Below are 72,089 nucleotides of genomic sequence, written 5' to 3'. Positions count from 1 at the left end.
GTCCGGTCCCGTCCCAGCAGATGTGTCCGGTCCCGTCCCAGCAGATGTGTCCGGTCCCGTCCCAGCAGATGTGTCCGGTCCCGTCCCAGCAGATGTGTCCGGTCCCGTCCCAGCAGATGTGTCCGGTCCCGTCCCAGCAGATGTGTCCGGTCCCGTCCCAGCAGATGTGTCCGGTCCCGTCCCAGCAGATGTGTCCAGTCCCGTCCCAGCAGATGTGTCCAGTCCCGTCCCAGCAGATGTGTCCAGTCCTGTCCCAGCTGACAGGAGGATGTCTGTGTCCAGTCCTGTCCCTACTAATGTGTCCAGCCCTGTCCCAGCTGACTGGAGGATGTCTGTGTCCAGCCCTGTCCCAGCTAATGTGTCCAGCCCCGTACCAGCTGTCACCCGACCTCTGTTTGTTTCCCCGGACACCCCTGTCACCACTTCACCCCGGTCTGTTTCTCCTAAGACTGTTCCTCGTGTTTCCCCAACCAAGTCTGCCCGGACCCCTCGCCCTCAGCCATCATCCTGTCCACCCAAGACCACAGTCCCATCTACCCACCCTGGACATTCCCCCATGAACTCTGTGTTGTCTCCACCTCCTCTGCCTTGTCTGTTGTTTTTGATTTTTCACCCCAACCCTGCTATTGTTTATTCATGTTTGCCGTTGTTGGTTTTTGTCATGTTTTGTTGGTTTGTGTCCATGTCTCAGTCCGTCATGTCACGTGTTTAGTGTTCCCTTAGGGAGCGTCTGGAAGCCGCTCCTTAAGGGAGGGGTTCTGTCATGATTCTGCCTTGTCTCTGATTTTCCCTGGTCTTGAGGCAGGATCATGACAGGCCCATGTTTTGTGTGTAAGCACATGGCCATTTGTTTGGCTGTGTGCTTGCGTTGTCTCGTCATGTAACCCCGCCCCCTTGTTATCTCATCTTGTTATCATTATTGTATCATCGCCGTCACCTGTTTCCCTCATTAGTTTCTCCCAATTTAATCCCCTTGTGTTTGCTGTCTTGTGTCGGTTCATTGCCATACTTTATGTGATTCTCAGTGTGTGTAAACCTTCCTGTGAGTACCCTGTGAAGAACTCTGTCTTGTAAAGTCCTGATCTTGTAGCTGTTGTTAGTTTATTGTCTAGTTATCAGTTTAATCTTAGTCTAGTGTAGTTTGTCTTTGTTTTTGCCCACCAGCCTTGTTTTGCCCCATCGTGGGTTTTGTTTTCCCTGTTTTGTCTTAATAAATCTGTGTGTATTGCATACTGTCTGCGATTGGGTTCATCTCTCCTACAACCACATAACAGTAAAATTAATTCCATCAACTTCTCAACAAAATTATCTCTTTCTTATAATTCGAAGAAAGCTATATTTTCCAGGCCTTGAAAAGAAACAACTCTCTGCGTTTGTAGAATTTAGGTTACTGAAATCGTAACAAGATAAAGCATGTAGCTTAAGATCAACAAATCATTGACTTCGTAAAATGAGCATTGAGACAATCAGGAATATATGGAATTTAATAATTGAACTAATGAATACATAACTACGATTCACACAGAGTAAATAGGTATGTATATATAGAACACGTAAACAAATACAAGACTAAACGCATAACGAAAATGAGGGAGAGAGAGAGATCGGACAATGAGGGAGATGAGACCGGAAAATGGGAGAGATGAGAGAAATTGAAACTAACATGTGCGATCAAAGAAAAGATCACAATTAGGCAAAATCACAGACCAGGTCACCTTTGAGAGACAACAAGAAATCAGATTACATTAAAAGTTCGGTAACCCTTTCTTTTACAGTCCCCTAATTACTAGGTATTTACCTGGTAAATATATGGTAAGTTATAGTTGGTTATTGGTAATTACCACAGGTAACAAGTATGTAAATGCAGAGAAACTACAAACTAATTACTAGGTATTTACCTGGTAAATATATGGTAAGTTTTAGTTGGTTATTGGTAATTACCACAGGTAACAAGTATGTAAATGCAGAGAAACTACTAAGTATTTACCTGGTAAGCATATGGTAAATTATAGTATTTTAGTGTGTAATTACTTAAGGTGATTAGTATGCAATTACAGAGAAACTACCAGGGAAAAAAAACACCACTGTTAAATATCAACTCAACAAAGTACTGTGTACTTGTTACCTGTTTAGGTTGGTAATAACTCCGATTTAATTGTGTACTTCCTCAGAATGTAGGCAGACTATTTTTAGAAACACCTGCAGTATTACCCATCAATTCAAGTTAGGTTTGTAGTTATCCTAGGGTTATGTTGGTAACAGTCCATGTTTATTTATTACTATCTTGAAATTAAGACGTAGTTTCCAATAAATTACCTTGTCTTACATAGTTGTTGTTCATTGCTACACCCATTTATAGAGGGTTTGTCAAATCATTTACCTTACACTTACCTGGTAACTACCCCGCAGGAACAGTTTTCCCTAATGTCATGGCACATCTTAAATACTGGGTATGTTCTTGCAGATGTTTTTACAATTTACTCAGTAAGTAAAGTGTAACTGTACTGTAAAATGAAGCCTTGTTTATTTCCATGGTATTACCGGAATTGTACCATATAACTTGATCATTCCCTTTTCCATATAGTCACAATTGTTTACCTCATATGTCCTGCAACGTTACTAAGGAAAACATGACAATTTACTCAGTAAGTAAAGTGAAACTGTACTGTAAAATGAAGCCTTGTTTATTTCCATGGTATTATCGGAATTGTACCATGTAACTTGATCATTCCCTTTTCCATATAGTCACAATTTTTTACCTCATTTGTCCTGCAACGTTACCAAGGAAAACATGACAATTTACTCAGTAAGTAAAGTGAAACTGTACTGTAAAAGGAAGCCTTGTTTATTTCCATGGTATTACCAGACTCTTACCACAACTATCCTTTGCTACTGCTTAAACATTTTTGAAATCACAAACTTTTACCGTGTGTTCTGCAACTTAACTAAAACATTCCAGCCTGGTCTCATTGTTAATACGTAGTATTAACACGTAATTTTCAAAGATAGAAAACTACATAGGCTACAGTTATGAAGAAAAACAACATACGTGTAATCACAATAATTTATTTATTGTGAAAATGTCAAAACCGGTACCAAAAGTCGTTCACATGACGATGTGTTGCAGTCACAGTCCTCTCTTTCAGTATATAATAGTTTTGAATGAGGTACAGAGCAGAATTTAAGTTATTAATCCATGAAAATGTTAATCCGGCTTCGCTCTGTGTGAAGGCGCGCGCGCTTCTCCATTTCAAATATAGTTTACCGACTGAAATACGGCATGTCGCAATCTGTGACGAACATAGACCAACAGGCGAGAGCCAATGAGCGTTTGATATCACTGCTGTAAAACATGTCGTAACGCTTCTTGAGGGCGCAATTTTTGAATTTGAATTCATCATCACGAGCGCGGGTCCGCGGCGGGATTTGACAGTTACAGACTGCGCTGTTGTTAAAGCCTGTGGAATGGAGATGAAGATCACTCACTGGATAAAGGGCTGGATTTGGATCTCTTTCTTGCAAACGTATGGATTCAAAAGATTTGGATTATATCAAGTAGGCTATAATAAAATTGATGTCTTTTGTGAATTTATGTTGGGTTTTGGTGTATTATTATTGGAGAAAACGCATTTTGTGTCTCACTGTAAATAAACTAAATATTAAAATGGTTAAACGATTAAATAAGGTAACGTTACTTTTAAGGTTTTAAAGTGTATTCTTGTTTAACTGCATGCTAATCCTCCGAAACGAGTTTGCAGCAGAAGGCACGAACAGAGCGAAATGTTATTAGTCTATTTCTTGAGTAAACTGCATAAATGCGACTGAAAACGTAATTGATAAGACATTTGAATGCAATAGAGTCAAAACATTAATGCCACGATTTTAATATGCATAAATAAGAATGCGTACAAATATGTACGTCGGTATAGAGTTGTTCATACGTAAATAATTTATGTTTTTGTGCTGTTATGCAAACATTTTACGTTTTAGTGCTGTAAATACTATACGTTTCTGTGTGTGTAAAACGTAAGTAAATGTACGTATGGTAGAATTACACTTTACGTAAAAATACACACGTATTCTCATGAGATCACGTTGAACATTCTCAGTAAGTAAAGTGAAACTGGAACGTTACTGTAAAAGGAAACCTTTTTTTTTCCATGGAATTACTGGGATCTTACCCTATAATCTGTAATAGCTACAGTTACGTAGCTATAACAGATTATAGGGTAAGATCCCAGTAATTCCATGGAAATAAAAAGGCTTCCTTTTACAGTACAGTTTCACTTTACTTACTGAGTAAATTGTCATGGTTTCCTTGGTAACGTTGCAGGACATACTAGTAAAAAATTGTGACTATATGGAAAAGGGGAATGATCAGGTTATATGGTACAATTCTGGTAATACCATGGAAATAAACAAGGCTTCATTTTACAGTACAGTTACACTTTACTTACCAAGTAAATTGTCATGTTTTCCTTGGTAACGTTGCAGGACATACTAGGAAAACAAATAAATAAAAATGTGACTATGGAAAAGGGAATGATATGGTACAATTCCGGTAATACCATGGAAATAAACAAGGCTTCATTTTACAGTACAGTTGCACTTTACTTACTGAGTAAATTGTCATGTTTTCCTTGGTAACGTTGCAGGACATAAAAAAAAAAAAAAAAAGTGACTATGGAAAAGGGAATGATATGGTACAATTCCGGTAATACCATGGAAATAAGCAAGGCTTCATTTTACAGTACAGTTTCACTTTACTTACTGAGTAAATTGTCATGTTTTCCTTGGTAACGTTGCAGGACATATGAGGTAAAAAAAATTGTGACTATATGGAAAAGGGGAATGATCAGGTTCTCTTACGAGAGGTCTCTCGTACTGCGTAAGATATCTTACGCTAGGGGAAAATCCCTTTCCGCGAGATATTGAAGCCAAAAATTATCCTTAATTTTGTAATAATGCAAAACGCGTTGCAGCAGCAATGCAGACATAGGCGAGACAGCTCGCGCGCCTATTGGCTGCTCTGCGGCAACTGCAGCAGCCTATCGAGCGAGGCCTGGCGTGACGTCAGACCCAATCAGGGCACTTCGCGCCCGCTGCGTCACGTCCCGCCGAAATGGGCGTGGTCTAGGCCTATAAATATCGCTCGCAGGCAGCTATTATCTGATTTTTCATCCTTCAAGCGAAGCACACGCATCGCTGGAGCTGGATTAGAAGCCGCGCCGTCGAGAGAGAGCACCTTCAGCGGGACGAGTCACTGAAGTCGCTGGCCGCGCCGCCTTCCTGCCTTCCTGCTGCGCTTTCCGGCGCTTATATCCTTCTCTTTTAATTACACTGTATTTCTGTGTGTGTGTGTCGCCGCCGCGACACACATTTCTAAAAGAGCTAGCGTCTTTTTAAAGATGCCTTCCTGCGGCTCGTGCAGAGCCACACTCAGCGACGGGGACCGCCACGTGATCTGCGTTTCCTGCCTGGGTGAGGAACATGCAGCTCTCGCGCTCGCTGACGGCGGATGCCCTCACTGCGAGCTGATGGCAATGGCGACTCTGAGGACTCGCCTAGCCGTCTTCACCGAGACTGCTCCCCCGCCCGCCGCGGCGTCGCGCCGTAAAAAGCGCCGTGCCCAGCGGGCCCCGGAACCCTCCCTCAGCCGCCAAAGCTCGCCGGTTCGCCCGCTTGCTTCCCCGGCTTCTTCTGTTTCGCTTCCTGACGGACAGCGGCCGCCGTCTGCCGCCGCTTCCGTTGATATCGCGGATGAGGAAGCCCTGCTGGGAGAGGATGATTCCTGCTCTATCCTGGCGTCAGGCAGTGAGGATTGGGCGGGCTCTGAGGACCCCGCACCCCCTGCCCGCACATCGTCAGGCAAGAGAGCTTCCATTGAGACGGAACTCATGCGAGTACTCGCACAGGCCGCGGCGAGCCTCGGCCTCGAGTGGTCTCCGCCTGAGCAGCCCGCTCACAACCGGCTGGATGGATTTTTCCTGCCTGGGGAGCGCGCTTCGCCTGTGTCCAGACCGGCGCCCTTTCTTCCTGAGTTACACGAAGAAGTCGCCAAGTCCTGGAGCGCCCCCTATTCTGCTAGAGTGCGTCCTGCTGTTTCTTTGGCATTCTCCGCCGTTGACGATGCCAAGAACAAAGGATACCTCTCGCTGCCGCCGGTTGAAGAGGCGATAGCGGCCCACTTATGCCCGCCCTCCGCTGGACGGCGCGCTAAGCCGGCCCTACCCTCTAAAGCTTGCCGCACGACGTCAAGCTTGCTCCACCGCGCTTTCTCCGCCGCCGGGCAAGCTGCGTCAGCGTTGCACACCATGGCAACGCTCCAGATCTTCCAGGCCGATCTCCTCCGTAAGCTGGATGAGGAAGGACCTGACGCGATCTGCGTGCCGGACTTAAGGAGTGCCACGGACCTCGCTCTTCGTGCTACTAAGTCCGCAGCACAAGCCATTGGACGGACTATGGCTTCTCTCACCGTGTCTGAGAGACATCTCTGGCTGACGCTCTCGGAAATGGCCGAGTCTGAACGCACCGCGTTCCTCGACGCCCCGCTTTCCGCTACAGGCCTCTTTGGATCCTCCGTCAAGGATTTCGCGGAGAGATTCGCAGAGGTACAGAAAGCGTCTCAGGCTATGAAGCACTTCCTCCCGAAGCGCTCCAGCTCTGCAGCAGGCCGTGCGAAACCGTCTGCTCAGAGCTCACAGCCACAGCCACCGTCCACTGCCTCCACTTCACAGCGCCGCCAGGCCAGAAGCGCGAGACCGCGCTCCCGCTCATCCGGTCGCCGCCCCGCAGGACGCGGCTCGCGACCTAGGATCACGGTGAAGCCCGAGGCCCCGAAGTCGTCCTAGCACAGCTAGGAAAACGACGGTGTTCCAGTCCCGCTGCGGCCGGACTCACACCAAAGCTATTCGCTCGTCCAGTTCCAGAAAATGTGACTGTTCCAGTGTTTTCTGCAGCCAACAAGTCGGTTCTGTCACCCGCTTGCCTGCACACAAATGCCGTTTTCACGGCTACCCAGATAAATCCCCAAAAGAGTGTATTTTCTGGTGTCCCGGCCACGGCCGATGGTGTTTCGTGTGTAGTAAGAATGCCCACTGCCCAGTGCCCATCCCTACACATAAGCACAGCCTGTCACACAGGGCTCGCGCACATAAAACCGACTCAGATCGGTTGCGCTTCAAACATGGTGAACGTGCCCACTACCCAGTGCCCACTAACACCACGTTATGCATGTCTCACGGTTTCTGTAAAAACGAAACCAACGTGCACTCGCTTCACGCAAGCGAACGATGCTTTCGGTGTGATAAATGTGCCCGCTGTCCCGCGCCCACATCCACACATAGACATGACAGTTCCCACGGGAACCGCCCAGCCCTCCCCCTCGCGGTTAACCACCGCAGAGGAGTCGAGCGCAGGCAATCTGCCCGCTGTCATCAGCGCGCCCCATGCCTCAAATGTCACGAGCGACACGCTTGTGTTACAGCACACCGAAGCTTCTCCATCGCTGAGCGAGCGGAGCGCGCTTCGTATTCGACCCCTAGCTATCCATGCAGACGCATGGGCAAAGCTACCCGGGGTCTCGAAGTGGGTGCTGAACATTATAGAAAGAGGCTATTCGCTGCAGTTTCGCCGACGCCCTCGCCGCTATGTGGCGCGCGTCGAGACCACGGTAAAAACAGAAGTAGCACATCTACTTCGAGCCGAAGTGACGAAACTATTGAGCAAAGGGGCCATAGAACCTCTCTCTCAAGATCAGAGCGAGGGAGGGCTATACAGCAGATACTTCCTGGTACCGAAAAAAGACGGGGGTCTCAGACCCATACTAGATCTAAGGCAACTGAACAAAGTGCTTGTGAAGCGACAGTTCAGGATGCTCACGACCAGGCAAATCCTTGTGCAGATTCGCCAAGGAGATTGGTTTGTGTCAATAGATCTGAAAGACGCGTATTTTCAAATACAGATAGCGTCACGTCACAGGCGATATTTGAGATTCGCCTTCGAGGGCCAGGCATATCAGTACACAGTCCTGCCGTTCGGTTTGTCCCTAGCACCCCGTACATTTACGAAGTGCATGGATGCGGCGCTCGCACCCCTCAGAATGAGAGGCATGCGAGTGCTGAACTATTTGGACGATTGGCTGATTCTAGCGCAATCTCGCGCAGTGCTCATAGAACACACGACCATTTTACTCGATCACCTCGAGGATTTGGGTCTGAGTGTCAATTGGGCAAAGAGCTCCCTGTCACCCAGTCAGAAAATATCTTTCCTGGGCACAGAACTGGAATCACTATCCATGATAGCGCGACTATCACAACAGCGCGCGGTAGACATTCGACGCACAGCGAACTCTTTTCGCTGCGGCGCGTTTGTCCCGCTCAAGAAATTTCAGAAGATGCTAGGTCTCATGGCCTCAGCATCGTCAGTGCTCCAGCTGGGTCTGCTCCGCATGCGCCCGCTGCAGTTTTGGCTGAAAGCGCGAGTCCCACGCGAAGCGTGGGCACCCGGTTTGCTTCGCCTCAGGGTCAATCAGAAATGCGTTACAGCTCTGAAACCCTGGAAAGCGAACGACTGGTACCAATCAGGTGTAAGCCTGGGGACTTCCTCGAGGGTGAAAGTGGTGTCCACGGACTCGTCCACCTCGGGATGGGGAGCGCTGCTCGAGGGCAGACCGTTCTTCGGCCAGTGGTCAGAACGGGAGAAGCTCCTGCACATAAACTGCCTCGAAATGCTGGCAGTAGACAACGCGCTGACGCGTTTTTGTCCCCAAATAAAAGGTCACCACGTCTTGGTCCGTTCGGACAACATGTCTGTGGTGTCCTACATAAATCGCCAGGGCGGCATCAGATCCGAGAAACTGTACAGGCTGGCAGAACGCCTCCTGGTATGGGCTCAGTGCAACCTGCGCTCGCTCAGAGCAGCGCACGTGCCAGGGATCTTGAATTTAGGACCGGACAGACTGTCCAGGAACAATGTTCCGGCAGGCGAATGGTCTCTACACCCACAGACAGTCCAACTGCTGTGGAAGAAATTCGGCAGAGCGGAAGTGGACCTGTTTGCGTCTCAAGAAAACGCTCACTGTCAAGAATTTTTCTCCAAGAGCAGGAGCGCGCTGGCCCATGTGTGGCCCCGCCGCCCGCTCTATGCTTTTCCCCCCGTCTCTCTCCTGCCTCAGGTGATAGAACGGATCAGGGAAGAAGGATGCTCAGTACTGCTGGTAGCACCGTTCTGGAAAAACCAACCTTGGTTTCCAGCCGTGATGCAGTTAGCAAGTACTGCCCCGTGGCCAGTACCAGTGAGGAGAGATCTCCTCTCACAGGCCCGCGGCTCGATCTGGCATCCTCACCCGGAACTATGGTCCCTTCATGTCTGGGCCATCAACGGGTACATGTTGGACTCCCTAAAGGAGTATTAAACACGATCACGCAGGCTAGAGCTCCGTCTACAAGACGACTCTATTCTTCGAAATGGTCAGTGTTTTCGGGCTGGTGCACAGCCCGTGGTGTGTCACCCACAAACTGTGATGTGACGGAGGTGCTTTCCTTCCTACAAGAGCTGTTGGATGGGGGCAGGGCCCCCTCCACGCTCAAAGTTTATGTGGCGGCTATAGCAGCGTTCTCAGAAACAACGCTTGGTCAGTCAATAGGAAGGAACGATTTAGTCATCCGCTTCCTTAGAGGAGCTAAGAGACTGAATCCTCCCAGACCTCCCTCAGTCCCCGTATGGGACCTTTCTACGGTTCTGGAAGCCATGAAAGGTGCGCCATTTGAGCCTTTACAGTCAATCGATTTGAAACACCTGTCTTTCAAAACGGTGTTTTTGCTGGCTCTCGCTTCAGTGAAGCGCATAGGGGATCTGCACGCGCTCTCTGTGAGCGCGGCGTGCATGGAGTTTGGGCCCAATGACTCAAAAGTTATACTCAAACCTAAGCACGGTTATGTTCCAAAATCCCTCAACACACCGTTTAGGGCGCAGATTATCTCTCTGTCAGCCCTGCCGGTCCCTGATGAGGAAAGAGACGCGAGCCTCCTCTGCCCAGTCAGGGCATTACGAGCTTATGTGTCTCGCTCGTCTGTTTTCAGACAGACGGAACAGCTCTTTGTTTCGTTTAGCGGACGTTCTAAGGGACTAGCCGCGTCGAAACAGAGCCTATCCAGATGGATAGTTGATGCTATAGCGCTGGCATACGCCTCCAAGGGCATGCAGTGCCCTTTGGGTGTCAGAGCGCACTCCACGAGAGGCATGGCCTCTTCGTGGGCCTGGTCAAGTGGGATTGCCTTGCAAGATATTTGTATGGCGGCAGGCTGGGCCTCCCCGTCTACATTTATAAGGTTTTATAACCTAGAGGTTCCCGCCCTGCAGGCCAGGCTGCTGTCGGTCTAAACTACCAGTATTATCTGACCTGATGCGTTCAGCTCAGAATGCTGCGTTTGCTGAGCACAGCTCAGCGTTCGACAGTATAAAGCTGGGCAAACTGTGTAAGACCCACATTTTTCCCCATCAGTTCAGGCCGTACCCCGCCCTGTCTGTATGATGAAATTCGTGTCCCATCGACGCTACTTTATGTGGAAAAGTGAGGCTGCACCCCTCCTTCTTCCCGGACTCCCTGTGAGTTCACTGAGTGATTGTGCACTATATGTACCCCGGGCTTTCGCCCTTGGGTCTTTGGTGTCAGATCTCAGCATGCACGGCGTTTTACATTGGGTCCCCTAGCGTAAGATATCTTACGCAGTACGAGAGACCTCTCGTAAGAGAACGTACTCGGTTACTAACGTAACCTCGGTTCTCTCTAGAAGAGGGAACGAGTACTGCGTATCTTGCCGTGCATGCACACGCTCTGGTTGCTTCGATGATGAAAATGGTACATTTATATGGTACAATTCCGGTAATACCATGGAAATAAACAAGGCTTCATTTTACAGTACAGTTACACTTTACTTACCAAGTAAATTGTCATGTTTTCCTTGGTAACGTTGCAGGACATACTAGGAAAACAAATAAATAAAAATGTGACTATGGAAAAGGGAATGATATGGTACAATTCCGGTAATATCATGGAAATAAACAAGGCTTCATTTTACAGTACAGTTTCACTTTACTTACTGAGTAAATTGTCATGTTTTCCTTGGTAACGTTGCAGGACATATGAGGTAAAAAATTGTGACTATATGGAAAAGGGAATGATCAAGTTATATGGTACAATTCCGGTAATACCATGGAAATAAACAAGGCTTCATTTTACAGTACAGTTGCACTTTACTTACTGAGTAAATTGTAAAAACATTTGCAAGAACATACCCAGTATTTAAGATGTGCCATGACATTAGGGAAAACTGTTCCTGCGGAGTAGTTACCAGGTAAGTGTAAGGTAAATTATTTGATAAACCCTCTATAAATTGGTGTAGCAATGAACAACAACTATGTAAGACAAGGTAATTTATTGGAAACTACCGTCTTAATTTCAAGATAGCAATAAATAAACATGGACTGTTACCAACATAACCCTAGGATAACTACAAACCTAACTTGAATTGATGGGTAATACTGCAGGTGTTTCTAAAAATAGTCTGCCTACATTCTGAGGAAGTACACAATTAAATCGGAGTTATTACCAACCTAAACAGGTAACAAGTACACAGTACTTTGTTGAGTTGATATTTAACAGTGGTGTTTTTTTCCCTGGTAGTTTCTCTGTAATTGCATACTAATCACCTTAAGTAATTACACACTAAAATACTATAATTTACCATATGCTTACCAGGTAAATACTTAGTAGTTAGTTTGTAGTTTCTCTGCATTTACATACTTGTTACCTGTGGTAATTACCAATAACCAACTATAACTTACCATATATTTACCAGGTAAATACCTAGTAATTAGTTTGTAGTTTCTCTGCATTTACATACTTGTTACCTGTGGTAATTACCAATAACCAACTATAACTTACCATATATTTACCAGGTAAATACCTAAAAATTAGGGGACTGTAAAAGAAAGGGTTACCAAAAGTTCAATAAACTTATCTTGCAAAATGGTTCTCTTTGTTGCTGAAGAACGCCGAGTTCGTGCGTGTGTCCTAAGAGCAGCGTGCGTGTGTTTCTTTAAGAAAGCAGGGCTTGCTTCGGTTGAGCGCGGCCGCGGGATGTTCAAGTCTCTTTAAAGTTGAGGTTGCCGGCTACGTTTGCTTTGCTGAACGTAGGGAGAGTCCGAAGACGAAAATAAAGAAAAGACTTAAAGAAAAAGTAAAACAGAGAACGCTCCCAAAAAGGGAGCCATATGGATCTTCTCGCTGACGAAGAGGGTTCGTAAAAGTGCTTCCAGAGAGACTCCGGTGTCAGTCTCTTATGGAGAGGATGGGTTCACGCCTCTGTTCGCATGAACAACCAATGAACGTCCAAAGATCTGAAGCGGGAACACGTTCCTTTGTCTCTGGGGGAGACACCCACTCGAGTGAGTTATGGTGTTGTCAAATTTGAGAAGATTTGCTCAAGTAAGATGATTCATATAGTAATAATCATATCATTGCAATCTATTATCGAGATTCAACTCCGTTAAGTCTCAAGATTTAAAATGATATAAAACATGTCATATGAAAGATTATAGGAATACACAAAGTTACATAAGATATACATAAGCATTTTAAAGTTTGTTACATGGCTAGAAATAAGGTTTACCCAAACTGTGATGTACACTAGGCTACAAATGGAGATGAAGCTTAAGGAACTAAACACGGTACACACCTGATTTGTCTAACCTTATTACCAAAGTTTACCAGAATACACAAACTACACCACGTAAAAGACAAATTATGAGATGGGAAATTACATCCATGTTTACATTTCTTTAGTGGTTATACATATGGAAAATGTAGGATTTAAGTAGGAGTAAAGATTAACACTTTAATTCTGCTCCACTCCTAAAATCTCAGTTGCTTGACATTCCATTAGGCAATAAAACAAAGTGGGGGGGGAAGGTAATTGCCAGAGAATGTTGGTGAACACTCTCTAACTAAAACACTATTGATTAAAGAATACATTTCAAAACCACACCTCTATTATAAAGCAAAACTAATCACACATACATATCGGAAGGTATACATTCAAGAGCATATTTCTATATGAAGTTGCACCCAAAGGATGTTTTGTGTGTGTGTGTGTGTATGTGTGTGTGTGTGTATGTCACATAGGAAGTTTCGTTATCTCTCTGTGGGCCCTTCTGAGGCTCCCCACAGGGAAGAAGAATGTTGGTTTCAGGTTTCTGGAGTATCTCTGAGATGCCATAAGTGTCAGAAAAGTCCATTTGCTCCAGTCTCTCTGGAACCGGCGTATGATTTGTAATTGTGAGTCAAGAGGTTACAAGCTTTAGTAAGCTTAGCAAAGAACGTTTTGGGAAGGACTGTGCTTAGAAAACACAGAGAGACTGAATTTGTTAATTCAGGCCAAACGAATGAATGATTCAAATAGCCCAGTCGCTACATGTTGGAATTGATTGTTTATAGTTCTTTTTGCACTGCATATACAGACCCTTTCCAAAAAATTAGAATATCATGGAAAAGTTTATTTATTTCCATAATTCCATTCAAAACGTTAAACTTCCATAGATTATAGATTCAGGGCCCACAACTTAAACGATTTCAAGTATTTAGTTGTTTATTTGTACATAATTTGAGCTTCCGGCTCATAAAACCCACGAAAACAGGATTTCAAAAAATTTGAATATTACATGAAATCACACAGTAATTACACATGGTCATTGAACCAGGTTTTGGTTCTTTTGGCAGTGTGGGCAGGTGCAAATCCTGCGAAATGAAGGAAGCATGAAGTGCTCTGAAAATGTCCTGGTAGACGGCTGCGTTGACTCTGGATTTAATAAAGCACAGTGGACCAAAGTCCTCTTTTCTGATGAGAGCAAATTTGGCATCTCATTTGGAAACCAAGGTCCCAGAGTCTGGAGGAAGAATGGAGAGGCACACAATCCAAGATGCTTGAAGTCCAGTGTGAAGTTTCCACAGTCTGTGTTGGTTTGGGGAGCCATGTCATCGGCTGGTGTTGGTCCACTGTGCTGTCCACTCAAGAGCACTTCATGCTTCCTTCAGCAGACAAGCTTTATGGAGATGCTGACTTCATTTTCCAGCAGGATTTGCAGTTCCAAAGTTCTGAGAACGTTACCGGTTATCTGCGACACTTTAAAAAAAAATGCGACTGAATGAACAAAGTGATTTGTGGCTCAGCAAATCAATAATTTGAGGAGAAAAATGTGAGCCTCTGGAAACATTTGACATGAATATGGAAAATACACAATGCACTGCTGTCAGAATCATAGCGATTCGTCTTGTTTTAACCCTCTGGGGACCAAAAAATGCGCCCGCGCGTTTTGCTCGTTTTTTTTTTTAGCAATGAAAAATAAACACAAAATGCTCTGTTAATTTTGATCTTTCATTTTCGTGTAATACATCAATCGATCCTGTTCAGTTTCTATTTTTTTCTGTATACTGTATACTGACAAATAAAGAAAAATTAACATGATGCGATTTCTGCCTTCTCTCTGTCAGTAAACTCCCATTTGAAACGCGTTCGAAAATGATCTATAACTCCGCGAAAATTCAGTCAAACAGGCAAACAGACCCACAGGCATAAAGCTTGAGATCGCATCTTTTAAATGAAGTAATTTATATAAAAAACAAATATTATCAGCTTCTGTAATCTGTATAAAAAGAGAGCGATTCCAGTCGAGCTCATTACGAGCTCATTCAAAAGTAATGTGACCACTCCCCGGAGAGTGCGTGCTATTCAAATGCAAATTCTGAGAACCATTTCACACCTGTGAAACGCCCACATCAGCTGTAAACAAAGCGCCGCGAGTGAGGCATAATATAGCCTACCTTATGGAGAAAAGTTTCCTCAGAACAGTGCTGATATGAGGAGCAATATCTCCTGATATGAGGAGCAGATCCCGCTGAGGAGTGAGGTATGCTGTTATCTTTTCTCAAGTGTTAATGTGGAATAACGTTATGGAATAACGTTAGTGTAGGCCTATGTAAACAAAAAGATGAATCGCGTTTCTATAATATGAATCGCGTTTCTGTGAGATGAATGAAGGGTACATATTTGTAAAGACTGTTTAGCCTAAATATGAATCGCGCGTCTGTGTGTGAAAGAATAAACTGCTTTGCTATAGCCTGTAACAACACTGGGTTAGTTAAGGGGATTTATTAGCTCAATCAGACTTAATATTCATAAGATATGAATATTAATGTGTTGTATACACAAATTAATTTATTCTCAATAGGGGATAAGTAGGTAGAATTTATGTGTTCAATTAGGGGAAATTTAGGTAAAGTTAGTGTTCATTTATCGTGCAAATTATCTGTCCGGCAGACAATATGAAGAGTTCAGATGCAAAAGCCTCTAAGTGCCATCTGAAATTTTCTTCTAGAATGATCATTTTTGTAAAGCTTGTATATTTAAGTTCAGTAATTTCACTTAAATGGCAATTAATAGGTAATTTTCATTGCCATTTAAGTGAAATTACTGAACTTAAATATATGAGCTTGATAAAAATGATCATTCTAGAAGAAAATTTCAGATGGCACTTAGAGGCTTTTGCATCTGAACTCTTCATATGCACAATTACTGAACAGAAACCTATCAGTCTATAACACCGAGATTAACACAAGATATCCTTCTTGTGGCCACAGAGAACGATACTTTAGGGTTTATAGACAGTTTAGATATTTACTGGTAGAGTTTTTAGAGGTAATCAACACTCTCAGAGATTTCAGCAATGTAACAATATGAGACAGATTCAGTTTCATAGGATTATAAGTTTTAATCAAACAACTAAGATTACATGTACTACTTCAAATCACGCAGGAGTAAATATGCATAAACAAAACAACATAAGCGATCGCAATAAAACATAAAATAAGACAAAGCAACAGAATAAAACAATAACGAGGTTATAGGGGAAGAGAAAATGAGAGAGAGGAGGAAGAGAGAGAGAGAGCTTTGGGTGTGTGTAGGTGTGGCAGCGTGTGTGTTCAGGAACACGTGTATGTGTGTTTTGGCTAGGAGCACGTGGGGTGTGTTTGTCTAGGAGCGTGTGGGTGTGTCTGTCTAGGAGCGTGTGAGTTTGAGAAAGAGTGTGTCTGTAAGTCTAGGAAAAATGTGAGATTGTGTATGAGAGAATCAGAACAAGGAAGAAGGCAAAACAGTTTAAAATGTTACTTCTCAACGAGAACCCAAAGGCTATAGCAATTTCTAGTCAACTTAAACAGCGTTTCTTTTGGATCTGCAAATTTAAGGATATACAGTACTTGTTTGGAGCCCTCTTGTATGCGTCTCATGAAACAAAGGCACCTGGAACGCGTGGTCGGCCGCTTCGTCGGAGGCGAGGTTTGGTTGCTATGGTAACTTGGAGAGTTCGTTAAATTTAGCTCAAAGATAACTTAGTCTTTAAGTTGGTTTAGGTGGTTTGTATGAGAATCATCAAACTGAAATAACGTATCAAGAAACAAAGACTTAGAGTAAAAACGAAACAAAAAGAAAGCGAACGGAAGAAGCGGGTCTCTCTCTCGAACGGTTGAACTGCAAAGTTTAGAGAGCCGGGCGCGTGTTTTTGAAGGGACCACAGCCACGCCTTCCTCCCGTTCCGGAGCCAATCATCTGGAAGGGCGTGTTGCGGCCGCCTCCTAAAAGTTCGCGCCTCTTCCGTCTTGCGCTGAAGGAATAAACTTATCTGGAAACATTTATAGCCTGATATTAATAAAAGACTGCATCCTCCATGATTTTGGATTAAAGATTCAACACCGTTGGGCTGTTTGGCACAAAATGATACCGCGAACGGTGATTCTGTGATCCAACAACAAAGATACACGATGTCTCGGGATTTTACAGGCATATTACATTGGTTATAAAACAATACAGCTTATAGATATAGTAATTTGGGTATTAAGACCCTGAAACACAACCAGAAATACAATTTATATAGTTTATAGGGTATTTGTAAACCACGTGGTCAGGGTTAGTATAGTTTATTTGTGTTTGTGCGTGTGGAGTCATACAAAGTTCACACCACGCGCTGAACTTTTGGCGGTCCGAGCCGGGAGGGTGTGAATGTAAATGTGTGTACGTGCGTTTTCCAGTCACATGGCTTGTGGTCGGACACTTGTCTTATTGTTCTAAGGTGTAAATCAGTGTCTGTGTGTTAATCAGTGTCTTAAGAAGTCCCCTAGGGGATTCGTGAAATTGCCGACATTGCGGCGCCTTGTCCTCGTGACTTCCTGTTGAGGAGTAAACAAAATGGTTCAGGGGAAAAAGATGTGTTTTTACATGACAGTCACTTGAGTTACTGAGGTGATAGGCGCCATCTGTTTTTCTGTAGGCAGTCCAGGACGAACAGAGGCTGTTTGTTGATTGGAAAGTCAGTGAGTTAATCATGTAAATTCTTGCTATCAAGGAGAACAGGGTTTTTGTGTTCTGTGAGGATCCGGGTAAGTTAATTAGATCAAGGAAGAACTGGCATTCTGACCCGTCTTTACGTTACATTCCCCCCTTGATGAGTTGGCGGGGCGTGTATGGGCCTGGTCGACTCATCACGGTAACAATGGTCAGATGGCAGGTCAGGGATGTGAGGAGGCTGCAAAGGGGTTGTCAAGACTGGGGTTAAGTTCGATGAGGTCTTCAGCATTCTCTGGTGAGGCGTCGTCCTTCCGAGGGTTTCTCCGGAAGCCTACGGAGACTGCCTCGGTGAGCTTGGTGGTGGAGGTCCGGATTGCGTTGATTCTTCGGTACAGGACATAGGCCACACCCAGGGTGAATGTGTGTCCAATGATGATGGAGATGCACAGTGCGGTATCAGCTGCAGACCAAGCCTGGGCGACAGGTGAAGTGTTTGAGATGGGTAGTCGAGATATGGCCTGAAGGGCTGAGTCCAGTGGTGCTATGTCGATGACTTGTGGCTCCCCCTTCGCAATCCAATCTTCCAGTTCGGGATCTAGAGTGAAGTTGCGGTCCCTAAAGAAAGATGGGATCTCTAGCTCGGCTTGGTACTCTTCGCTTGGGAGATGGTACAAGGCAAGGTCGTCTAGGTGGAGGATGGCTCCTCGTGGGACTTGGATCCACATGTTTTGGTTAAGCAGATTGACGCGGGTAGCGGTGTCGTGTTGATCATAGGTCAGTGTTGCCGACTTTACTGGAGTGTTGACGAGCCATCGGTTTCCTACGATTTCGGCTTGCGTCTCAGTGACTTGTGCGCGAGGTTTGGCGTCAGCCGGGCAACGTGCGTCGTTAGCAAGATGTTGCAGGCCGCAAATCCCGTCTGTGTTGTCTCTGAGGAAAGGTTTGCTTGGACAGAGATAGTGAATGTCTTTGGTGAGTGTGCACATGTGCAGGTTAGGGGCTAGGTACAGTTGTGGGTCGCTGTCGTGGTAAGCCACCACCTCTGGAGTCCGTACCTTGAATTGCGTCTCTCCCTGCAAGAATCCAACATTAACTATGTCTTTCAGTCGGTAGATTCGGCTTGACTCTATGACGGGCAGACTGAGGAGGAAGGCCATTTCTCCCTGTGCAGGGTCAACATACAGTGGAATGGCACTACCCAGGGAGTAGGCAAGGTGTAATTGCACCGGGTCAGTGGGTGTGGTTACCGCGGAAGCCAGCACATTCTGTACCAGACTCAGGGGGATCAGATATGGCGGGATCCTACCCATCGCTAAACTGTCCAGCGAAGAGCTCACTTCTCTGAGCATGTCGGACATTAGTGCGGTGACCAATTGGGTTTGGGCAAAGTCATTCTGGAAGACCAAGAACAGTGCTTTCATGGAGTTCACCGTCTGATTTAACATGACACTATGTGTGTTGAGGATAGTTACCGTCCCTCTCAGGGTCTTGCCTATGGTCGTTAGGGATGTGCTTTGTGTGGTGAGTTGATCTTTTAACTGTGGGAGTTCCGTCTGGATTTCGGCTACCTGCCGTCGCACAGTGGCGATGTTCACGGCGTTGACGCTGGACATACCAATGTTGAACAGTGTGCCTACTGCTGCAGCGGCCCCGAGCAAGGCTCCTAGGAAGCGCTTGGAACGTTTGCTGTGTCCCGTCAGTTCGGCCTGAGTAACCGTCATCTTCTCAAGTTGGCTCAGCATGTGTTTGATGTCAGCTTCAGCATGGTTGAGGGCGGTTTCGGTCCATCTGGCACCTGCCCAACTGTACTGGACGACTGTTTTTGGGTAGTGCGCACGGTAGACGTTTCGAGGGTCGAGTCGCACGTACACTTTCTGGGTGTGTGTTCGACAGTTCGTTATAAGCAGTCCGGGCTGCTTTCTTAACACAATTCCCGAGGCTGGCCCTGGTGAGATGACATCGGGTGGTGGCTGGCCTCTGGTCGTCTGAAAGCACATGATGGCAATCCACAGCAGCATCCTGTTACAGGCAAGAGAGAGAGAGAGCTGGAGGAGAAGGGAACAGAGAGGAGGTACAGGTCAGCGAGGGTTGTTCTGGATTGCATAGGACAGTTGTTTTCGTTGTGATGACGGTGGTTGCGTTTAGCTGGTATTGGCCTCTTCCTGCCTGTCTTTGCTAAGGGCCAGATACCGTCTAATCTGATTGCGGTGGACCCATTTGAGAACTGGTTCTCGTGGTCCACGTTTAAGCTGGATCTGGTATGCTACGGGTGAGAGTTTGTTCACTATTTCATGAGGTCCAGTCCAATGGGGCAGAATTTTTTTTGACAACTGCTTGGGTGGCAAGGCGAAACTGTAATACAGGACTTTGTCGCCCACGCTGAGTTCTTGGTGTGATGCCTTTCGATCGTAATATGCTTTCTGGCCCTCGGCGCTGGTTTTCAGGTGTTGCTGGGCAAAAGTGAAAGTTGTTTTCAAATGTCTATGGAGCTCGTCCAGATACTGGGATGTGGTGTAGGCAGTGACGAGGTTGTGGTCTCCTGGTTGGTACAACAGGTGTAATGGCAGGGTCATCTGCCGTCCAGTCATGAGTTCAAACAGCGGTACTCGCGTTGATTCCTGCGGGGTTGCTCGGATGGCCATCAGTACCAGGGGAAGTTTCACATCCCAGTCTTTCTGATTAGCCGATACGTACTTTCTCAACATGGCGACCACCGTCCTGTTAGATCTTTCTACCTGGCCCGATGAGATCGGATGGTGGCTGATGTGAAGTTTTGCCTGCACCCCTAGAACTCTCCAGATCTTGTGCATGATCTCTGCAGTAAAATGAGTGCCTCGATCTGAGTTGACTCTTAGCGGCAGTCCGAATCGGGAGAAGATGTGGTTCATCAGGAGGTATGCCGTTGTTTGGGCAGTGTCGTTAGGTGCTGGCAAACATTCTACCCACTTGGTGAATTGGCACACCACCGTGAGAAAGTACTTATTGCCTCTTGTTGATCTGGGCAGGGGTCCTACCCAGTCAATTTGAAGGTCTGACCAGGGGAACGTGATCCCTCTGCGTTGCAGTGGGGCTCTGTGATTTATGTTTGTTGGTTGGAACTGGCAGCAGACCAGGCATTCTCTCACGTACTCTGCTACATCTTGCTGCATACATGGCCAATATGCCACCTGTCTAAGTGTCTCATACGTGGCTCTGGTACCGTGGTGTCCAGCGTATGGTGCGTTGTGGGCGTGGTTTATGAACTCCCCCCTTTGGCATCGGGGCACAACGAGTTTAGGCGAAGTGGTGTCATCGGTGACAAACCATAGAATCTCGTCCCGCACACGCAGCTTGTGTTTGCAGTTATGTAAGTGTCTGAGATCTGAGTCATCGCTGATGTCCGAAGGTGCGATAGGGAAGGTGGAGGGGCAGAGGAGGTTTGCCTTAATTGTCTTTATAGCAGTGTCGGAGGCTTGCATGTCCGCAATGTCGTTGTTTGAAATTTGCGGAGTTAGTGATATCAGTTGTGAAGCAGTTTCAGCAGCAGGTGGAGGCCGCTTGCTGCGGGTTATCACCGTAATGTCGGGGGTGGGTGTGGCTGTTGGGGAAGACCATGGTTCACCGTGTAGTGCGCCCGCTTTTGCGAGGGCGTCAGTGTGGTCATTGAAGTCTTTGTCTTGGCCTGGGAGTTTTGAGTGTCCTTTCACCTTTTTCCAGTACACGGTGACGTCGTGTGCTGTTGTGATGTTATCACATTCTTGGAACAGGTGTTGATGCTTGACAGGCTTGTTGTTAGCAGTTTTGAACCCATTCTGTTTCCAGGTGGGGAGGTGGCATACAAAACTGAGTCTGGCGTAGTTAGAGTCTGTGCAGATGAGAAGTTCTCTGATGCTATGGGCCGATGCTATTTGCAGAGTTATGAGAATTGCTGCTATTTCTGCATATTGTGATGACTGGGGGCCCAGCTTGAAGTCTTGTGGTGGGCATGGGTGGTCGTTCACCCATAGTACCCCTGCACCTGCTTTCAGGGTGCCCTCGCTGTTGTAGGAGCACCCGTCAACGTAAGCTGTGGGCATACCTTCGCACGCATTCTTTTCGAAGTACCTGTGACAAGTCAGTTGTGGCTGCTGGGGCTCGGGTGTTTCCGGCGTTGCAGCAGGTGAGTTGTCAGAGCAGTTTTGACATGCCGCCAAGCCGTTACCTAGAGCAGATTTGTGACTTTGTGCATATCGGGCTTCGACATTTCTTCCTTGGAGAGCCATTAGCCATGTAGCTATGCGTGAATTGGTTACCACGCCATCACGAATTCTCTGGCTATTGAGAAACGTGACAGGCTGGTGGCAAGTGTCTATGATAACCTTTTGTGCCCCAATGTAGTTGGAGAAACGCTGAATGGCCCATACTGTGCAGAGCAAAGCTTTTTCACAGTCTGAGAATTTACATTCTGGAGGTAGGAGTGTTTTGCTGGCGTATGCGACCACCTTTTTGTCTTGGTCGTGTTGTTGGTATAGGCCAGCACTGAGACATTGATCTGAGAACCCAGCTTCCAGGTGGAATTCTTTCTGTGGGTCAGGGTAAGCAAGGCATGGTGCTGTGCATAAGTGTCTTTTTAGTTCTGCCATGGCGTGTTTCTGTGCGTCTGACCAGACGAAAGGGCAGTCCTTTTTCAGCAGGGCTGTCAGAGGCCTGGCGATGTCTGAATAGTTTTCGATGAACTGTCGGGAGTAATTGCATACTCCTAGGAAGCTTCGTAGTTCAGAGATGTTAGAGGGAGGCTTGATGTTTTGGATGGCATGAATACGGTTTGTTTGTGGTTCGATGCCATGATGTCCAATGCGTAGGCCGACGTAGTCGACTTTGGCACGGCACCATTGTCCTTTGTGGAGGGCTATTTTGGCGCCGGCAGTGGTCAACTGGTTTAGAACATAGTCAATTTCTTTGAGGTGGTCTGCCACCGTTGTGCTTTTCATGAGTACGTCGTCGACGTAAATCAGGTTACCTCTCATTCTGGCGTCTGGGCATGCTTTGTTTAGGAAGATGTTGAACTCGGCTGGTGAGTTTGCATATCCGAACGGACATCTGTTGAAAGTGTACTGTCGGTTGCCGAACGTAAAGGCCAGCTTGTGTTGGTCGTTGGGGTGTACCGGAATGGTCCAGAATCCAGAGGCCACATCGAGTGTGGAGAAGATGGTGGCTCCTCTGATCCGTGGGATTTCCTGTTCCAGCTGAGTCATGGGCCACCGTGACAACGGCACCTGTTGATTCAGTTTTCGATAGTCAATAGTTGGTCTCCATTTGCCGTTTGGCTTGAGAACAGGCCAAATAGGGGCGGAGTAGGTGCTGTTACAAATTCTTATCACACCTTTCTCAAGCATGGTTTCGATGATTTCCTGCACTGGTTCGTGTGAGGCGATGGGAATTTTGTATTGCTTGACGAAGGTGGGAGGAGCCTCAGGGTGCGTGGGGATACGCACGGTGTGGAGGTCAGTGAGCCCACAGTCTAAAGAGTCTTTTGCAAAGGATTCTTTGAACTTGTAAAGGACTTGTCGTAGTCTTTGGCGGTCTGCTTCATTCTGGAGTGCGTCGGCATCCTGTAGAATTTGTTGCACTTGAGATTCAAAACCTTGGTATGGTTCATCGGTTGGCTTGTCATCAGTCGGGTTGGTTTTGACAGGTGTGGCAGGTGCGCCAGTCTCACCGACAGGCTGGTGGGAGACTGTGTACACTGCGAGGTGTTGGTCCTCTGTCAGTTCCGTTCTGCACACCTGATCTTTGGCCATCGGCATGACAGATGTGATGGCAATGAATTGGAAGGGTGCTGTGAACAATGTGTTGTTTGTATGCCCTTCGGGTATCAGTGCAGGTGGGATGGGCCCTATGACGGGTAGCATCAGTTCAAAGTCATGAAAGTCGTGACTGACTAGCCATCCCAGTCGGTAGGCTTTGGGGATGCTGATGTCAGTTGCTGTACAATTGTTGAACAGAATATAAACTACCCGAGATGATACTTCAGTGAGGGGTGTGGCTTCGAGGGTGAGTCCGAGTTCCATACATTCAGGTGAAGGTTGGAAGAAAGCCAGCGTGTGGTTTAGGATTTGGCCCTGTCGCAGGTTGAGTCGCACGGCGACTCCTTTGGTATAAGCAGGTACCACTGTTCCCTGTTCGGTGATGAGAGTGCATACGTCTGGGATGGTTTGTCCAGACAGTAGATTGTCACGACTGATGGGAGCAGGTGGCTGTGAAGTCAATGGAGGCCATACAACCTCATTGAACATGTCCACATGAGCCTTGAGGCGAATCAAGATGTCTGCTCCAATGTAGACGTCGTGGGCTGGATTTTCCAGGATCAGGAAGTAATGGGTCAAGTACCGGTGGTTCCATTTTATGTTCAGAGCACAGATCCCTTTGGCAGATGTCATTGAGGATGGCTCTGAGTTTAAAGGGAAACGGGTGCGTTTGCCGGTATAGGGCAGGTCCGGTGTGTTTTCAATAATGGTATTGAATAGTGAGAGACTGATGGCTGAGTTGTCTGCCCATAGGGCCAGAATAATGTCTGTGGTGTTTGTATTTTGCAGCTGCAGGTCTGTTTCGACCTGGGGACAGTAGTTCTCAGAACCTTGGGTGGTTTTGAAAGTGCAGAGGAGCGAGCTTGAACTCTGATCAGCAGTGGGGGCTTTGTCCTCATGGTTGGTTGAGGGAATTTCAGTGACCCCTGTGGCTTGACAGTCTGGTTCAAGGGATTTATGTGGCTGGAGGGGGATGGGTTCGCGCACTTGTGCCCAAACTTGTAGGTGCTTGAGGTCTAACAAGGGTTCAAAGCGATCCAGCAGGTCCTTGCCTATGAGAAATTGATAAGTGTTCATCGGAGATACATATACTGGATGGATGATGCTCATAGGACCGATTGGCAGGTGAATGGGAGCTACGTTCCTTAGCTGGATGTCATTTTGGCTGTATGACTGCACGTTCAACTCGCAAGTGTGGATTTTGAGAGTTCTGTTTTGTCTTTGAGCTTCGAACTGGAGTTTTTCAAACAGTTGAACAGAAATAAGCGTTAGATCGGAGCCGGTGTCCACGAGTGCTTCGATCTGCATTTCCTTTTCCAAGGTAAGGGTTAAGTACAGTTTTCGTGCCACTCCTCTCTCAATTAGGTTACCCAGAAGTTGTGGTGTAGGGTCTTGTGTGTTGATTGAGAGGCAGTCAGGGTAAGTTTTGGGTGGCTCATTGTGGGTGCAGATCAACAAGACCGCACTGTCTGGTACCTTGTCACGAGGGCTGCTGCAGTCCCGTCCAGGAAGTGGCGTTGTCAGCTGGCTGTAGTGAGTGACGCTGTCGTCTGGTGATGTAACAGCTAGTTCAAAAGTCTGTGATCTGACAGCAGTGTTCTGTGGGGCTGTCAGCTGGAGGGAGTGAGTGGAGCTGTTATTTGGTGATGCAACAGCGAGTTTGACAGTCTGTGGCCTGACAGCAGTGTTCTGTGAGGCTGTCGGCTTGAGGGCGTGAGTGGAGCTGTCATTTGGTGATGCAACAGCGGGTTGGACAGTCTGCGGTTTAACGACCGTGTCAGGTGGGTTGTCAGTGTGAGGAGCGTTGCGAGTGGCGTTGGTTCCAGACAGGTGGGTTAGTCATGCAGTGTCTGGTTTATCTTTGTCTTCCTTGTGAGGTTTCTTTTGGAGAAACTCTCGCAGTACGCTAAGAAGTTCTGCCGCTTCAACCGTGGCTGCACTGTTTTTGTTGGAGGCTTGTTCCAGCTTGTGTTTACCAGGGTCCCGTCGAGGGGGGTCCCTTGGTCGGTTCTCTGGGCTTGTTGTTCGGGGAGATTGGGGTCGATTTCTCCTGTGGTGTCGGTCGGCATCCCAGTTGCCTCCCCCCTTTTGGTTGTGGGAGAAGTGATGCCGGTCCCAGGGTCCCCCGAAGCGGTCGTTATGCTGTCTTGGGCGGGCACCCCCCCCTCGTCCGCGTTGCGCTCTGTTTGGTTGGAACGGTCTTGGTTCTCTGTTGACGGGTCGAAACCTGGGGGGTTGTGCGCCCTCTAAAGTCAGTTCTGGAGTGGGCTCTGAGATCGGGCAAATTGTGGAAGGTTTTGCCGGTTTCTCAGATACGGTTCTTTGTTTGACATATGCTTTGTGTGCCAGATCACGCAATTGTTGAATCGACATGGTCCGTGGGCAAACGAGAACGCCCAGATGCGCACTTTGGCTTGGGTGGAGGTTTCGCAGGAAGAGGGTTTTGAAATTAATATCCTGTTCCATGTCCGCCTCATTCTTTGGACCGAAGTAAGCTTGACGTAGGCGGCCGTAGTACGCCTGCGGCGTTTCCAGTCGAGCTTGTTTGAGGTCCATCGCCGCGATGATGCCTTGGTCAGATTCGGGGTCTGAGAATTCGCGAATCAGAGCTTGTCGTAATTGTGCATAGTCCATTTTGACCGCCTCTGGCTGACGATCCAGAAAGCTCCGCACGGCACGACCAGACGTTATCCGAAGAAGATATAACTTGTCCCACGTAGTGACGCTGTCCACTGTTTGCAAGTGAAAATCAATGTCTGTTAAATATGCGTGAACGTCGCTGCCCCCTGCTGGATTTGGGTTGAACGTGGGGATGTTTCTTGCCAGCTTGTCCAGTTCTTTAGAGGCTGTGCGGTGACTGGTGGCTCGCCCCTTCGGGACGGAGTTGACAGAGGAGATAGTGTCGGGACGTGGGCTTTCCTCTTCTTCTTTGGCTTTAGGGGTTTGGCTGTGAAGAGCAGGTTCACTGGTGAGGGGAGACGGAGTGATGTGTGTCCCCCTCTCCAGTTCACCTTGCAGTCCGTATGAATGTTTGAGTTCACGGTGGACAATGTCCAGTTCGTCTTTAAGATCATGTCTTTGTTGGATGAGCTCTAATTTCGGCTCGGGCCTTCTGCAAATGTGTTTCACAAGCTTTGACTCTAGCATCTCGGTCTCTTAATTCTGTGTGTGCTCTTTCTAGCAGAGCTTCTCCGCGTATCAGGTCGTCATTGAGGGCTGCCGTGGCCTGTTTCTCCTCCTCCACTGTCCTGTCCGTATCCAGACGCAGGTCCTCCAGGGCTTTTTGCAATCTTTTCACTTCCTGCTGTAGTTTTGAGCGTGTTTCCTCCTCGGTTTCGGCCTCCCGTAGGAGATCCTCCAGCTGGGTTTGTGCCTGGTCTCTTTGTTTGCAGGCCTCCTTCAGCTGAGTCTTTAGTCCTGCATTCTCCTTTTCCAGATGGGCGTTGTCTTTCTCCAGCATACGTGCCTGGGCCACCAGGTAGTGAGAGAGACTTCCGATGATGCGACTCCATTCTTTTGAACTATAGGCCTGCGTGGGGTCATGGGACATGAGCTGATCCACGCTGGAGTCGAGTTCTTGCCGGCTCAGGAGTTTTGGGTCGCCAAGGTCTTTCGGTAGACATCCTGTAGTCATAGCGGAAAGCCACGCTGTAAGACCGTCCCAATGTTCCGCGGGACTGGATGCGCGCGACATTTTGACTCACTGTAGGCAGAAGAAACACAACACACACACAAGAGGGCCACTGCAAGCTGTCTTGAGGCTAATGGGCTATAGTACGGTGTACCGTCTATAGGATCTTTTGGTTTAACTGATATAGTCAGTTAGGCGGGTCAGCGTAGGACCCGAGAGAGAAAAAGAAACAAATAGAGTCTGCTCAGTTGTCACTCTTATTACTTAGCTTTCTTTGGGGTCTCTTTGGTGCCTGAAAAACAAGTCTAACAGAACATGCAAGGTACGAGTAGGCAAAGATTTGAAAGGGAAGGAAGAAACAAAATTAAACAAAAATATCAGTGATTTGATCTATGCTGTAATTTAAACACTAATAGTACAGGGGAGATGCCTTAACCTCCTGGGACCCAAGAATAGACTTTTGTCCTCTGTAGTGGACATTATATTTTAGTGAATTTCTCTGACATCATACATGTCACATGACACAATCTGGGTGTCCTGTAAAGAGCACATTCAGGACTTTTCAGAGATACCAAATGTTTGGAGGTTTCACCATGAAAACAACTACTCCTTGGTCTTTAAAAATGTCTGACATTAATTTAGTGATCAAATGTAGCATTCTTATGGAAATATGATAATATATTGTAATTATAATTTAAATTGGACTACTTTTCAAATTGTATTTCATAAAACAACATCTCAGGAAAATATTATGGGGTTTCAAATAAAAAAAAAAAATTCTGTTACAGACCAGGGCATTGATTTCATACATGTCCACTGTAGAGGACATCAAGACTTAAATCATGTTTATCAGGCATTTTGTGAGACACAACAAGTGAATATGGAAATAAATTATACATCAATATTCCTATGAAATATTAGATATTATTATTAAAATGTTGCCAATTATTACTCCAATTATTACACTTCTTTTTTCATTAAATGTTGCTCCAAGAACACATTAAGGTGCAAATTAGATACAGTTTATAGATACATTGCATTGAATGGGAATATTAATTTATGGACATTTTACCCACATATTGCATAAAGTAAAATGGTGTATCAATTCATTCCGTTATTTCTTTCATAACATAGTTGAGAATAATCTTTATACAAATTTTGGTTGAAAAAATCCTGAAACCCCCAAATTTATTGGTGATTGAAAAAAAAATCCCATTGGTTTTGCCTATACATATAATTTCATGTCATTTTATTTTTTAAACAACTTAGTCCTGGTGTCCACTACAGAGGACATAGCATAATGTATGAATAAAATATTATTTTTCAAAAATGTTTTTTTACCATTTGTTTATTGTGCTCTAAACAGTGTGATGACATGGAAAAAAAATAAATTCCAAAAAAAAAATTTTTCTGGGTCCCAGGAGGATATGTGGGAAAATAGGTAAACCGAAACACTTAAAAAAGTGTTGGCGGACAAACTAAATTTTTTTTTCAAGACTATGTGGCTTATACTGGGAGGCAGAATTTATTTTATTTTTTTGCCTTTTATATCAAAGTTCGCTTTTGCCTAAAATGGACTGAAGTCAACCCAGCCGGCCCCTGCTGAGCGTGGTCAACCTTCCTGGCCGCCGTGGCCTTGGATTCTCCGTTACTCTGCACACGGTTGCGCCCTCTCAAACAGGGTGACTTTAGACACAACCTTGGTAGTCCCGGAGGTGCCAGCCAACCTACACGCAATGCAAAGGTGAGGGCTTCACAGAACGATGGCAGGGACTGCCTAGTGTTTGCGCCGCGGTCTCAACAATTGACTTTGCGTCGGTTTTTGTGGCTGACACTCCGAAGCACCAGATTGCTGATGTCACTTACTGCGTGCCGCAACCAGTGGCAGAGATAAAAGAAACTCAAGAGTCACTGCACGGTCAGCGTCGGAAACGTCAGTCGGAAGACTCACCCACAGAGGTCGAATCGGGACCCCCCCTATTCCACTGCAGGTGTTGAGATTCTTGCCTATACGACACACGACATGGAACTATGTGGAAATAGGACAGAAATTACAATGGACCTGCCAAAGGTTAGGTGGTAAAACAACAAAATAAAACTTTGAAAGAAAAAATAAAATTAAACCAACCTTGGAGCGGAAAATGAAGTTAAGAGGTGTATGGTCTTTGTCAGTTAAAGGTGCAACAGAAGAGGGTTAGCAGTGCCTCAATGCAGGTGGAAGCAGGAAAAACGGTGCGGTAGACCGCTGTAGTGGGTTAATAGAGCCTCTAGGGGGCGCTCTTCCTCTCGTCAGTTCACCTTAACTGTTGGACACACTTAAAATTTTAATTCAGAATTTGCTTAAAATCGACTTTAAATAAGCCTGGGGTAAATTTAACAGAGAATTCAAATGATTATTTATAACAATCAAAACAACAGTTAAGTTATTTTGTATTGATTATAAATGAATCATTGAGGGAAGCATACATGAACTGAATTTCAACAGAGTAAATTGGTAGAAAGCTGATAGCTGACTTGAGAAGGGAGCTTCCACACGGGGGCGCTGCGTTTCTCAGGAGCTATGTTGACTTAAATGTGATAGTGGGAGTAACCACATTAATTTGTTTCAATCTCAAATCAAATCTAAATACACGGGGAAAGGAAAAAGTTTCTTTAGAGGAATAGACAGATTTCTAAAAATGAAATAAAAATTAGAAAATAATCACCATAACATTGAAGTTGTTATTAAATGATTATTAAATGAAAATAAAACCAAACAGAATCATCGAGGCAGATTAGAAATGGAAATAAAGCAGAGTAGAGTGAATTCGAGCAGAAGCAAGAGATAGTTGACCTAGAGGTGTGCGGCCACGAGGGGGCGCTGTCCTTCTCAGGTGAGCTATCGGTGGTTTTGGAGTGAGAAATCCTATAATTCTAGAGTCTCTATTCCCTTTCCGGGGATTAAACTCACAATAAAATGTCTCAGTCCAAAATAAAAGGATTGTTTTACGCACTTAGCGAGCCGTAAATGTACATATGTATTTAAACAGCTTATTAGATACTCATTCACCGTGAATTTTGAAGAAACAAAATCGATACGGAAGAAATGACCAACAGGTTTTGCCTGTGGTTGACCACACGGTGGCAGTGTTGCGCTTTAACGGGACAGAGTCACGAGGTGGTGGTCTGAGAACGAGACGCGTCCATACAAGGATTAACTTCCAATCAGAATTTCACGCGTGCAGCCTTTTTGCAAACACAAAATCACACTGCAAGTAACTTTTCAAAGAGATCACGGCGGATCTTCTGTTTCTGGTTTGTGCAGAAACCAACACGGGATTTTTTTTGCTGGTTAGCTAGGCCAGGTTTAACCCGTAGTCTGTCGTTGCTAACGACATATAAAAATGCTCTGACCTGAAGTAGCTACTGTTGCTCTCAGGATTTACAGAATACCGGTAACACGCCTGAGGGAACTTTTCTTTTGTTCAAACACAGGTCTTAAAACAGAATTTACATGTACGCAGTCAAGCAAAAGAGATTTTCCTTTTTTCCTAACTTGGACTTGTAACAAATACTGTAATACTGCAGTTTTCTCCAAGCCAGAAAATACTGGCGGGTCTGTTGATCTGGCTTTCCGCCTTTGATCAGTTTGAGTCGACTTTATCGATACAGGATTCAAACGCGCGTACAAAACATTAAACTTATATAATCACACATGAATATGAATCTGAATTTTGTCTCAAAGTGAAATTTGAAAGTGCCCGCATTCTCCACCAATATTATGTAACAACACTGGGTTAGTTAAGGGGATTTATTAGCTCAATCAGACTTAATATTCATAAGATATGAATATTAATGTGTTGTATACACAAATTAATTTATTCTCAATAGGGGATAAGTAGGTAGAATTTATGTGTTCAATTAGGGGAAATTTAGGTAAAGTTAGTGTTCATTTATCGTGCAAATTATCTGTCCGGCAGACAATATGCACAATTACTGAACAGAAACCTATCAGTCTATAACACCGACAAGATATCCTTCTTGTGGCCACAGAGAACGATACTTTAGGGTTTATAGACAGTTTAGATATTTACTGGTAGAGTTTTTAGAGGTAATCAACACTCTCAGAGATTTCAGCAATGTAACAATATGAGACAGATTCAGTTTCATAGGATTATAAGTTTTAATCAAACAACTAAGATTACATGTACTACTTCAAATCACGCAGGAGTAAATATGCATAAACAAAACAACATAAGCGATCGCAATAAAACATAAAATAAGACAAAGCAACAGAATAAAACAATAACGAGGTTATAGGGGAAGAGAAAATGAGAGAGAGGAGGAAGAGAGAGAGAGAGCTTTGGGTGTGTATAGGTGTGGCAGCGTGTGTGTTCAGGAACACGTGTATGTGTGTTTTGGCTAGGAGCACGTGGGGTGTGTTTGTCTAGGAGCGTGTGGGTGTGTCTGTCTAGGAGCGTGTGAGTTTGAGAAAGAGTGTGTCTGTAAGTCTAGGAAAAATGTGAGATTGTGTATGAGAGAATCAGAACAAGGAAGAAGGCAAAACAGTTTAAAATGTTACTTCTCAACGAGAACCCAAAGGCTATAGCAATTTCTAGTCAACTTAAACAGCGTTTCTTTTGGATCTGCAAATTTAAGGATATACAGTACTTGTTTGGAGCCCTCTTGTATGCGTCTCATGAAACAAAGGCACCTGGAACGCGTGGTCGGCCGCTTCGTCGGAGGCGAGGTTTGGTTGCTATGGTAACTTGGAGAGTTCGTTAAATTTAGCTCAAAGATAACTTAGTCTTTAAGTTGGTTTAGGTGGTTTGTATGAGAATCATCAAACTGAAATAACGTATCAAGAAACAAAGACTTAGAGTAAAAACGAAACAAAAAGAAAGCGAACGGAAGAAGCTTCAGGGATTTTACAGGCATATTACATTGGTTATAAAACAATACAGCTTATAGATATAGTAATTTGGGTATTAAGACCCTGAAACACAACCAGAAATACAATTTATATAGTTTATAGGGTATTTGTAAACCACGTGGTCAGGGTTAGTATAGTTTCTTTGTGTTTGTGCGTGTGGAGTCATACAAAGTTCACACCACGCGCTGAACTTTTGGCGGTCCGAGCCGGGAGGGTGTGAATGTAAATGTGTGTACGTGCGTTTTCCAGTCACATGGCTTGTGGTCGGACACTTGTCTTATTGTTCTAAGGTGTAAATCAGTGTCTGTGTGTTAATCAGTGTCTTAAGAAGTCCCCTAGGGGATTCGTGAAATTGCCGACATTGCGGCGCCTTGTCCTCGTGACTTCCTGTTGAGGAGTAAGCAAAATGGTTCAGGGGAAAAAGATGTGTTTTTACATGACAGTCACTTGAGTTACTGAGGTGATAGGCGCCATCTGTTTTTCTGTAGGCAGTCCAGGACGAACAGAGGCTGTTTGTTGATTGGAAAGTCAGTGAGTTAATCATGTAAATTCTTGCTATCAAGGAGAACAGGGTTTTTGTGTTCTGTGAGGATCCGGGTAAGTTAATTAGATCAAGGAAGAACTGGCATTCTGACCCGTCTTTACGTTACAAGCCTACTGAGATGAGTAAAAATCGACTGAAATATGTTGAAATAAAATGTATTTGTATAAGCAATGTATTAAACTGCAAATTAACATTTATAGGCTATGCCCTAATATTTCATAAAAACAACGTTACAGTCAGGCGAAGTATGAAAGACAACATTTTGTTGACTAGATTTGGGTACAGTTTTTACTGTAGAATATACTGTCACATCAAATAAGCTTTTGTTTAGCATTTTCTGCTCATATCTATACATATATATATATATATATATATATAAAATACTATTTTTGTCAAAAATAAAGTCATAGACTAAGATGTTAGATGTTCCAATGTTGGCTATATTCAAACTAATGAATACATATGATAAAATGTAGGCCTATAATCTTTCTTTTTTTTTTTACAAAGAAATATTGTTGAAATTGTAATTATTGTTGTAATTGTAACCTTTTTAATAAAATAGCAAAACATATTTACAAGATAGATGTAAGCAAAATCTTAAATGGTCAATATAAGTCTTCTTCAAAATATATCTTTTGTCCTTGCATTGTGGCTCAGTCAGTGTCACACCTGAAAGAATGGCTAATTATGCAGAGTCATTATGCAGAGTGGGTGGGACATTGTAATCTCAGGTGTAAACTACTCCTCCTTCACGCCCCCTCGCATATTGGCTTTCCAAGCAAAACCTGTTTTACACTATTTAAATCAATGTATTTTTTTTGTGAACGATAAAGCAAGACTATTTTCACATAATTTTGAAGCCAGAACTCGAAGAGACAACATCCATTAGTCAAAAGTCTTGTGGGCACATATTTTGTATGAGTTTTGTGGTCTTATTTCAGCAACTTTCATTTTTATTTTTTTAAATAACCACGCATAAACATTATTCTCTTAAAAATACAAACATCTACATACATGTTGCTCGCATATTATGGTAGGCCTGTTTGTGCTATATAGAGTGAATTTACACCTTTGCCATTAACATGTTTATAAATAACTGAAAAAAGCACAAATGTCAAGGCATGTCAGAACATCTCAAGGGCCCCAAAAACACCTTGGTCCCCAGAGGGTTAACACTTTCCAGTTCACCCTCTTAAATTTATCATACTCAATAAAAGAGACTGCCAGGAAAAGCAAGAAAAACACTTCTTGGAGGTGACCAGAAGTATGTGAACAGCCATGTTTTGCTTTACAGCATTTAAAATGAAGTGTGCATGGTGACTCAGAGGATTATGGGAACTTACCAGCCTGTTCGGAGGAGATGCTAACAGTGGGGAGAGATGAGATCATCTCCTTCTCGGCAGGAGGGGGGCCGGTATTTTCAGACTGACCAAGCAACTGGAAGAGAACAGAAAAAAACCCAAGATATTTCTAATGTTTCTTTAATTTTGGTAAAATAAAAAGTCTTCTCGACTTTAGCTTGGGGACACTTGTTTATTGTAAATACATTTATTGGAAATCTTACTTTGTGTACTGCGTGATGGGACTGAGAACAGTTCAAACCTTCTCTTTGTCGCTGCTAAATTGTGATAGTGATAGGCACATTTAAAACACTGTTTCACAAAGTTTTGAAACCTGTACAAATCTTTTGTTTCAAACAAGTGCCTCTGAGCATATAAATATAAAATATATCAAATTACTTATGTTACGTTATTTCAGCAAACTAGGCTTTATCAATTTCAAAATGTCAGTGCTTGATGCTGTGGAATTAATGTGAACTAATGAACCAGTTTTAATATGTAGTTGTAACTGATGTCAAGGTTTATAAACGTTATAAAAATGGAAAATATTAAAATATATATAAAAATATTAGGAAAAGTTTAATTTTCTATGAAGCGCTTCTGTCTGTAAAAATGTAGTTAGAAACCTGTATTTGTAGTAATTTGTAGTACTTACAAAAAGTTTTTATTAAAAGCTCAATATTCTATAGTTAATTTAAAGGCATAATTGTCATGCACTGGCTTGACTTGATAATCCACAAAAGATGATTGATGCAGAAGAACAATGAAAACATTTAATAAGCACCAGGAACCAAAACATACCAGTATGAAACATTAACAAGACCAAGAACAGACGAAAACTGTTTAAATACACAAGATGACAAGAGGCTAAATGAAGGACAGGTGTAGGTGATTAGTTGGCATGGTAACAAACAAATGTAACTCTGGACAACAAACAAACAAACAAACAAACAAACAAGATGAAAATGGAAACAGGAACTGAATCTGAAACCAGAAATCAAGACAAAAGAACATCCAAATAAAAGTCCTTGGGTTTTGCCCCCGTGGGGAAAGTGGGCCTAAAAACCAAGGCGGAGCTGGCAGTTCAGGGTGTCAGGGCCGAGTTGGCTGTTCAGTGAGCCAGGGTGGAGCTGAAGACCACAAAGCTGGAGCTAAAGGTGCAAAACACCACCAAGGTGGAGCAAATGACCACCACAGCAGAGCAGGTGGGACTGAAGACCCCGACAGCGGAGCAGAAGAACACCGCAGCGGAGCAGAAGACCATGTTAGAACTGTCAATGTTGGATAATAATAATTTTAAAAAAGCATTTCCGAGGGAACTGCAAAGTGTGCTTGCTCGGGTGCGGTTCACTAACGTTAGCAGGTAGTGGATAAGGGTGCGTTAAATTTGTTTGATCTGAGAATTTCAACAATAGTACTTTTTTCAAGATTGTGCAAAAAGGTGAAAATTCATGTGCATTAAGAGACATGTCTGCAATGTAGACTAGTGCCAATGGCATTGTTTATGTGGCTTGGTTGTTGGTTTTGAAATAATTGGTTATGAATATACAGCAGAGAGTGGGAGTGTTTTGGGTGATGAAATAGTATTGAAAAGAAGTTGACAGTCTTAATTTACTGTATCCAATAAGCCAATACAAAACTCACCCAGCTGTTCTGTGGTTGAGTGTTCCCTTTGATTAGGAACAAATTTACTATCTCAAATTAAGGTCTACCGTAATTAGCGATGCTTTGATTGCTGCTGTCAAGATGGTTGTCATCACCTACAAAGAAACGCTGATTTTTATAGCCTACCGTCAGTCCTCATATTGTAATTAAATGAAAAACGCTATCAGTTTCACTATTAGCTTATTCTAGCGATGCAATCGCAACAACATGGATAACGCTGTTTGGCCTTGCCTAACTTTATATGACATATGCGCCATATGCTAGAGTTACACATCCCGCTGCCATTTCAGGGCTTGAATTTTGGTGCGGGAATGTGGGGATTGCGCATAATTTAAACCATTCCCGCAAGGTTAGCTTTTATAGAGCGAGAAATTCCCGCACAAATATATTCCCTTCATCTCAGAGCAAATGATTAAAAAATAAATTCACAGATGCAAGAAAAAAGATGTCAAACTGTCTTTTATTTTCGAATTTAATTCCTCAATCAGCGCTGGACCGGCATTCTCTGTCTTCCGCTGAGCCCTGGCCGTAGACAGATCATGTTTCACACTGTCAATGCAGTGGTCTGCGTTGCGCTGATCTTATTCACACTATCGAGTGTAGGTGCAGCATTCTAACATTGAGTCATAATGAGCTGTTTGTGAAGAAATGATCCGCTTCCAAATTATGTCATTTTAATCAATAAATTGAAACATTAAAAAACAATTTGCTCTTTATGGTGTGCGAGTGAAAGAGCGCGGCAGCAACGAACCAACTGATCAGCTCGCAGCGTAACAACATTGAATGCTCGGCCGAACAGCTGAACAGCCTTATTATTTTTCATCTCCATAAATATATCTAGTAGTAAAGCTAATGCCAGGCCTAGAAATCAATTAATCTTTTGCTGATACTTCCTTGTCATCATGGAGAGCGCAGTTCATGGTTGCATAACTTGCATAGCAACGACAGACGCCACGGGAGAGCAAGCTTGTGGAAAGGAGAGAGCGGCGCGCTCACGCTTTCCACTTGTTTTTACACATCTAAGGTGCGTTCCATTCGACAGGGTCCATATGCAGTGTTCACTGCTCCCCTACTCCCTGAGCACGGTATATCAGTTGAAGTGGACTTCACTGACAATAACCGCTCATTTGAAACGCCCTGCAAACGTCATCAAAAGCAAAGAAAGTTGCGCAGATTATGATATAACATAAATATATATGACTACATCATATTTTAATTTTTATTATTATATTATATATTTACAATTATATTGCACTATTTTACAACTACCTAAAATAAAATCACTTTACTTCACAAACTAGCTAAGCTGGCTGCATTCACTGAGGTAAATTATAATCATCAAAAATAGTATATGTAATATTCACAACAATAACCGTTAAAAATACTGTCATTTAACAATGGCGAAATGTATGAATACTTACACACACGTTAGTTATGTCCGTTCTTACTGGTGACGTGGTGCACGAAATGACAGTTGGGTGATCATCGCTCTCCACTTCCTGTGAAGTGATGTATTGATGTTACCTTATTCCCTATGCCGTGCGCAGTGCCCTTCGAACTGAACATGTTCGCTACCTTCGGATTGGAATCGCACTTAAGATGGCGGAATACCCTGTGAAGTGCACTTACAGTCAAATGGAACGCACCTCTAGAGCGACGTTGTTGATTGTTTGAGCATGTGACTGCGCGTTTCTCCTTGTTTTCTATTGTTATGCGCAGCATATTTCCCGCGCGCACAAACACAGTTAAAAAACAAAATTCAGGTCCTGCATTTATTAAGACAAACCTAGCAAAAACGAATGCAGTCTATACACTGACTTGGCAGCTCTGTGAAATGTAATACAACAGTGCCACCTACTGTCTAAATGCATTAACATTAAAAGTGTGAGGTGAAAATCTTTTGCATAGACATAAGTAAATGGGTTTGTCAATTAGCCTAAAAAAATAATAAAAAAAATCAGATCTTGTACATCCTCACATTGGAGTCCCGAGTTCATGTACAAAGTTTGGTTTTGATACGTGACAGAGTTCCTGAGATATGGACGACTTCCTGTTTGGCGACTACGCCGCCGATTTCGTTTGGCTGTGACGGGCAAACGCTTCCGAAAATCAAAAATCCTTCTAGTAACTTTTGTGAGGCTTGGTCCAAGGATCATGCACGTCCAGTTTCGTGAAGTTCGGACTAAATTTGTGACCTGTGAAAATTTAGTTTCGCTTTCTGTTCAATCCAGTGTGGCGGACAAACGACATGGACTCGTGATGTCATCTTCGCGAGCAACTTAAACCGGTACTGACCGTACGTTTTAAAGTTGGAACGGTGTCTCTGTCTCAAAGGGCCTAGGCGCAGGAGCTGGCCAAAATTTTTCTCCCGGGAATAATAATAACTAGAAAAATGCATTTCCGGAGGAACTGCAAAGTGTGCTTGCTCGGATGCGGTTCACCAATGTGAGCAGGTAGTGCCTTAGGGTGTGTTGAAGTTTGTTTGATCTGAGAATTTCAACAATACTTGTTTTTTTAAGGTTGGGCAAAAAGGTTAACAGTTTTGTGCATTAAGAGTCATGTCTGCAATATAGACAAGTGCCAGTGGTATGGTTTATGTGGGTTGGCTGTTGGTTTTGAAATATTTGGTTATGAATATACAGCAGAGAGTGGGAGTGTTTTGGGTGATGAAACACTATTGAAAATAAGTTGATAGTCTTCATTTATTGTATTCAATAAGGCAATAAAAAACTCACCCAGATCTAGACAAAATGTTGTCATCAGTCCAGTTTTTAAGTTCCTTACGTAAAGGTTTAATCTTACACAGAGAGATAAAAAAAAATGTGTTAATACACTAGTTAATACACTGGTCACGTTCACCGTCTGTCTGTGCACTACATTACCCAGGATCATCTTTGGCACACCTGCATTTACTCTCTCCGGAAAACTAATCACACACCTGTTCATAATAAGCAGCCTCATCAACTAGCACTATAAAACACTCACCATAGCCCCAGTTCATTGTCAAGCCTCCAACAGGAACAGACCATGAGCCGTTGTATCCTGAGCCTCTGATGCGTCCAAGATGTAATGTATACTTGCCTGTGAAACACTAACCTCTGTGTCATTGTTCTGCTGTCTCCAGGAATCCTGTTCGACTTCCTATTGTCTGTGATCCGTTGTTCTCCCGAGCTTCCAGTGTTTCCTTCGAGCTTGCTTTCTATCGACTGCATCTGAAAGAGAAAAGACAAGTATTTATGAACTGTGACTGTTTGGTATCTACAAACCTGAAGTGAACATGCTTACCTGCTGTCTACTCTGCACCGAGTGATCTTCATTGAATCTGTATCTGAACTCACCGAATACTGACTTTGCATTCTTGTCAACTTGAATAAAGCTGTGTTTGGATTCACTTACGTCTCTCTCCTTGCCTGTATCATGACAACACTACAGTAAAGAAATGTTTTAATAGCATAAAAATATCAGAAAGGTTTACTTTACAAAGTACATATTACTTTGTAGAGAAAGCTAGACCTGTTTAGTTGAAAGCCCACTCACCACGTCAAGGTACAGGTCACGAGTGGGGTGTTAGTAAGACAAGACAATGTGTTAGTAAGACATGACCAAGACATATATTTGTCAAGGACAAACATAAGAAAAGGCATACAACAAATAATTTACATTATTTGGGGTGGGTGGGGGTGTGTGCGAGGGTGTGGGGTGTACGTGTGTGTGTGTGTGTGTGGGGGGGGGGGTATATTGTGTGTTTGGCTGGGGGGTGGTGTGTGGGTATGGTGTGTATGTTTGGGAGGTTATGGTTTAATGGTAAGTGAGTGTGTGTGGGGGGGGTGTAATGGTTTGTGTGTGTTGGTTGAAGGAAGGAGGGGGTAGTACGTATGTGATTTTCGAGGGGATTTATGGGATGTGTGAGGGAGGGGAGTGTGCGTGGGTGTTTGTGGGTGTGGGGTGTGGGGGGGGGTGGAGGGGGGTGAGTAATGGAGTGTGTAGGAGGGGGATGTTGAAATGGTGTGTGTGCGGGTGAGGTGTTGGTGTGTGTGTGTGGGGGGAGGTAATGGGGTTGTGGGAGGGGGGTGATGAAATGGTGTGTGTGTTTGGGGGTGGGGTGATGAATGATGTTTGTGGGTGTTGGTGTATTTGTGAGTGTGTGGAAGGGGGTGTGGGAGGAGGGTGTACTATGTGTGTGGGGAGGGGGTATGTTGTGTGTGTGTAGAGTGGAGGAGTAATAAGGTGTGTGGGGGAGAAGGGTGTGCTGTGTGTGTGGGGAGGGGGTATGTTGTGTGATTGAGTGTGGGGGGGGTTATGGAAAGGTCTGTATGTATGGGGATTAGGTGGGGGTGGGTACCTGTGTGTGTGGGGTTGGGTGTTTGTGTGGGGGTGGGGGTGTGGGGGGGGATAGGGTATGTGGGAGGTAGATGATGAAATGGTGTGTGTGTGTGTAGGGGGGGTGATGAAAGGGGTTTGGGGGTGTTGGTGTGTGTGTGGGGAGGGGGTATGTGGTGTGTGTGTGGGGGGGTCTTTGTTTAGAGGAGTAATAGGGTGTGTTGTGTGTGGGGGGAGGGGGTATGTGGTGTGTGTGGGGGGGGTCTGTGTATGTGTAGAGGAGTAATAGGGTGTGTTGTGTGTGGGGGGGTCTGTGTATGTGTAGAGGAGTAATAGGGTGTGTGGGGGAGAAGGGTGTGTTGTGTGTGGGGGGAGGGGGTATGTGGTGTGTGTGGGGGGGGGGTCTGTGTATGTGTAGAGGAGTAATAGGGTGTGTTGTGTGTGGGGGGGTATGTGGTGTGTGTGGGGAGGTCTGTGTATGTGTAGAGGAGTAATAGGGTGTGTTGTGTGGGGGGGTCTGTGTATGTGTAGAGGAGTAATAAGGTGTGTGGGGGAGAAGGGTGTGTTGTGTGGGGGGGAGGGGGTATGTGGTGTGTGTGGGGGGGGTCTGTGTATGTGTAGAGGAGTAATAGGATGTGTTGTGTGTGGGGGGGGTCTGTGTATGTGTAGAGGAGTAATAGGGTGTGTGGGGGAGAAGGGTGTGTTGTGTGTGTGCGGGAGGGGGTATATTGTGTGATTGAGTGGGGGGGGGTAATGGAGTATGTGTGTGGGGGGGGTTTATGAAAAGGTTTGTGTGTATGGGGTTAGGTGGGGGGTGGGTACTTGTAAGAGGGGGCAGGGTGTCGGTGTGTGTGTGTGGGGGGGGAGTAATGGGGTGTGTGGGAGGGGGATGATGGATGATGAGATGATGTGTGTGTGGTGGGGTGATAAAGGGGGTTTGCAGGGTGTTGGTGTGTGTGTGGGGGAGAGGAGGGTGTACTATGTGTGAGCAGCGGGCATGTTGTGTGTGTGTGGAGGAGTAATAGGTTGTGTGGGCGAGGAGGGTGTACTGTGTGTGTGGGGAGGGGTTATGTTGTGTGTGTGTGATGGAGTAATAGGTTGTGTGGGGGAGGAGGGTGTACTGTGTGTGTGGGGAGGGGTTATGTTGTGTGTGTGTGATGGAGTAATAGGTTGTGTGGGGGAGGAGGGTGTACTGTGTGTGTGGGGAGGGGGAATGTTGTATGTGTGTGTGTATTGGGGGTGTGGTGTGTGTATGTGTGGAGGAGTAATAGGGTTTGTGGGGGAGGAGGGTGTACTATATGTGTGGGGAGGGGGTATGTTGTGTGTGCGGAGGAGTAATAGGGTGTGTGGGTGTGTTTGTGAGGTAAGGTGTGAGACAAGAAAGATAAGAGAGAAATAAGATCCAATCAGTAATGTTTCCAGCACAGATCCAAAGTGAAATCACTCATTAAATATAGCATACACAGGTCTATGGTAGCTGTAATATGAATGCAGAACTCCTGATGATATGCATTTTTGCGGTTTAGAGGTGAATATGAGGTCCAGTTTTGTGTTTTTCTCAGTTGTTTGTCCCTGTACTAGTTGTGTGTATCTTCGACTTGTGAATAAATCATTTATAGGTTTTACGTTTGATGACATGAGATCTTCGTTGAAATCACCACAGATAATTACATGGTCCTGGTCCATCATTTCAAGACCATCCAAAATATTCTTCAGGTTTGATAAGAAATCTGTCATCTTGTAGTTTGGTGGTCTGTATATAGCAGCAACTACAGCCTGCACTGGGTCTGTGAGTTTCAGAGCAAGAAACTCCAAGTCAGTGACTCCAACTATATATTGCACTGCTTGGGCACATATGTGGGTTTTTGCATATATTGCAACACCACCACCCTTTTGGCTTGCCAGTTGTGGAAAGGTGCTATATGACACCTGCCTGTTCTTCCTGTACATCTTGTATCCTGGTAGTTGTAGTTCGTCTGGTACAGCTGATCCAAACATATGGGTTTCAGTGAAGCACAATATGTCGCCCAGACAGATCTCATGGTGTTTTTTCATGTCGTCAACATGGCAACGTAGTCCTTCGATGTTGTGGTGGATCACAGTAAGACTTCTGTTGGCAGCAGTCTTTGTATGCATCAAAAGTGGCATGATGGTGTCGATGTCTGCTTTTGGCATGCTCTCCATTGTGTTGAAAACTTCTTCATTGCAGTAAATCATCTTTTCATTAAAGTCAATGATGTGTAGGCCTTGCAAAGATGTAGTTCTGCTGAGAGCTACATAAGCCATGCCAGCTTCAAAAATTTGTTTCAGAGACACAACAGCTGACGTAGAAGTCATTCCTTGTACTTTATGAGCTGTACAAGAATATGCCAGTTTCAAAGGGAACTGAAAACGTACCAGTCCCTTTTTCTTGCAACGTTCTTCCACTCTCTCAATATAAACAGCATTGTCATAATTTCCTGGGGATTGATTGCGTCTCTTGAGTCCAGCAGTGGGGTTATCCAACTCCAGTCCAATTAAATCAACGTGTGGCTTGCCATCTTTGTCCATCTTGCTGATGATCTTTGAGATTTTTCCAAAGGTCCCATTAACTAAGCCATCCACTGTATCCAAATTTTTTGTAATGACAATACGTGCACCTTCTGACAACAACAATGTATCTGGCATATCTTCTTTGCTTCCTTGACAAGGAGTTGCCTGCTTTATCATACGTCCTGTTCGGTCATCTTTTACATAGTCCTGTGCATCGACATGGATGATGTTGGGATTGAGGACAGACAAGACCTCTTTGTTGTGTTCATCCACCTCCTTGTTAGTTGGAAATATGTGTAGAACATCCGTAGGGCAGTCCTCTTTTCTGGAAAATATGCGTGTAGCCAGAAGTGCTCTGTCACATTCCAGTAATGACTCCTTTTTTTTCTTAATGCGAAGCCTGTTGAGCATTTCAGCAAATGCAGCATCCTCTTTCTGCCTCATAATTTCTGTGAGGGTGATAATTTGGAAGTGGTCTTTCCAAATATCAACTGTGTTGTTTTCAAAGACACACAGTGCCTTTGACCTTCCAACAGGGGAGAGTTGGAAGAAATCGCCCACACATAAAACAGAAATACCTCCGAAGGGTTTCTTGTTGCCTTTAATCTGCTGAAATCTTTGGTCCACATATGCAAACAGGTCTTTTGACACCATGGACACTTCATCAATAACTATAATTTGCAAATGTGACAGAATGATCCTTATCTCATCCAAAGAATTGCCAAGTCCTTGATATGGTGGTTTAAGGCTTCTTGGGAGTTTCAATATTGAATGCAACGTGTTTCCAGAGATGTTATATGCTGCAGTTCCTGTGAAAGATGTTAGCAGAACCGTTGGTCTTGATATATCGTCTTCTTCATGCATTCTGGGCAATCTTCTCAGAATTTTTGTCGCTTCATTGTAGATGCACTTAATCAAATGAGACTTACCAGTGCCAGCTCCACCAGTGACAAAATAAAATAATTGGTCAGGTTTTTGTCCATTTACGCATTTTAAAGTCCAGTCTCTTATTTTGTAAAACACAGCTGTTTGTGTTTGGTTTAGGTTTTGGTACATTTCTCGCTGCTCTCTGGAGCTTAGTAGTGGGCATTCCATGAGTGGTTCTGCTGTTCTAGTCACAGTATCTCTGCTGTATTCTGGCACGTCGTCTTGCTCATTATTTTCTGTTGGGTCCATTGGTTGGCGTTCTGAAACAGCTTCAATTCGAAGGATCTCTGTGTTTAGAGCAAAATTGGCCCATGCGTCCTTAATGGGTCCGTTCTGTGCAAAGTCCTCAATGGCATGTTCAATGGCATCATTTTCTTTTTCATACCGTAACCGGTTTTCTTCCACAATTTTGAAAACAGGTGTCACCAAGTCTGTACCTGAGAGCTTGACACATGCACTGTTGTAAAAGCATTGGTAAGTATGAAATGGCGGAATTTTGAGTTGACATTCAGTCCTGTATGGGAGGAAAACCTTCAGTAAAGTTCCATAGTATTTCTCAGGATGTTTTTGTTCTGAAAAGCGTGCGTACCTGATAACTGCAGGTTTGCCTTTTGTTCTCTTTTGAATATGTCCCATGTTGTCTTGAAGTGGTATGGCATTTTTGCCATGTCTCTGTCTGCCATAGACAAGTCTGTACGTAGATGCAAAGTCAGCCATGCACATATTTTGAAATTCAGCAGTTGCAGGCCTAGCTTTATACTTTTCAGGTAATCCGGTCATCCATACATTGTCTGAATCAGGATCTCTTGTATCGAGATGTCTCATTGGTAGGCTCATCTTCAATGCATTGTCATCTGTTGGAATGAAAATAACATTGCGTGAGCAAGACTTGAGTTTCAAGCTGCAGACACGAGTTACAGCTTCTTGCACACTGACCTCTCGGTTTTTTGAATATGCTTGCATGATCTGTTTCATTTGTTCCATGTCAGAGGCATTTTGATGAATTGAATCCTGCACAATGGATTTGAGGTATTCGCTCATGTCATGTTCAGCTTTCGTAATGTATGACAGCATGTACATGATGCAGCTGTAGGGATTCAGAATATACTGAATGTCCATGTTGGCATTCCATGCTCTAAGCAAATGTGGATTATAGCCATTAACCCAGCAGTCTTTAGGATCACGTCTCATCATCACAGCACTATTTTCTGTCATTGTTTCTATGTTACAGGAGAATTCTTCATAGGTCATGTTGCACTGTGCAAGGATGTCTTCTGTAGTTCTAAATGAAGCTGCTGGATCATGCAACAAATCCCAAACAGATTTCAGTTTGGATTTTGCTTGCTGTTTTTGGTTTGGTTCATCTGGTCTAGGTGGACAGGGTCTTGTTATAAGAGTAGACTTCACTGGAGGCTTGGGAAATCCAAAGCGACAATGCTTCTTTCCTTTTTTGCATGATTTGGTGTGGTTTCTGCTGTGAGTTTGTACTTCCTTCACAATATTGTGTAGTTCAGGATCCAGTGTTTCATCAGGCAGTTGACATGATATGTATTTATCGATGAATGCACAAATTGTTTCGTCAGGAGCATCATCAAACTTTGGTGCGTCTTTAATCCAAAACAGGCAATGGATGTGAGCTGATCCTCTTGCTTGAAATTCCACTCTGTAAAACATGTCCTCCACTTCACCAATAGGTTGAGCAGGTGACAAAATCAAATCCCTTATCAGGGCCTCCACCCTCTTTTCAAACATTCTGATGACAGTCACAGGGTTGCTTCGCAGGATGTCACATTTTGTTGTCCAGTCTAATTCAGAAGCAGTTACATTTTCTCCTTGTTGTTTCTTGATGGCTTCAATTATTTCTGGCCACCTCATCTCGGCAGCACTGAAAGTGCAAAATAATGTTGGCAGTCCCAATTGTCTCAAACATGCAAAGAGGTCCTTCATTGTTTTTTCCCAAAAGGCAGGAGTTCCTCTAAATGGCTGCATGAATCTTGTGGCTTCCCCATGTCAAATGAGTTTCTGCACTTCATTCTGGTCTTTTAGCAAAGATGTAGTTATTCTCCGTCCATCTTTGGTAAACACCTTCCCTTTGCGCAGCTGAATTGACATGCTTGATATGGCAAGATGCATCTCGGTCACAAACTGGGCAAAGAAAATGTAATTCGTGTCCATTGAAAAACGATTGTCAGTGCTGAACAGCCTTGCATTGAAATATCTGCTTGGGGAAATCTTTGCTGGGCGGTCAGCTTCATCCAATGTGTTCCTGCCTGTGCAGAATTGCACTGGAAATGCCATGGACTCCAATTTGGGTGTCTTGAAAAAGTTGACTGGTTGATTGCCTTCTGCAGGTGCAATTGAGTAAATATTGTCTCCAAATGATAACAATTCTTGACCAACATCAGCTGGTTGAAGACATGAATCAAAAGCAATCGCGTGTTGTTGTGCAACACCGTTGTCCTGTTCAACGGGTTGTTCATCAGCTTCATATTCACCATCTAGACACTGCTCTTCATTTTGATTGGTAGCATGCTGTTGCCCAACACCCTCTTCCTGTTTAATAGGTTGTTCATTAGTCTCAGATCCAGCCTCTAGACATTGTTCTTCATTTTCATTGTTAGCATATTCATCATTATTCTCCATTGGTGCAAATTCTGTTGTTTCGAGGTAGTCATCCTCTGCATCTTCCCGCAAAGATATTTTCCTATATTCTGAATGGATATCCTTTAGTTTCAGTAAGGCAGTTCGAACTTTTCTCATGTCCAGATTCTGAAACTGAAAATGACCTTTGTAACGTAGACGCCTCTTCAACTTCACCCTCAGAATTTGGGATTCAGATGGTGGTCTGGGTAAAGACTGAACTGTGTCTTCAACCTCAGAAGGAACACACACAACTGCTCCATGGACTGCCCGTTGTTGTCCCTTTGGAAGTGAGATGATCTTTGCAAAAGGTATAAACTTGGCAATGACATGTCTTTCAAGTACATTTAGTCCTTGTAACTCATCTGGTATGGGGTCAAGTTCAAGATTATTTGCCACTGCTATAGATGGCAGACGACCAGACTTTAGGTTTTCATGGCAGCTATGACAAATCCACTCTTCTCTTCTTTTGGGCAATATACACTCACCTTGATCTGTGCAGCTGTCTTCACAATGATGTACATAACTCCCAGTTATGCACATGGATGTGAGCTCAGGGTCTTTAGTATAGGTTGAGGACTGACATTGCCTCACCTGGTTAGCAAATAAACATCTGTGACATACAGTACAAATATATGTAGGTCCTTGTCGCACATTCAAGTCAAACAATGATTGAGCTTTTCTTGAGCTGCTACACCTTATGCTGTGTAGGGCTTTGAGGTCTCTGGTTTGTCTCAATTTAAAGTGTCGGCCGTGTACCATGCGGTGAAGAGAGCGGAATGTAGGATCTTGGCCATGATGTCTTTTAAAGTTTGCTTTCACAGCCTTATTTTTTCTCATGTGGAAAGCAGGGTCATTCCTGTATTGATCTCTGATGCGTTGTTTCTTCTTCTGTTGGAAAGCAGAGTCATTTTTGTATTGATCTCTGATGCGTTGTTTGTGCTTCTGTTGGAAAGCAGAGTCATTTTTGTATTGATCTCTGATGCGTTGTTTCTGCTTCTGTTGGAAAGCGGAGTCATTCCTGTATTGATCTCTGATGCGTTGTTTCTGCTTCTGTTGGAAAGCGGAGTCATTCCTGTATTGATCTCTGATGCGTTGTTTCTGTTTCTGTTGGAAAGCGGAGTCATTTCTGTATTGATCTCTGATGCGTTGTTGCTTTTTGAACCGGAAGGTGGTGTTGTTCCTGTATTTTTCTCTCGAGTGCTGGTTTTCTTTTACATGATGTCAGGATTCATCTGATATTTTTTGTTATATATTTTCTTGTTTATGTTACTTTTATGCAGTTTTTTTCTCCGTCTTTCTTGTTTTTTCTTTCTGTGTTTTTTGGCAGGTCTGTGGGTTCTGTAGTCTTTTCAGTTTCTTAGCAGTCCTCCTTCTCTGAAGTTTGTTAAGTTTGTTGAAAACCTTTGGTGGCATACTGACAAAAGTTGTCTCACCATCCTGTTCAGTCTCTGTTTCATTTACGTCCATTGCTTGATCTTCAGTTGTCGCCAATTGAAAACATATTGGTAAAAGATCATACTGTTGATGTGGATGGAGTTGAAATGAACCGTAAAACAGCTGTAACAGTCTGTTTGTCAGGTCACTGACATTGTGGAAAGAAACCATCACAGCTTTTCCGTTTTCCTCGTGATTTGTGCCATTTGCATTGCGTGAATGTGAATCAAAAAATCCATATTGACCATGGCTGTCTTGGAAAATACTAATGCAAGCTGTGCCAACTAGTAGTAAAGCCTTTGAATACAGATTTCCAAGGCTTTCAAGTCTGACTGAAAGATTCAAGAAGTTGTCCAAGCCTTCAGGTGCATCTTGAAGCACATATCCACTCTCTGGGGTGGACTTGATTACATTGTAATGTCTTTGATCAATCACTAATCTATTTGGTATATCATCAAAACTTAGATATATACTAACAAACATGTTTTTGGCTTCCAAATTGTGCCTTATTTGGCAGTACAATTCATCTCCTTTTATCAAAACATGATTTAATTTCTCTTGATCCATCTCCTGTGTGTCATGAAGGTGGGCTAGAAACATTAGTGAATTTGCCACACATTGCTTGTCTCTACTGAATATTGAAAATCTGCGATCTGCTTGGGAGTAAGAGGCTCTAACTGAAATCTCATTTGCATGTCTAAATGTTCTATGGGCAGTAAGAGGGGTTTTGAATTCCCATTGTTTCTTTTTTGCACGAGGTTTTTTGGTACGATTAGGCATTTTGATGTGGGGTAATTCTTCTTGTCTGTTGTGTGATGTGATTTAAATTGGAAAAATATGCAAACTGCAATCTTTTACCAATTGTAAATTGATAGAACTAACTTTTATTCTGACTGTAAATTGCAATCTTTTAAAAAGATTTGACCTATATAGATATAACTTATCTTATTATTCTTAGCTTAATCCAGGAATCCTGTTGTTGTGTCCTGTTATGGGTAAAATGAAAATAAATTTGTTTAGAACTCACCAATGTGACCTCCACAATAGAAGTTCTAAATCTGCGAAGAAAGAAATTGAAGAAGGAAAAGAAATTACTGCACAAGTTACATTTGTAGGTTTATGTAATGAGTTATGTTAAATGATGATATAGCCTAAGTAAAATTATGTGAGTATAGAAGGATGTTGTATGTGGCTTTATTTAAATATGTATATTTAAATTTAAATCACAATTCTAACAAACACTTTAATATTTTGTATTATGTAGGTGGTCATATATTGTATATCACTTTCACATAAGGCCTTTATCTGGTTGCATTGCATATGCCTTTATGTGTAATTGGTTGAGGGTGATCTTATTTTTCTATTGTCTTATTAATGTCAGTGATGTGTAAATACTTAGAAAATGTACTTAGTCTACCAGTCACTCTATTTTAAATTAAGCTTAACTATAAAAAAAAGGTCCCTCAAGACAAAATGTAGCAAGGTAAGTAACATAATCTTCTTAATAGTATTTTATGACATCAGAAGCTAATTTGTAATTTATATTCAAATAAAATTAGTTTCATGCTATGTCTGTTGTAATTCAATGACCTAGGCCAGAGCCGTATAGATCTGGCTCTGACCTAGCAAACATAACTTAGTGAAAATGATGCAATACCTTAGTTACTTTAATTTACACAAGTTAGGCTATGTAATATGTTCAGTGAAAAAAGAAAGTCCTTGATTGTGTCACGGTTCATCAATTCTTGAACCGTGACAGATTGATATTGTCAGTGCTATAAAACAATTTGAGGCAACAAAGGCTCTGCATAATAGTGAAAGGGAGAGAGAGTGTCTACTGAGAGAGTGTGCATGTGGCCCATGGGTATGCTCAGTTTAGGTTTAGGCATTTGTTAAGTTTGAAGGCCAACTCAAATATCCTTGACTTTATTTAAAATACAGTAATAAAGGCATATACTATGTAATTGTCTGTGTGTGCATGTTTGCACCTTTAATGTTGGGTGCAATATCACTGCACAGTACAAACCAAACTATAGCACGGACATCTTTGAAAGCACTATTTCGTTGTTTCAGCTCTCCTATGGCAAATTAGTTTGTCTTATAATGAATAGAGTGTAATGTTTAGATAGTAAAAGCAAGTTTTGTGTTTTTGTTCAATTTCACTCAAAATGGCTGTAACAAAACTGTTTTAAAGGTCACCGAATTCTGAAATCCTCCAAATTCAGAACTCCTCAGCTTCTTACAGTAGAAATTATTTTGGGCTGACATGAACAGAAACAGACATACAGTATAGGGTCACCCAATCTGATAAGGCTATTTTAAAGGTTACCAAATTCTGTTACCATCCTCTATTTCCTTATCAGATGTGACCCTATACTGTATGTCTGTTTCTGTTCATGTCAGCCCAAAATGATTTGTACTGTAAGAAGCTGAGGAGTTCAGACATTATCAGACTGAATTTGGAGGATTTCACCTTCATTATGGGTGAAATAGAGGAGGGTAACATAATTTGGTGGCCTTTAAAATAGCCTTATCAGATTGGGTGACCCTATACTGTATGTCTGTTTCTGTTCATGTCAGCCCAAAATGATTTCTACTGTAAGAAGCTGAGGAGTTCTGAATTTGGAGGATTTCAGAATTCGGTGACCTTTAACACAGTTTTGTTACAGCCATTTTGAGTGAAATTATTGTAATCATTCTGTGCATTAATGTAATAATTTACAAAAAAAAAAGAAAAAAAAAAAATCTAGTACCCTCCCTCATCGCCATACTCTTTGACTACTGGTTCCGCAAATTAAACATATATCCTATAAATAATATCCAATTATAACATATTATTCTGAATAGCAAAACAAACTGAGAAAAAAAAAACTTTTCCTAAACGTGCACGGACGTTAGGGTCGTTCTCGCGTGAATGTTTAATGAACAACACACGTAGAAGGCTACTCTGAAAAAAACACACATTGAGTTCAATCTGGGCATGCAAATAATCATTTATGGTGTAAATAACCAGCATTTCTAAACAAACGTGTAGTAAATACTTCACCTTTGTCTTATAGTCAGAAGTTACGCTGTTTGCGTAGATCACGCAGCACAGTGACAACCGCGCCCAGTACGGTCACATATTATGACGGTCACAGAATCTTGTGTAACACCTGTTTAATCACACAACGCGTACAAGTCCGCTAATGACACGTCCGATTCGCGAACTAATGACTCCTTTAAATGGATTCAACCAAAACAATCTTTTAGTTTAGACTGTTTGCGTTAAATGCACTTGGGTTGTCGAGGTTAAAACTTGAAATAAGCTGTCAAATAAACTTACTATAAATAATGTTATGTCATTTTTTAGTCTTACACTGAATATTTGGATTTTGTGAAGGTGTGAATCATTTTTTATTAATATTTAATATAATAAAGTTCTGTGTAACAGATTATTAACGGAGATTATTCCCTCCCCCCACCACACACAATAGATTTAGAACACTGGTTGAATTGTTTTGAACATCTGCGCCATTTGGTGTAGGCCTAATTTGCAGATGAGCGCCAAATTTATCGACAATGCAGCGGAGGTTCTATTGATTACAAGCAGCCAGCAAGCGAATAAAGTACTTAACTTAGGTTATATCACATGACGTCTCCATGTCAGAATTATCTCCGGTCAAAATGAAAATGTGTTATGGTATTCAGTTTAAAAAGCAGGTAACGTTGAACTGAGAACAGTCATGTTAGTAGGCTAATGCTGATTTAGGCTACGTTTACGATAATAGATGTAAAAGGTAACAACACGTCAACTGCCTTACCTTGTTATTCAACTGCTGATATAGAAGGGTATGTTATAGATATTGATGTCCAGTGATCTGTAGAAATGGTCCGTTTCAATTCTCAGATGTGCCAATGATCTGCGAGTGTGCCAACCGATTGACAATTTGTTTGTAAGGTGCTCATCAGTTTATACCTTGTTCGGAGATGCAATCCAATCATTGACCGGGACTCTCTGTGCTGAGGACTAATTAGCTATTGTTAGCCAATCGTCAGTAAGTACACTTTTATCACCCGCCCCTTCCCTCGTCGCTCCCTCTTTAACTGCAGAACACGTTATCATTTCAAAATTGCCACTTGAGTCAAAGCTTGATGCCTAACGTTATGCAAGGTAAGAAAAGTTAAATGTGTATACCCTCTAAGCGCCAAAGTCGCAAAATTTCATTAAGTCATACTTAATAAAACAGGCTGTAGATCTTAATATGGTGTAATATCTCATTTGTATTCCCTACCACTAGATGGCAGACATGTAGACCAAAATGACGTCATGTTCCTATTCAAAGTGTTGGAGGAAACAGCAGAGCAAGTGAGCGATCGTGTCATTGATGCGGAAGCAGTTCAGTTCAGAGCGTCTGAGTAAATTGTGAGATTTGTGAGAGAAAATCGTCAAATGGCTAATAAAAACTTGTACCGTGAGGTGTGTTGGTACCGTGTGTTGCAAATATTATTCGCCGATTCTGACTCTGAAGGGGAATATTTGCCTTTTGGAAATGACGATCGGCCGTCTAATGGTCGCGCTTCTTCTGGTACATCTTTGCCGCGCAATGGTGCCGCCCGCGCTTCTCCCGGTACATCTGTGCCGCGCAATGGTGCCGCCCGCGCTTCTCCCGGTACATCTGTGCCGCGCAATGGTGCCACCCGCGCTTCTCCCGGTACATCTGTGCTGCGCAATGGTGCCGCTCGCGCTTCTCCCGGTACATCTGTGCCGCGCAATGGTGCCGCCCGCTCTTCTCCCGGTACATCTGTGCCGCGCAATGGTGCCGCCCGCGCTTCTCCCGGTACAACTTTGCCGCGCAAGGCGCGAGTGTTCACGAAGCACAAACAGATCATTTTGACCATTTGCTCAATGGGGATGGGGGTGGCAGGGGTGGACGTGGAGAGTTGTTGCTAGAGGTAAAGACAGCAACTGTAAACTGTGCCATCTAGATACCTGATTGGGCAGATAGCTGGTCAACTGATCAAAAAATAGGCACATGCATTTTACTATGGCATAGTAATGAAGTAATAATTAACTATAGTTACTTATAGTTTTACTGTTGATTTCCTCTTTTCCTGATCATTTGGAATGAGGATAAAAAGACCAAAAAAAAAAAAAAAAAAAAAATCCCACTCCATATATATTTTTTCCTGAATATTAGTGATGAACTGATCAAAAAGTAGGCTACTGTTCACATGTTTTACTACTAAAGTATTGTAATATAGTATAATTTAGTACTTTCTCCTATTTTATTGTTGGTTTCCTCTTTTCCGATTATTTGGAATGAGGATAAAAAGACAAATAAAAAAAAGCATGTAAATAAATTCCAACATCAATTCAATATCTACTATTTCCTGAATATTAGGCTACTGATGAAGTGATCAAAAAGTAGGCTACTGTTTACATGCGTTTTACTACTATATAGTATAGTAATAATTTAGTACTTTCTCCTGTTATTGTTGGTTTCCTCTTTTCTCATCATTTGCAATGAGGATAATAAAAATAAAACATGCAAATAAGTTCAAACATCAGTTCAATATCTACTATTTCCTGAATATTATGAAATTCAAGAAGCCGCCCCCTGATGACGTCATAATATGCAAATTAGATGAGGATATTTACACCCCACATAAACTTTCAGTCATCCCCAACATTTTTCTAATTTACAGTAGATCTCTATCTTTAAGCCCAATCAAGCCACAAGATTTAGAAATTTTGATGTCAAAATCCAGCATTTCTTCAAAAAAATCTTGGCGCCTAAAGGGTTATTACAATTGCAAATGTGAAGTAACGGTCAACACAAAATAGGCAAACGCTACTGTAAATGTAGACTATTGTGTTGATGTTGTTGATGTGGTTAGAGATAACTTAACGTTACTGATAAATACAATTAGCTTTAACGCTAATTCCAAACATAGGTTTATGTAGGCTAGGGTGTTATTATCATGACTACATTGAAGATTCATGGTAATAAGTTAAGTCCAACCAAACATGTAGCCTACAAGTAACGTTAACGTTAGCAAGATTGGCATTGATATTTAGAAGCTAACGTTAACGTTAATGTTAGTTGAATTAAACATTGTGTTCTGGAGTTGCAAAGTAAGTAAGTCTAGCTACTTAAGTCATAATTTGTTGAATATGTTTATGCTTTGGCTTGCTAGTATGAGGTAACGTTAGTGGTCCAATTTATTGTACAGTGAAAAAACTTCTAATTTGAAACTGTTAACCTGATTTCAGATCATGGCTCATCAAAACGAGTGTTGCTTGCCTTTCGCCTGGTGTCCTCTAATGTTAAATGTCAACGAGGGAAATTTTCAGAGATGCATTATGGAACTTGCCATATTCCCATAAAGTGTTCAGACCAGAATTATAATCAAAGGTGAGATAATGTTACTTCTGTTTTAGGGTGATGTTATGGTTTAGTTATAACGTTAATGTTATTAGTTATGGTGTTAGTTCCACCTCCGTCATTGTCAACCGGGCATAGCGTTTTAGTTTAAGAAAGTTGTTTAAAGTTTTATGTCAAGTTTGATAAATGTGCAATCATGTATACTGATGCCAATGAAAGTTTTTTTTAATCTATTGTTTGTATTGTTTCATTGTATATTCTGTACTTGTTTTGTCATGGCAAATTACATAATTTATTTTAATTAGCAATGATGTATTGTCTTTTGATTTTGAATTGTAGATTCACTGTGATATTGTTCTATTTGTACTGTTTTGTTTCAGTGTTACATAATAAAGCTATTATATATTTGTGTTGGAGTATCATATTCTATTGTAAGGTTATTATATTATCTTAAGTTTTCAGAAGTTTTTAGGGGCAATACTACACACAATTGTCATATTCATAATAAGTAAATGCCATGGTATTTGTATGATGTGAATGATCATGTGAAAAGTGCTTCATGTAAGTTGTATAACCAAGAAGAGTGAATGTTTAAATTTCAAGTAATCATCATTCTCATCATATCATAGCATGGCACTGTGTTGGCGTTATGGATGTAACAGTTTTGTGTGAAATTGCCTTTAGTGTTAATAAAGGCGACTTACCTTTTGCACAATTATAGATATATTATAGATAAGTATTAGTGCTTTTAAAATAACATGTTAATTTTGACTAATTAGTTACAGAAAAATTAACACGTCAAAAAATGTAATGCTGATTAATTGCATTTCATAGTGACATTCAGTGGCGGCTGGTGCAAAAAAAATTTGGGGGGGGCGCAACAAACTGAATTATTAATCCAGGACTGAATGTAGGCTTATTGTTAAATAACAATTTAACAGTGATAATAATGTAGCTATCATTAGCCTAAAGTTTAGCTAAAACTTCAGCCGGTAGGGTTGGGAAATAGCCATTTGCCAAATAAATCTGATTTTTTGGGCTAAATGGCGATGTATGGTATAATCTAAGTATTTAATTATTATTTTTCTATTTGAATAAAAAAAACCTGTATTTATTATTATTTTTTAAAATATTTAATATCCTGATCAATATTGTCCTACAAACAATGTTCATATTGAAGGTTATAAAAACAAACATAACCTTGCTGTCTATCATAATATTGTTGACAGGAGCATCAATCTACTATTTCTGCAGTAAGGAATTTCCGTTGCCTACCATAGGAGTTCGTCAAGTCTTAAGTCCATAGGAGTTGGGCCTACGAGTTCGCACAGCTCTTGATGATAATGCCAGCCTTGTCACAGTTAAATTTGCTAACGTTTTGCTGAGCCTACCCTATGACTGTTACATGTTCTGTGTTTCTGAGTTCTGTTTCTGTGATCCGTTTTCCCCTGTTCTCTGTTAATTTTGGTCTAGTCCTTGTTCCCATGGTTTCTGTCATCAGTTCATTTGTACCACCTGGTTCCTCGTTAGTCTTGTCAGCTGTGTCTTGTTCCCTTTTCAGTTCTCCTGTGTATTTAAGCCCTGTGTTCTCCTTCTGTGTTTGTCGGTTCTACTTTGTTCCTACGTTTATACTACGTTTGTTTCCCGTGTGAGTTCTACCCGTTGTTCCTGTGTTTTTGGATTCCCTGTGAATAAAACTCTTGGATTGAAGTGCTCTGTCATCCTCGCCTCCTTCTACCCACACACAACCGTAACAATGACAAACTAACTTACCGACAAACTCCCTTAATAAATTGACTACATTTGTTGCACACTTGAAAGAAAATGTCTTTAAAAGTATGTAGAAGGTTGTTACATTTATTTTCATTGCAATAATTTCACACATTATATATCATTTTGCACTTGTAGGCTATGCTGCTGTAATTTCTTTGTTTCTACTATTTCATTTAATTTTCTTGAACTGTTATTTCTTATCCTGGACTGCCACCTACTGGATAGAAAAGGCAACAATCTAGTAATTATGTGAATAAAAATCTACATGTCTGAATGGGAAAAAAAGGGATAAATCACACAATCACATATTCGACACATTACTGTTGTGTTAGGGTAGCCTACTGTGCACATGTCATTGACAGTGAGTGGTAACTTTAGTCATTTGCTTTTATCATGCTAAAAATCTGACACCAGGCACTATGCTGATGCCTGACCCGAAAGGAAAATTATAATGAAAGAGACACGTTGAACTTTAAAGTCTATAATGATGGTTTAACTGTTCATTGATTCACTTATCTGCCAAACTTGTTTTTAAGATTTGTTCATAGCAAAAATGGATGTATGCGATTTAATTTAGATTAATTAATCACAGAGTATGTAATTAGTTAGATTGAATTTAATCGATTGACAGCCATAATAATTATACATCATCAATGTTTTTCTGTAAGATAAAATTGCTGGATTATACCTGTAATCTCTATACAAAATTTGGCATCCCACACAATGTTGAAATAACAAAATGTGTTTATTATTTTAAAAACACAACAAAAAAGGTTTAATCACTCAGTAACAGAAAAATGAACATAATTATTAAATGAAAATATAAAATCATCTTTAAATTATATTAAAAATTAAAAGGGAATATGATAAAAAATAAAGCAATGCAAAACAATAACAAAAATTTAGTCTGTTTGTGTTTGTTGATCCTCCATGTCAACCCGTTCTGAGATTTTAAAAGAAAAAAGCACAAGTTAGCTAACTGATACTATAGGGCTATAGAAGGTAAGAGTGTAATCAAAGCAGGTGTAGTCTAGATTGTATAAATGATACATGAGTAAGGTCATATTACAAATGTTTGGAAAGACGCACTGAATCTATTAATTGTTATGTTTTTATATGAAGTGACTTAAGTCATTTTAATGAAGTAGGTTACTTACCATCCTCAACAAAGGCAGCGGCTGCTGCTTGCGCTTCCTTATAGGCATCAGCAGCTGCTGCTTGCGCCTCCTTATAGGCATCAATCTCATTGTTCAAATCTTCGATTTTCTTTTTTTGCTCTTGGAGCTGCTGCCTTAATAGCTTTATATTTTGAGTAAACCCAGCTATTTTTTTTGGTTTTATTGCCTATGTTTGTCATAATATTGGTGCCCAGGCTTGTCAATTCCTGGGCAATTTCTTGCCTGGGTACGGCTGGGTCTTAGCATCGGTACTGTTGAAAGGTAGAATCAGTCTAACATTAAAATCTACATAGCCGTATTTGGAATAAAACATTTAAATCTTACATTTTTACAGTATTAAATGACTTACCACCAGCAACTGAATGCTGTCTTTAATGGTATTCGCCTCTTCGTCCCCCATTTTCGGAATCTTTGATGGTGAAGTGTAATTCGCCATAATCTGTATGAAATTGAAGTTTAAATGTATAATTAGTAGGCCTATTCGGTTTCAAATGTATGAATAGTTATCTTATATAAGATAAGATAACTATTCGCTAGGGCTGGGCTAAGGGGGCTTAAGCCCCTAATGTTTTTAGTAAAGCCCTGAATATTTTGTTACCTTGTCTTTCTCATAGAGCAAAACAATTAATCAGAAAAACAAATGTGAATAAGATTACACCAGCTCCGATTACCTAATCATGAAAAGTGGATATTACAGTTGTATTTATATTTTTCCGTTTGCATTAAAGCTACTTACGACGTGGAGCGTTTAGCATTGTAGCCAATCACAGACATGTCTGTTGAACGCATCGGCCAATCAGAGAAGTTTAAATGAGTCGCTGTGCTGAGGATGTGTTTTGTGGGAGCTCACCTAGTTCTACACTTTCGCAAACCTGTCATTATTATTGCCAATAAACTTAAGATGCAAATAAGAGATTCACTGCAATGTATTTGATATTCTTGATGCTGCTCTGATGCACTTCAATACGCACCTAAGCCTTTTTACAATAATACAATAAGCCTTTATTTTTCTTTATTGCCTTAAATCGCTTTTATAATTAATTCATTAATTCCTTTATATAAAAATACCTTAGTTTGGGCTAAAGCCCCGAATATCCATTGACCTTAGAACCGCCCTGGCTACATATACGCTTCTCTCTTTAACAATTGCAGTAGTTAAAACAAGTTGTCTTGGATTTTGTTCATTATAAATGCAGGAAATCTGAGTAGGCTACTTACTTCGTCCGTTCGTTGGTGGAATCAAAAGACTGGTTTTGGTATAACGTTAGTCAACGGTTCTTGTTAACAATAGGAGGAAATTACGTAGTTTCCGATGCTGGGTGTCACAATCTATTTTATAAATTAGTTGAATATTGTTCATATTATTAGATTCTCCCATTGTACTTTGAAATTAAACATATTTTTAAATGGTAAGAAATGGTCATTCTAAATAAACCAGCAATCATGCATTTGTTTAAAAAAAAAAATCTTTAGAACATAATTGGTCACTTCGCTCTTTCTACTTTCTTCTTCGCTGAATCCTCGTTATTTGCTGGAGCTGAACTTAGACCACAGTAAGTTAGATGAATAATCATGGTTTTGTATTGGACTTGTGTATACTAAAATGTTGGATAATAATCCCACATAGTTGTTATTGTAATGTTATTATACTCATATAGTGAAAAGTAAGTAGTGGTGTTTTCGTTTTGAGATAGAATTATCCATAAAGCTAGCCTCAGTGTTCCTTACAGTGTTCTACCTTCGAACACCACGGTACATTACAAAGTATTGCTAACAAGGTGTTAGCTTGATGTAAACGTTTGACTTTGCAAAACAAAGAAGTGAAATAAGTTTGAGGTAAAAATAATTATTAATGTACACACCATATTAATGTTATTTTAAGATTAACTTTATTGTGTGCATAAGGTTAGCAAAGTTGACTGAATGTAACAACAACGCTTAATGGTAGACTAAAATTAAGGTAATATTCTTTAGGTTTGCTAATGTCCTAACGGTTAACTCCTAACACATCATAATGCTGGAAGCCTACTTGAGATACCATGTGCTAATTTTGCAGTGTTAAAATAACTCAGTTTGACTATATTCAAAAATGAAAATACCATTTGTTTTCATTATTTAATTTAATTTATTTTTTGCAGATTATGAATCAACAAGCAGTGCAAGGTAAGCGTATAAGAAAATCAAGTGAGTTGGCAACTTGTGATGGTCTCTTGTGCAGCGATCTTGCATTGAAATGAATGTACCTATGCTTGTAACTTACCAACATGTAGCCTATGCCAAAAGTGAAATCTGTACTAACAACAGAAAACGGTCATAGTCCGATATGTTAAGGTATATGAATGAGTCATCTATACTAAACTGTAAGGAATGTGAAGTAGCTTATATTGAATATGAAGTTGAATTTAGTTTAATCATTTTAAATGAGTGTTGTCATGTAATTAACCATGGAAGGAAATGTTTTCTCTTTTGATTAATTATGACTGGCATGTTACATGAAACTACTTTGCATTTACTTTATATCTGGTAAATAATTTCTTTGATATGACTTCAGCTAATGATATGATATGATTAACTAATCTTAATTTGTCCTTTGTTAGATATACCGACTGTGTGGATAGTCGGCAATAGCTACATTCACCGTGGGGAGGAGAGCGCAAAGAGAACCTATGGCAACAATCTGGGTGTCAATGCCCAGGTAGAGTGGTTTGGCTGGGGTGGATTGAGGTGGCACTCTGTTGTCCCTTGCTTCAATAATTTGGTGAGAAGAAAATGTCCTCCGGATGTCCTGCTTCTTCACTGCGGCGGGAATGATTTGGGCAGAATTCGTAGTGTGGATCTTGTCGCAGTGATGAAGCAGGACTTGCAGAATCTTCACCAGCGTTTCCCTAACATGATGATTATATATTCGGCCATCACCCAGAGACGCTGCTGGGGTTCTGCACGCCCGAGGGGAATTGACCATTCTCGTAGATGGGTGAACAGTGACATGGCTACTTTTGTGGTAACACTTTATATTACGACCCGCAAACAACTGCGTAAGTAAACTGAAATTACGGTGTACGTTTCTGTAATAATAGTGTACTTTCGTGTAGGTACAAGGGAACAAAATGTTAAGTTTTGGGTAATAAAGGGGTAACAAGCAGATATACAACCTGCAAAGAACTTCGTAGTAAACCGAAATTACGGTGTACGTTTCTGTAATTATAGTGTACTTCCGTGTAGGTATGAGGGAACAATATGTTAAGTTTAGGGTAATAAAGGGGTAACAAGCAGATATACAACCTGCAAAGAACTTCGTAAGTAAACCGAAATTACGGTGTACATTTCTGTAATTATAGCGTACCTTTGTGTAGGTATAAGGGAACAATATGTTAAGTTTTGGGTAATAAAGGGGTACAACCAGATATACAAGCAAATTATTTATAATGTAATAATTTTAAAACTAACAGGTACCTATTCTGTTAATATATTCCAGGCAAAAATTGTACGTCTGTTGTATATTAAAGTTTTTATCACATTTCTGGCAAAATATGTTCTTGTGCAATGTAGTTACAGGGTAATTTTGACATATGTGGGTTGTAAATTAAACTTATATATGGCTGTATGTAAGCACATTATGATAAAAATTACATTTATTGGCTTTTCTTACTAAACTACTTAACGTTAAGCCAAAAAAAAAAAAAGTTTCTGCAATGATTTTAATTTAGAACGTACCATGTACTTACCTCATCACATTGTACTGCAATGACACTTAAATGTCAGGGCAAATATACTGTGTTAAAGTTTTTTTGTTTTGTTTTCTTAATAAGAGTACCTTTCTCTGTAATTACTGTGCAAATAGTGTTGTTTCGTATTGTTATATATTAAGTAGTGTTTGTTACCCGTTTCAACTGTGTAGTTACAGGGTAAGTGTAACTCCTGCGGGCTGTAAATTAAAGTGGTGCTTGTTACCCCCTTGTTCTGTGTAGTTACAGGGTAAGTGTAACTCCTGCGGGCTGTAAATTAAAGTGGTGCTTGTTACCCCCTTGTTCTGTGTAGTTACAGGGTAAGTGTAACTCCTGCGGGCTGTAAATTAAAGTGGTGCTTGTTACTCCCTTGTTCTGTGTAGTTACAGGGTAAGTGTAACTCCTGCGGGCTGTAAATTAAAGTGGTGCTTGTTACCCCCTTGTTCTGTGTAGTTACAGGGTAAGTGTAACTCCTGCGGGCTGTAAATTAAAGTGGTGCTTGTTACCCCCTTGTTCTGTGTAGTTACAGGGTAAGTGTAACCCCTGCGGGCTGTAAATTAAAGTGGAGCTTGTTACCCCCTTGTTCTGTGTAGTTACAGGGTAAGTGTAACTCCTGCGGGCTGTAAATTAAAGTGGAGCTTGTTACCCCCTTGTTCTGTGTAGTTACAGGGTAAGTGTAACTCCTGCGGGCTGTAAATTAAAGTGGCGCTTGTTACCCCCTTGTTCTGTGTAGTTACAGGGTAAGTGCAGTAAATATACAATAAAGGATCCCATTTAATTTCTGACTTTTATTTAACAAAAAAAAAAATTCAAAACACTTTTTCATCTTAATAAAACATTGTCTTTTCTAAAGTATATTCAAACAACAAAGTAACACATTATATCCCCCCCCCCCCCCTTTTATTTGCTTCTCTTGCTTTTCTTGCTCTTCTTTTTCTGAACTTCCACTGGGGACTCTGAAGTTGAGGAGTTGGAGTCCCATTGGTCTTGCTGCACTGCAAAAATATGAATATATATACATGCTCTTAGCAAGCTACACCTTCAATTTTAAGTTGCCGAACAATCCTCCACTCTAAAACATTTTGTGCCACCTTATGTTACTGTCGTAACTGTAAATTTGAAGAAAACACATTTTGGTGAAGTTTGAGGCAGATCATGGGGGGGTTGTGATATTTTATAGTGATAATGACTGTAGTTGACAGTCTACAGTGCATGACAGTAGGGCAGCAGAATTTTTTTTTAAAAAGGCATAGTTGTTCTGACAGCAACAAAAAACAAAAAAGCACGAAACACAAACCTGAGGGCTGTGACACTACAGTATATCTTTGTGCCATTGCAGATGGGACAGCAGACTTCATCTTTTCGATTTCTTTTTTCAAAAAATCACACTCATCTTTCAGCAAAGTGATCTCTGCTTTAATAGTGATAATCTTATCTTTGAAAGAAAGAAAGAAAGAAAGAAAGAAAGGTTAGACGTTTAAATCTTAAATCTCTTTAAATCTCCTGCTCTTCTCCAGGGCTTATACTTGTGACCACTTTCCTATTTTTTAAAACATCAAATTGAAGAACCAAACTATGGAGGGATTATTGGGTCAGATTGAAAACAAAGTCTAAAACTAAAAGTCTTAAACAAAAACTAAAAGTCTAAATTTGAAACTAAAAGTCTAAGTCGAAAACTAAAAATCCCCAAATTCCCAATCCTAAATGGCTAAATGATTAAATGCACAATCCTAAATCCTCAAATTCCCAGTCCTAAATCCTAAATGGCTAAATGACCAAATGCCCAATCCTAAATACCAAATTCATTTTCGACTTAGACTTTTAGTTCCCTTTCGAAAGGGAACTCCCACTGCGTCGAAATGACGCTATGGGAACCGCCTCAGCGTGACCAATGACTGAAGTACCTATAAAAACCCGCCAATCATATTGGCCCGCGTCAGCCATGACGTCATGCTCCGACGCACCCGGGAAGTATAAAGGGAGCGCTCGGAGAAAATGACATCCTCTTTTCGTCTTCAGGGACTGATTTACTGAGTACTGAAAATGGATAAACCTGCAAAGGCATTTAGGAAGTGTGTTGACCCGTGTGAGAGATGTCTTACACCTGGTGACTTGCACGACCTATGTGTTTGGTGTTTGGGTGAGGAGCACGCGCGCTCCGCTCTCGAGGGGGCGGGGTGCGTGCATTGCGAGAGTCTACCCTTAAGGACTCTTCGTTCTCGTCTGTCCCTCTTCTCGAGGGAGGAGGGACAGTCTTCTTTGCCACACGGTTCGGGTCCCTCTCGCGCTGAGGCAGAGAGGAAGCTCAGATCATGGGGGTCGCAAAGAGACCTCGCTGACGAGTTCGAGAGAGGAGTGAATCTCTCTCGATCGTCAGCGCGGGACGGGGATGAGCTGCTGGCTGAAGATAACAGCTCTCAGTTGTCTTCTGGACCAGCAGGCAGTGCTCCTCTGGTGTCTAACCAGGACGAGCAGGCGGAGCGTGAGGCAGACGAAGATATGTTATTTGAGTCTGCCCAGCCCTCCTGCCCCGCGTATGAGGAACTGATGGAGGTGATGGAGCGGGCTGCCGCTAGGCTGGATTTGCCTTGGCAGCGCGTTCAGGAGGGAGCTGCTCGTGGAAGGCTCGACGAGCGCTTTCTCTCTGGCCACACCCCATCAGTCCCTGGGAGCCTTCCATTCCTTCCTGATCTCCATTCTGAGATTGTGAAGGCATGGAAGAACCCGTACTCCTCCCGCATCCATCGCTTCCAAGCTAGGAGTTATTCCAATGTGGAAGGGGTGCGGGAGAACGGGTATGTGTCGATGCCTCCTGTTGAGGATACCTTCGCGAACTATCTAGCGCGGGGGGAGGCATCGACACTAAGAGCTCCAACCCTGCCATCTAAACCTCTTCAGACCACGTCTCGTCTGAATGGCAGGGCATACGCGGCGGCAGGTCAGGCTGGTGCTGCACTGCATACAATGGCTGTATTGCAGGCGTACCAGGCTGATCTGCTGAAGGATCTGGACCAGGGTCAGGGCTTATCACCTGATGCGGTAGCTGAACTGCGCCGCACCACAGACCTGGCTCTCCGGGCCACCAAGCAGACAGCTACGGCTGTTGGGCGATCTATGGCTGCTATGGTGGTCACGGAGAGGCACCTGTGGGTGAACCTTTCAGGCATCGTGGAGAAAGAGAAATTATTTCTCCTTGATGCCCCGGTCTCGCCCTCTGAGCTTTTCGGTACCTCTGTCGAGGCAGTGGTCGGGAAGTTTAGAGAGGCGAGGGCGCGGTCAGCAGCCTATAAGTCTTTTATTCCGCGCCGGTCCAGGTCCACACCCAGACACCCCGGGGGTCCTGGCCCGTCTCGCTTTGAGGAGCGCAGACAGGACCAGCGGGACTCAGTCGCCGCCCGTGCCCCTCCTCATGGTAGGAGTAGGACCGTGAGACGGCGCGAGGCCAGGAGGAAAAGGCAGTGGGTAAGGAGAGAAGACTTCCAGGCTGATCGTAATGGCAAGCGCCCTGGAAGAGGCAGATGAGAAAGGAACCATTCTCCCTTTACATGCCCTGCCTGCCCTCTTTCCCCCTGTTTAAAGTAACATCAGGCTCGTGTGCTGGACCCATGATGATAAATTTGATCTGACGGTCTGCACTTGTTATATGCATCTTTGAACGTAGAACAGGCTGTTCCTGTATTGGGAATTGATACTTTGTGTATGCTTAAAATGTTTTTTGCCTCCGTTCTTCTCTGCAAATAAATGTTTCTGTTTTGCTAAATATGTGGCCTCCGCTATATGGCAGGCCCTATTTACCTTAAACTGTGCATAGTGTGCGTTAGACTTCCTCTCCTGTGAGAGTCATTTTGCTGAAGTTTACATATGGTTACGTTTTGCAGTTACTTCTTTAGAGCCATGAGCCTTGGAGTAAGATTAGCTAGATCTTATATGTGTTAGGCCTCCTCTCCATTGAGAGTCTTCCTGCTGAGGCCACCATATACATAGGTTGGCTTTATATGGATAGATATATGTGTTAGGCTTCCTCTCCATTTGAGAGTCATCTTGCTGAGGCTTCAGTTTACGCAGTGCATGTTTCAGGTTTCTTCCCTTTTAGGGTCGTCTCTTTGAGACCTTCATGCAATTGGTCTAGACGATATAGTATATGTGCCAGGTCTCCTCTCCATGGAGAGTCATCCTGCTGAGGCCTCCATATATGCAGTGCATACTTTAGGTTTAGGCCTTCTTGCGAACAGTTTGGTAGCTATCTTAGGTGTGTGTGTCTGGTTTCCTCTCTATTGAGAGTCAGTTTGCTGAGACCTCCACATTTATATTTTTATATAGTTAGCTATATGTGTTAGGCCTCCTCTCCTTTGAGAGTCGTTCTGTTGAAGCCTCCATATACACTATGTTTGTTGTAGACCTGCTTGTAGTAAGAGTCATCCTTTGAGTGCATCCTGTTGAGGTCTCCATGCAAGCAGCATTTGTGTGAAGTCTGTGAGGTGGACCCTCCCTTTCTAAGGAGGTGCTTCGGGCCCTTCGCTTCCTGAACCCTGTTTTTGTCAAGCTAGCTCCCCTTAGACCATATACATAGTTAAGCTGTCTATGGTTAGATATGTGTCAGGCCTCCTCTCCACTGAGAGTCTTCCTGCTGAGGCCACCATATTCATAGTTAAGCTCTATGGTGGGATTTGTGTTAGGCCTCCTCTCCATTAAGAGTCTTCCTGCTGAGGCCTCCATATACATAGTTAAGCTGTCTGTGGTTAGATATGTGTCAGGCCTCCTCTCCACTGAGAGTCCTCCTGCTGAGGCCTCCATATACATAGTTAAGCTGTCTATGGTTAGATATGTGTCGGGCCTCCTCTCCACTGAGAGTCTTCCTGCTGAGGCCACCATATTCATAGTTAAGCTCTATGGTGGGATTTGTGTTAGGCCTCCTCTCCATTAAGAGTCTTCCTGCTGAGGCCTCCATATACATAGTTAAGCTGTCTGTGGTTAGATATGTGTCAGGCCTCCTCTCCACTGAGAGTCTTCCTGCTGAGGCCACCATATTCGTAGTAAGCTGGCTATGGTTGATATGTGTCAGGCCTCCTCTCCACTGAGAGTTTTCCTGTTTAGGCCACCATTTTCATAGTTAAGCTCTATGGTGAGATTTGTGTTAGGCCTCCTCTCCATTGAGAGTCTTCCTGCTGAGGCCACCATATTCATAGTTAAGCTGTCTGTGGTTAGATATGTGTCAGGCCTCCTCTCCACTGAGAGTCTTCCTGCTGAGGCCACCATATTCATAGTTAAGCTCTATGGTGAGATTTGTGTTAGGCCTCCTCTCCATTAAGAGTCTTCCTGCTGAGGCCTCCATATTCATAGTTAAGCTGTCTGTGGTTAGATATGTGTCAGGCCTCCTCTCCACTGAGAGTCTTCCTGCTGAGGCCACCATATTCATAGTTAAGCTCTATGGTGAGATTTGTGTTAGGCCTCCTCTCCATTGAGAGTCTTCCTGCTGAGGCTTCCATATACATAGTTAGGCTGTCGGTGGTTAGATATGTGTCGGGCCTCCTCTCCACTGAGAGTCTTCCTGCTGAGGCCACCATATTCATAGTTAAGGTCTGTGGTTAGATATGTGTCAGGCCTCCTCTCCACTGAGAGTCTTCCTGCTGAGGCCTCCATATACATAGTTAAGCTGTCTGTGGTTGGATATGTGTCGGGCCTCCTCTCCACTGAGAGTCTTCCTGCTAAGGCCACCATATTCATAGTTTAGCTGTGGTTAGATATGTGTCAGGCCTCCTCTCCACTGAGAGTCTTCCTGCTGAGGCTACCATATTCATAGCTAAGCTGTCTATGATTAGACTGTGTTAGGCTTCCTCTCCTTTGAGAGTCTTCCTGCTGAGGCCTCCATATACATAATTAAGTATTTCGATGGTTAGATATGTGTCAGGCCTCCTCTCTGTGAGAGTCTCCCTGCTGAGGCCATCATTTTTGTGTATATATACAGTTTTTGGAAAACTATACTCTAGAGAGCTGTAGTTCAGATTAAGGCCCTCTCACTTTGGAGAGTTGTTTTGCCTTCCCTGTCTGAGCTCTGCAAATGTTGAACTTTCAAATTTGAGAATAAGTTCTAGAGACCATGTAGGTGTGCAGGCTTCCTCTACTTTCGGAGTCTTCCTGCTGAGGCCTCCGCTTCCCTTAGGTCTAAACAGGTTGTTGGCTTCAGCGCTAAACGTGATAGCCTCCCTGGTCATAGGGGTCGACTTTGGTCCCCCGAAAGTAGCAGGCCAGAGACCTTTTGGCTCGGGGCCGCACTCCCTTTAAGGAACCCTTCCTTTAGATGTGGTTTCCATACCTTGAGCTGGAGCTCGGCAGTGGCCCTAGGGAGAGGTGCTACGGTTAGCCTGACGTTTAAGCAGTGGGGGCTTTAACCTTCGGTTATTGTGTTTTTGTGCTTGTTACACTTAGTTGTTTGGCATCCCCTCAGCATGGTGGCGTTGGTATAGACGTTCCCATAGCGTCATTTCGACGCAGTGGGAGTTCCCTTTCGAAAGGGAACGTGCTCAGGTTACGTATGTAACCTATGTTCCCTGAGAACAGGGAACGAGCACTGCGTCTCCTTGCCATGCTTCCGGTCTGCTTACTCAGTCCCTTCAGACGAAGAGGATGTCATTTTCTCCGAGCGCTCCCTTTATACTTCCCGGGTGCGTCGGAGCATGACGTCATGGCTGACGCGGGCCAATATGATTGGCGGGTTTTTATAGGTACTTCAGTCATTGGTCACGCTGAGGCGGTTCCCATAGCGTCATTTCGACGCAGTGCTCGTTCCCTGTTCTCAGGGAACATAGGTTACATACGTAACCTGAGCACGTTTTCAACTTAGACTTTTAGTTTTAAATCTGACCCAATAATCCCTCCATAGTACCTAATTTATAAACAAATTTATTGCATTACAAATTAATGTTGGAATGATAATATAGGCTACATAATAAATATGAAGTTGTGGCTACATAGCATCATAGACTTCATAAAAATAAAGATTGCACATCTATCCACCTTATTTATTTGTATTTATTTTTTATCTATCCACCTTATTTATTTTTTATCTATCCACCTTATTTTCGAACGCGGAAGAAAGTGATGTAAACAATCCGTGGCGACGGTTTCGCAATCAGTCCGCTCAGTTTATAAACCGTACTCACGAATTCTCAAACTGTTCCCTCGGTTTAACAAATCGTGCCCACGGATTAATAAACCATACCCACGAGTTTCTAATCCGCGCTCTCGGATTTGTAAACAGTGCCTTCAGTTTTTGCAATCTGTACCCACAAATTCATGAACCGTGCCCACGTTTTCGCAATCCGTTCCCACGGGTTTGTAATCTGTAGGCTACTCACGGATTTGTGGCTCACTCTCATTTCAGAAGAACACTTTGTTAACGAATCTTATTGTTTTATTGAATATTAAGTGGAATACATCAAATTGTCATAAGGCCTACGTCTGCATGTTTATATACGATTTAATATGAATGACGTGCATCAGAATCTTTTGTTTATTTGTGATAATCTTAGCACTTTATTATTTTCTAACCTGTCCTGTATTATGACTGATATTTGACGAATTGCTTTGTTCATTTTTTTTTTGTAAGTTTTGGACAAAAGCATCTTCTAAATATGTAGGCCTAGCCTAAAATGTAATAATAATAATAATAATTATAATAATTATTATTATTATTAGTAGTAGTAGTAGTAGTATTTGAGTTAATAACTATATAAATGAGTTCACTTAAGACAGTAATATGTTTATCATAAAATAATTTGAATGCTTTAATTTTTAAGCAAAAATTATGCAAAAAATGTAGGCCTATTTTATCCAAAACTGTAAAAGGTTAGGCTATAGCCTATAATAATAAAGAATTGATAAATTATTTGATGACAAACATATTACTGTATTACTAAGTGAACTCGTTTATAGTTAATTTATAACTCAAATATTAATTATTATTATTATTATTATTATTATTATTACATTTTAGTCTACATATTTAAAAGACGCTTTTGTCCAAAACTTACAAAAAATTAACAAAGCAATTCGTCAAATATCAGTCATAATACAGGTTAGAAAATAATAATAAAGTGCTAAGATATCACAAATAAAAGATTTTGATGCACGTCATTCATATTAAATCGTATATTCCACATGGACCCGCTATAATTGAGAATCACTTTAAGCATACAGATGCAGTTAAGACAATTTGATGTATTGCACTTATTACACAATAAAACAATATACAATAAGATTCGTTAACAACGTGTTCTTCTGAAATGAGAGTGAGCCACAAAACCGTAAGTACAGATTACAAACCCGCGGGAACGGATTGTGAAAGGTGGGCACGGTTTATGAATTTGTCGGTACAGATTGCAAAAACTGAAGGTACGGTTTATTAATCCGTGGGCACGATTTGTTAAACCGAGGGAACAGTTTGAGAATTCGTGAGTACGGTTTATAAACTGAGCGGACGGATTGCGAAACCGTCGCCACGGATTGTTTGGTTTTTTTTCTCCCACAGGTGACTTCCCGGGCTCCGTAATATTCATGGGAGTATGCCTATTTTTTACAGTCTATGGACGGAGTATGCATAAAACATGATTTAAACAGTTATGGTAAAAATTTACTACACCTGCCATGTATGAACCAATGAGAGGATGAAATATAAGTGGCCTGATATATAATAAGAAGATATATTTTAATCATTTTGTGTTGTTGCTCAATATCTTTACAATGGTAAAGTTTGTGCTGAAAATATTCAATTTGGAAAGATTGTGACGCTGCAATATTGTGAAAGGTAACGTTACTCCCCAATCTTACACTTAAATGCGTCGTCATGTTTTCCCGACACAGTGGTGGTCATGCTGCTCCCACACGCGACTTCAGTGGATGTGGCGTTTTCACCCACCGTCCTGTACTTCGACGGCTTCATAATCTTTCTTTTGGGCCGGTTCATCTTTGATTAAAGACGAAAAAGGAAGATCTGATAATATATTACCTGAAGGACGGACACTCAACTCACTATCTCTCACTCTCTTGGTATTGGCGGGTCGCAAGCAAGGTGCATACCACCACCTACTGTTCCGGAATATGCAACCTCATGGCTTCACGTACTTATAAAAGGTAAATAAATTAATTTAATTTAAAAAACAAAAACGTTATTCTATTATATATCCTACCTGAGTGTCTGGGAATCGAGTCCAAAAATAAACAGGCTTAGACCTTCAGCGTGTTTGCAAACAGAGATGACGTATTTTGTGGGCGTGTTAGCGTTAAACTGTGAATGTTATGGTCCCAGTTCCTGCGTTTTCATCACGTTACGTTTATTTTTTAGATAGATTAAAAGTTTAAATGGCTTGGCTACTGAGATGTGTGTATGTATGTAATGTATATGTACTGTTCTTTATTAGTAAATCAATTATAACTATAAAAATGATGGCCTTTTTTTTTTTTTTTTTTTGCATTCCTATTCTGACACTCAGCAGCACAAGAAGACATTTTCTAGTGAGTTATCTTTCTTGTTTCACTCATGTATAATTCTTTTCCACTATTTTTTTCGCCACCACATTGCTCGCAGCTTGCAGTGACGTGACTGTGACGTCCACTCGTAAAAGGTCTGTCACTAGGCTTGTTTGAGATGAGCAAAATCTGCGCAGAACCGATCACCGGTGATCAGCGCGAGATGCATGCCGGTTAGAAATGTGTCCGAGTGCGGTCTGCCTTGCTCTGATGTCATGCTGACGTACGTATGTCAAAAAACGCTTGCGATCGCAAGTCGTACATGTCGGATTCTGCAGGCGCGCGCAGTTGCTCTCCACCGACTGCGCTGATCAAAAGCACGATGGGAAACGACTTGCTGACGACACAGCTTAATGCTCATTGGTTTAAACAACCGTGATGTATTGATCTCTTTTAAAATGTTTGATTTTAAAACTCTGATATCATGTTTTATGTGTATATGTTATGTGTGAATATTCCCAAACTATCTGACAGTGCGATCTCTTTGGGTTATGCAATTTAATTTTTATAAAAAATTAAAATAAATAAAAACACAAATGTCTGTATTAAAGAAAAAAATATTGATAAACATGTATTTGGAATAGAATTAAATAACAAGTACTTTGGGTGTCTTGTTCATTTTATTTATTTTCATATAAAAGCAACAGAACTTGAATTACATCCAGTTTATTAGCAACACTGTGCACGAGCGTGAATCCCGCGATATCAGTCTTTGATCTCACAGGTGTCAGATCCACTGCGAGAAGAGAGATATGTCCGGCTGGGCTTGCCTGCGCTTTTTTCACTCCTCCTCTCACTGCAGCCGCCTACTCTCGCATACATTTCAGGCGAGGCAAGGCGCATCTCAAACAAGCCTACTATCAGTGACATCAAAGTATCGCGAGAACGATTAGAAAGCAAACGGCTCCCTGTGCTTTTGAATTGCTCTCGCGGTACTACCACGTCAAGCCTATCGATACTCCGATTCAGAAATCAAAAAACCTATCTAAAGATCGAAGTCAAATTTATCTTTGATTTCATCCATCACCATACGAATTTTGTTTGGGTAAAGTTTTTTTTTCTGTGAGAAATGCAGGCTACTGTAACGATTAAAAATGTAAACAATAATATCTATTTGTTTATTTATTCGCTAACATGTTTTGTTAACATGTTTTTTTTTTTTCATGTCTGAATCTACAGCAAACTTCCAGTCGCAAATGTTTAACTAATGTTTACCTATAGGCCTACTGTCTAATTATATTACATCTTTTAATTGTATCGTTCATCTTCGGATTTTATGCCCTACAGCATGTAAGTTACGAAATCTTCGTAATTTACTGTACTTTACACTCGTGGTGGACACATTATTAGGTAAGTTTCGTTCGCCTTTCGATTGTTTGCCTTTCGATTCAGGTTTCGTCACTAAATGAGTTTTTATGTAATTATAATTAATCCTAAAAAATACATTTGAGTAAGAAATCAATAGTTTTTTTGGTAATGCTTTTAGTTGTGTGGTGTAGCCTACTTCCCTGCTGAAAAAACCAGCAAGACCGGCATATGTTGTGTTATGGTACTGGTTTGCTGGTGACCACCAGCTAAACCAGAATAGACCAGCATGGGAATTATGCTAGTCTATGCTGTTGTTGTTTTTTTAGCAGGGTAATACTTCACAGACCTTAATGTAAAGGTATATTGAATTTACAAGGAGGAAAATGTCATGTGAATTCGAAATAACTTGACCGTGTATTTGGTAAGCTGCTGCGATACGTCAGTGGTGCCGCCATATTAGCGGTGTAGCCTGCAAAGAAATGAGAGTAAATGGGAAAGCTGCAACTTTTTTTTATAACTTTTACATCTCTCCACCGATTTCAATGATTTGTATCTGTGTGGAGTAGCCTACATAAATGTCTTAGATTTGCTTACAATTGCTTAGAATCTGTACCATTAAAACGTAAAAAGGTATTTGTATAAGGAATTATGATTGTATACGATTAACGTTAGTTTGGATAGCGGAGGCATCCATAATGTAATATAGCTTAATGTACATGAAGTGAAATCAATTATTTTGGCTTGATGGTTTGTATACCCTCATACTGCACACGACGGACGCATTTTTACCTCCAGTTGCTATGAGAGTAATGGAGAAGTTTCCACCACTAATTGGTGGCGCCGTTGACCTATCCAGCAGCCAACGCGCGGTCCAATTATTTCTAGTTGTATCTAAATTAATGGGTTGTGGTGTTTAATTATAAAAATGAAGTTAACCATTATTTGCCTTTGTTTGTCTTTATCTTCGACAGTCATGGGCAAGTTCATGAGAGAACTACAATACATGACATGGAAAGGGGGAAGAAAGTTGATTAAGTGGTTGCAGAAACATAGGCTGCTTGCACCAAAGATGAAGTGCCCTGTTTGTAGGACCCATATGA

This window comes from Rutilus rutilus (genome assembly GCF_951802725.1).
Source record: "Rutilus rutilus genome assembly, chromosome: 5".
Classification (NCBI taxonomy): Eukaryota; Metazoa; Chordata; class Actinopteri; order Cypriniformes; family Leuciscidae; genus Rutilus; species Rutilus rutilus.
This window is presented reverse-complemented; position numbering follows the sequence as displayed.